The sequence below is a fragment of the Paramacrobiotus metropolitanus genome, unplaced genomic scaffold (genome assembly GCF_019649055.1).
Source record: "Paramacrobiotus metropolitanus isolate TYO unplaced genomic scaffold, Prichtersi_v1.0 Parri_scaffold0000149, whole genome shotgun sequence".
Taxonomy (NCBI): Eukaryota; Metazoa; Tardigrada; class Eutardigrada; order Parachela; family Macrobiotidae; genus Paramacrobiotus; species Paramacrobiotus metropolitanus.
The window spans coordinates 102,634-174,722 of record NW_026570369.1 but is presented as its reverse complement, the minus strand read 5'-3'; the positions used below and the strand labels follow the sequence as shown (position 1 = coordinate 174,722).

The 72,089-nt window shown below is 43.1% G+C and overlaps 1 protein-coding gene and 3 long non-coding RNA genes across 6 annotated transcripts; 2 read left to right on the top strand and 2 right to left on the bottom strand.

Annotated features, from left to right (window-relative positions):
- Window positions 1-13,937: 13,937 nt before the first annotated feature.
- LOC129599585 (uncharacterized) lies at window positions 13,938-15,802 on the bottom strand. Its single transcript, XR_008691927.1, has 3 exons — window positions 14,883-15,802; window positions 14,422-14,815; window positions 13,938-14,342 (listed from the first exon to the last, which is right to left on the bottom strand). It is a non-coding gene; the product is annotated as an uncharacterized LOC129599585 (long non-coding RNA).
- A 12,075-nt stretch (window positions 15,803-27,877) lies between these two features.
- On the bottom strand, window positions 27,878-31,913 carry LOC129599589 (uncharacterized). 3 transcript variants are annotated; one of them, XR_008691933.1, is made up of 4 exons: window positions 31,863-31,913; window positions 30,958-31,307; window positions 30,207-30,341; window positions 27,878-28,272 (listed from the first exon to the last, which is right to left on the bottom strand). It is a non-coding gene; the product is annotated as an uncharacterized LOC129599589 (long non-coding RNA). The 3 variants fall into 3 exon arrangements; XR_008691931.1 differs by lacking the exon at window positions 31,863-31,913 and having other exon boundaries at window positions 30,958-31,406; XR_008691932.1 differs by lacking the exon at window positions 31,863-31,913 and having other exon boundaries at window positions 30,983-31,406.
- A 1,592-nt stretch (window positions 31,914-33,505) lies between these two features.
- On the top strand, window positions 33,506-43,546 carry LOC129599583 (uncharacterized). Its single transcript, XR_008691926.1, has 3 exons — window positions 33,506-33,697; window positions 43,017-43,130; window positions 43,222-43,546. It is a non-coding gene; the product is annotated as an uncharacterized LOC129599583 (long non-coding RNA).
- A 10,082-nt stretch (window positions 43,547-53,628) lies between these two features.
- On the top strand, window positions 53,629-54,558 carry LOC129599590 (uncharacterized protein K02A2.6-like). Its single transcript, XM_055497873.1, has 2 exons — window positions 53,629-53,803; window positions 54,218-54,558. Exons 1-2 carry the CDS (start codon window positions 53,629-53,631, stop codon window positions 54,556-54,558), a joined length of 516 nt encoding a protein of 171 aa, XP_055353848.1.
- The last annotated feature ends 17,531 nt before the right edge of the window (window positions 54,559-72,089 follow it).

The following is a 72,089-nucleotide window of genomic DNA, read 5'->3' as shown; positions in this document are numbered from 1 at the left end:
ATTAGCTCCGCCACGAGGATGTCCGGTGGGCGTTAGATGGGAAGAGCTAATGATTGCCATGACTCAGACAAGGGTATAAAGGCGCGTGCAGCACCGCAGACCAGCTGCTAGCTGCACGCTTGTGCATCGTTGCAGGATTATTATGCTAGTCGTACTTTTGCCGGCAATTGCCAGAGTAAACTGCATTAGGAGCAAAAGGAAGTACCAAAATTGCGGTTTGATTAGCGCTGCCAACACATTCCTATTCACTTTCTTTGTCTGTCATGACGCCCCCACCACGGCCACTACAAGCAAAGAAAATCAGCAACCGTGTCTCAGAAAAAACGATCACGACGGCGACCAAAAAACCGCAGCAGATTGCCGAAGCAAAATTAGCCAGGTTGTACGAGAAGCAAAAAACAATTCAAGATGTTTCACATTTATATCGTGAAACGCGCCACATTTCTTTTTCTTACAAATTGTTTATGCGGCGAACAAAAGAACTGACCGCGACAACGAAGACAACAACGACAACGGCGACGACAACGAATAACGCTGGAAGGACAACAACAACAACAACCACACAACCTTCATCATCCTCGCCAGTGAATAAAATTATACAGAATCCATCTGAACTTTATAATCTCAAAGCCATTACATCACGCCATAGTAAGAAGTACGGTGTCTGGGCGGGAAATTTTCAAATAAAAATAGCAGAACTGCCCTTGCATGGTGTAGACACTGTGCTACCGGTATTTCTGTCTGTTTTTGAAGATATTTTCAAAAAACTCCGTGATTTTGTGCCTAACAAAGAAGATTTAATTAGTATATCGTTGGAGTCATCTCAGCTCTCTCATCCCATCCAGCTTAAATTATCCACACAGGATCAAGTGAACGCAGAGATGTTCCTGTACTTGATTGCAAATACTCTAACTTCGAAAACGGAATTCTCTTTAGGTTTACCGGTTTACATTAACCTACTACGCGTGCCACGGCAACCGACAGGGAAAGGCGCAGGTGCAACCGGCGCCAACATCACCACCACCACTACCACATAGAGTAGAAAACAAGACCGCCATTTCCGTAACCTTTTGAAAGCGCCTCGAGGCGGAGGAATTGTTAACGTAAAAAATAACGATAGTCTCTGCTTTGGCCGAGCGCTAGCCATTGCCATTGCCCATGCGTCACAACTTCATAAGGTTGACAAGAGGAAGTGGAAAGAACTCTGTGACAGCAGGAAACAGCTACAGAAAGTGGAAGCAATAAAGCTGTACCAAGCAGCGAAAGTACCGCTCGGAGCTGTGTCATACAGTGACTATTCGGCTTTTCAAGCCGTCCTTCTTCCAAATTACGCACTGTCCATCCATAAATGCCCTGATGCGGAAACGGGATTGTTATATAACGGCACAAGCATCAAGTGTCCAAAAAGCTTGCATTTTCTTTCATCTAACAATCACTATGCGGCAATCACCAAACCGGCACGATTTTTTGGAAAGAGAAAACAGTGCAAGTTTTGCGACGGCTATTTTACCAAGCTTGATTGGCACCGATGCCGAAAAGCTTGCTTTAACTGCCAAAGAAAGGATTGCGAATTCGAGCGAGAACTAACTTGTGGGGATTGTCGAAGAAGTTTCAAAAACTCAGAATGCTTCCGCGTACACAAAACACAAACGTCAACAGCAGCACCAACCACGGACTTGAACTCCGTCGAAAGTGCGCTGACTGCAGCCTGATCATCTACATGGATAAGGGGCGACATCCGGCCAACCCTGTTCACCAATGCGGCGAATATTATTGCCGCAGCTGCAAGCTTGTTGTTGATCCCTACCATCGTTGTTACGTGCAAGTGCACGAGAGCAAGCCGAAGCCCGAACGCCAGTTTCTTTACTGCGACTTTGAAAGTGATATAAGCAAAGAATATCATATCCCAATCGCTGCCGTAGCCGTTGATGACGCCGGAAAAGCGACGCGATTTTTTGGAAAGAATGCCGGGGAAAAATTCTGCAATTGGCTTTTCCATCCACGGCACCGCAATCACATGGTTGTTTTCCATAACCTTATGGGATATGACGGGAACTTCATTATGCAGCACCTTCACCGTAAACACTTATGGCCACATGTCATCATGCGAGGTCTAAAGTTTCTTCAGCTTAAAGAAACCACGAATAATATCATTCTACGAGATTCCCTTGCATTTTTGCCTATGAGTTTGGCCGATATGCCGGCTGCATTCGGTTTCAACGCAGCCAAAGGCTGTTTTCCCTTTCTGTTGGCGCGTGAAAAACATTTCAACTATGTAGGACAGGTTCCATCAGAGCACTACTACCTGACAAGCCAGATGAAGACCAAGCACTACAAAAAATTTAAGGAATGGTACGACGCGGAGGTTGCCGCAGGAAAATGTGGAATTTTCTCAGGAGATCCTAAAATATTGTACCAACGATTGTCATGTACTGCGGGAGGCTTGCCAGAGATTCTGCGAAAGTATGAAGGCATCTGTGTAGAGGGTATAACCCGCTCGTAGAGTCGGTTTCACTCCCTGGCTATGTAAACCTCGTGTACCGAGCTCGTTTCATGCCGAAAGACAGCATTCAATATTTTACTTATCGCGATCTCCAGACCTACCGCACATACTCCTACGAAAGCATGCAGTGGTTGCATTTTGTCATGCAAAACGAGCGCATTGAAATTCAACACGCTCGAAACCATCCGGACGGAGAAAAACAAATAGCCCGCTACAAAGTTGACGGATTTAACGAAGCAGCCAATACGGTTTTCGAGAACCATGGGTGCTATTTTCATGGGTACGTTGTTGTTGTTGTTGTTGTTGTTGTTGTTGTTGTTGTTGTTGTTGTTGTTGTTGTTGTTGTTGTTGTTGTTGTTGTTGTTGTTGTTGTTGTTGTTGTTGTTGTTGTTGTTGTTGTTGTTGTTGTTGTTGTTGTTGTTGTTGTTGTTGTTGTTGTTGTTGTTGCTGTTGCTTGTTGTTGTTGTTGTTGTTGCTGTTGTTGTTGTTGTTGTTGTTGTTGTTGTTGTTGTTGTTGTTTTGTTGTTGTTGTTGTTGTTGTTGTTGTTGTTGTTGTTGTTGTGTTGTGTGTTGTTGTTGTTGTTGTTGTTGGTTGTTCCAACGAAGCATACGCACCTGAAGCACGTGCTATCCTATCGCAGTATCTGGAGCTGCGAATGAACCTGAGGCAAAGGAGGAGATAAAAAAGCTTTAAAGTTTCTGCCACCGAACCCATGAATGCGTGACGTTCTGTTCGGTGTGGCGGACTTCCGCCTGCTCAACCTGCCGGACACAAGTAGTGGCCGGTACATCGCTTACCTAGATAAGAATTCCCTTTATCCTGCCGTATGCAAGCAGAAGGAATACCCTCTTGGGCTGCCTGACCGATCTTCCGCTCCCTCTTCTTCCACAACGCATCAATGGCAAATGTATGTTCGCCCTGTGCTGGCGGTGTGCAGAGGCAAACAACCAAGAAACGTCCTGCACGCAAACTGACGAAGAGCGAAGCTTCAACGGTGTTTATACGACACCGGAAGTTAATCTGGCAGTCTCCCTAGGCTACCATATACTGGCAATTCATGAAGTCTGGCATTACCCGAAGAGGGGAAATTTGTTTGCCGATTATATAAGCACATTTATGGCAGAAAAAGCAGCAGCAAGCGGATTTGCCTTACACTGACAGTCCGATAGAGAAAAACAGGCTTACCTTCAGTCGCTTAAAGACAGAGACAATGTTGTTGTCGACGACCCGGGGAAGGCGAAATTCAATCCCACACGACGCCTTCTCTCGAAACTCATGCTCAATACATTATGGGGCAGGCTGGCAATCAAGGAAAACAAGCCGAGTTTTGAATATGTCAAAAGCGTCAAGCGGTTCAATGAATTATTCTACTCTAGAAAATATACAGTTAATTACATTGATGTTGTTAACGAGGATGTTCTGCAGGTGCAGAGCACCAAGTCATGCGACTTGGACGGAACTGATTTGCGCGCAAATGTAAACATCGCCGGTTTTGTCACTAGTTACGCGCGTCTGGAGCTATATGCTGGCATGGCCTTTGTAGGCATCGAACGCCTGTTATATGTTGATACTGATTGTGTGATTGCGCTGGAAGGACCCGGTCTGCCGAGCCTCCCCGTGGGCGAATGCTTAGGAGAGTTTAAATCGGAGATCGAGGGTGACAGAATCACTTTGTTCGTCTGTGGCGGCCCGAAAATGTACGCATACCACACCGAGAAAGGAATGTCCGTCTTCAAGGCAAAGGAATAACAATTAATAAAGGAAACATCGATTTCTTTACACCAGGATTGCTGGAGGAGATGGTCAGAAATCCAGAAGAAATTCAGTATTTTCTCAACCCGTACAAAATTTTTCGTATACGAGGCACCTGGCAGCTGACCACGCGGGAGGAAACGAAAATGGTCCGATTCACATTCGATAAGTGAAGAATATTGAATTCCACTCCGAGTTATGAAACGCTCCCATTCGGATATAAGATATAAAAGAGCAATACCTTTGTTAACCCTCTCCTACAGCTGCAGTTCATCCAGATGGAATGTACGAAACCATACAGAACTTTAACCCGCTCCTTGTTCACCCGTTCAATCTGGTCTGCAGCTGCCAGAGCCAGGGAGGTAAAACCTTTTGGATATGCCGGTTGCTTGAGCTGCGCAAAATTACCCCATTCCCAAAGAAAGTGTATTTTATCTACTCTTATGAATCTCTGTTTTTAAAACCATTACAAAACATAAAAAAAATGTTGTTTTTATTAAAAATATTCCTGAAGATATTGCGGAAGAAGGCTTCACTAATAACAACGACCCTTCCTTGATTATTCTGGACGATCAGATGCAGGAAATAAACAAAAATGTGGTCTCTCTTTTCACAAGAGGAACTCATCACTTGAACCGCTCTGTCATTTTGACAATGCAAAATGTATTCTTTCAAAATCCCCTTATGCGTACAATTTCTTTGAATGCTCATTATCTCGTGCTGTGGAAACAGCCTCGAGACATGATGCAGATGGAAATACTTGCACGGCAAATGTATCCGCGGTGTTCGACGCAGTTCATGGAAGCGTATAAAACTGCCACGCTTCGTGATTATGGTTATTTATTTTTGGATTTCAAGTGTTGCACGCCCGACATTTTGCGGGTGCGGGGAAATTTGTTGGGGGAGAGTGTTGATAATTACCAGCGAGTTTATGCAATCACAAATTCTACTATGGACGAATATGCTCTCGTTCCCGTAAAGCATATTGGGAAACAGGGTCATTTAAACGGCAATGCCCGGGCTGTCCGCAGTAATTGTTTGAAGAAAAAGAGGACGAAAAAACTCGAGAAGAAGAAGAAGAAGAACAAGAAGAAGCAGAAGAAGAGCGAAAGAAAGAATAAAGTCAGGAATAGCAGTTGCAGCTCAAACGCAGGAAAAAGACAACGCAAAATAAAAAAAGGAGAAAATAGTAGCAATGAACGGATGACTGTAGAGAATGAAGAAATTTTAATTTAAGTTTTACACGTTTCTTGTTGTTTGGTAGGTTTTTATTCTGTGTGTAATAACAAATAAAAAATCGCTTTATTTCGTAAGTGTCAGAAGTCGTTTTTAAAGCATCATTTAATTATTCTTTCATTCATTCATCGTGGCGGTCGCCATCTTCAGTATAGTCATCATCATCAGCATCGTCATCATCGTCATCAATTAACAGAGCTCTCTCGTTAACGTTACCATCGTAGTCAACATCATCTTTTTCGACATCCACCACCACCAACACGAGCACTACCACCACGTTCACCAAGTACATCACCACCTTTACAAGTGCGCAAAAATTTTTTCGCGGCCGCCTTGGCAGAGCTACTAACGCTTCTCTTTTTACTGCTTCCCTTGCCACTTCCGCGGTTTTTCTTCACGGAGACTTTATTCTTGCTACTACTACGTGAGGCAGACGAGGCAGGCTGCAAGGCCACTGGCCGCATAAACGCGTTTGACCTCTCCCACTCACTGACACGACTTGCTAGGGTTTTTACGGCGGCCAAAAATTCAGGAAGATAGCTGGTGGGAAAATAGAATCCACAGCGAGTGGCTGCATATGAATCATCCTGTGGAATGTGCTTGATCAGGCGGAGATCGATACGCGGCTCGTGTGGTTGGTAGAGGCTTAAGCTGAGCATGATGGACGTAGGTTTGTGCTAAAACACGAAAAACACGACCGGTAAATTCCTGTTTCCATTACAAGCAACATGTGAGGTTTCTCAATATATATATAAAAACATATATTAATATGCACAGCTTAAGACTTGAGGCTCATCCAAGGTAAAGGTACTGCTCCGGTTGTATTCAACGGGAAACAGAATAATATCGAGTCTGGTTGCTCCTGCCTGAAATGTCGACGGCAAAGCCGTGATATTCAACCGATAAGCAGGCAGTATCAGAATATTTCTATTGCGCCTAACATAGGCTAGTACTTCTCCGAAAAACCGATTAAAGTCAAAGGCGCCGCGAATAAGTAATCCCCGTGAACTTCTCAGCAAAGGTAGCGTATCGTTAATAAACTGACTTATAAGAAAACCTTTTTCATTCAACACTGTCCCTGTACGGTTAGCTAACGCGCCAATTGCAACCTGACTGCGCGTCAGCATACAGATTGTTGTAACCTGGGCAATTAAAATTAGAAACAGTAAAGCTTTGCCATGATACTGGCGCCAGTAGGTCAAGATGTATTCGTGAAAGGTCATTTCTGAATTCAGTTATAAAAATTCGGCTTGAAAGCACAACTAAATTAATGTGCTTACAGTACGCTTATATATACCTAGCTGATACTTACAATCAGAATAAAAGGGCTGTTCTTAACAAGTCGAGCATATTCCGTGTCGACGGCATTTTTCTTCGTGTAAATTTCCACGTTATTGTATAAAGGCCGAGCTATAGTGGTGGTGAAGATGATAAACTGCCAACTGATTCTGCCAACAAACAGATTTAAACTCTGGCTGGCTTTGGCTTTTATGTGCCAATGCCATGACTCATAGAACGGCAGCAGATGGCAATGATATCATCATCAGTGGATGATCACGCGAGGATAAGAGGAGGCGGTCAGTCAGCAGACTTTGGCCGCTGCCTACTGAACCTCCCTTTCCCGCCCAGTATATTGTAGGTCAGAATAACAACAAGCAGCAGTGGGCATATGCGCTGTATAAAAGGGCGTAGCAGTAGTCATCGGGCAAGCCAGAGTATCGTTTATTTCCTGAAAGCAAAATGTCTGCTGCTACACAGTTATATGAGAGCTTTGAAGCTGGTGTTTATACTGAAAGTGATGATTGTGGACTATATCGTTTAATCTGCTCAGACAATTTTCCGCCCCATTCGATAAAGTCACTTGGAAATCTGGGATTTCGGCCCGTGAATATTAGCGATGTATATTTTTGTTTGTTCTGCAAGCGGATAGACGTAACACTGGCCGGCAAAGAAGATCCTCTGGATTATCATCTTCGCTGTACACCCTGGTGCGCTGAGATACGAAAACGCTTCAAGGAAGAGGGAAAGCCCGATCCCTCCGACAAAGCGGGTCAAATATTGACAGTGGCCTGCCCTTTTGATTTTACAAATGCGCAACTTTATGAGAGGCTGAGATCTTTCAAAAATTGGCCATCCCAGCTACTGCAAACACCTCTGGATTTAGCCCGGGCGGGATTTATCTATACTGGTACAGGGGACGGGGTGGAATGTTTTCATAGCGGTCTGCATGTCAGTCAGTGGACACCGGACGATGTGCCATGGCACGTTCATACACGGGATGCCCCCAGCTGTTTGTATATCACTACCTGCCTTGGCGAAATTGTGCGTGACCGTTATAAGGAGCTCTCCTGTCTCACTCTCCGTCCCCGACATCAGCAACCTGGTAGTGATGAGAACGAGAAGTGCAATAATAGCAGTGGCGGAGCAGAAACAACTTCGTTCGTGTCAGTTTATGATGAGAACTTTTTCGACGATGGTGTTCGGGCTTTTGTGGTGTCACGGGCTTTAAAATATGGATTTAGTGTGGAGGAGATACGGAAAGCCATCGCCAGTGTCAAACGGATAAATCCTCCCGAAGCTGAAATCACCGTGAAAACACTGCTCAGCCATTTGGAGGCAAGGCGGATTAAATGTGGGCAGAAAAAACGCCGCTTCTGCCACCTGCATTGTTCTCGATGCGGCAAATACACGCAACATTGATCTGGAGCGCGTAAACGAGTGCTGAAAGATGGAAGAGATTCAGTGCAAAATAGTGCATCCGCTTCTGGATATGGAGTAGATTATTTCGAATGTACAGATTGCGGCCCCCGCCTCGAATGACTGACTAGAAATTTGCGAAGCGTATTTTAGCAACCTAGTTGATTCGTTACTGTGTGGATAGTTCAAGCAAAATGAATCTGGGGCGCGCAAAAGAATAAATTACATGGGAAGTAGTATACGTGTTTCGGGATTTCAAAATGAATTCCTTGCAAGTATGGAATGCGGGCTGCAAGCCTGATAAATTATCGGTATTTTGAGCAAATGTTTTTTATCAGCATCACATAAGAGTTTTAGTAAGAACTCTGAAGAAGTGAGTGACAGCTGATATAAACATTCTCTGCATTTCGCAATGATTTTGCATGAATTCCCATATATTTAGGTAGTAAACTGTGCCCATAAAGAAACAAAGGTTACCGGGTGCTCATTATGCCGATGTCTTGTGGTCTTGTTTCAAACCGTAAGACCCGTCGAAGTCGAGATATAGTTTAAAACATATTCTGACGAAATAATTGTAGCATTGTCAGATAACGTTACCCAGCTGTTTCAAAAAATCACACCTTGCATCAAACCTCCAACCCCTCCTTTTAGTTCATCCAATCACCTAAACCACACGGTCAGTCAAGATATCTCAATGACAGCATAGAGCCATACATCTCAGACTGGCGGCACAGAACGGGTGGTAGGAGACGAATGATAGTTTGATTTGACTCACATAAAACTAACTCGCGCCTTCAGAGTATTGTGAGTCATCTTTTCGTTCAACACATCGATATACAAGAAATCAACATAGCCGATACCTCGCTTTTACTTGTATGAGAATGACTGGGAGCTTAGTCAAAACTAATCTTTACATTTCTTGTACATTTGCACTGTCTCTGTCGGAAGGCGGCAATTTCATTAAAAACAATGCCCAGTGGCAAAAATAAAAGCCCATTAGTAGCCCAGGTCACTTTTCACCCGTTAACATCTGCATTTTTTACATATTAGAACCTTTATTTTCTTCTGTAACCCTGTCGCCAAGTGCTGGGCTGGGTGGGCGGAAGCTGGTTTTGGTGCAGAACTGCATTTTAGTGGCAACAGAACCATTTTTTAAGCTACGCCACCGTGCATTACAGCTCCAGTTTAGGAATCACAACACAATTATCTTTACCACAACCAGCCTAGGACGAATTTAGCGTTGGTAGGCGTACAAATGCGCATTTGAACATTTGCAATATGACCGTAACAAATGTGGCATGTTTCAACGTTATCCCTGGTGAGCGTGAGCAACTTAATCTGCGCAAATGCGGCAATAACAAAGCAATTATCTTTATCCGCGGCCAAAGGGCGTAAAGTTGCCGTGAATTGACGCAGCTACATAGTTATAACATAATTGCGTTTCTCCAGCTTCATTTCTAGTCATGGTAGTAAATATTCGCACCGGTTTTCTTCAGTATTGGCTCTGATATGGGGCGGCAAACATCCGCACTTTGGCAACACCGAAACAGTCGTTTCCGCTTCTGTTTACAATTATGAGCGCTAATTTTGAGTGAGCACGCCTTGACTACAATCTTAGCTAGTGCAGCGCACGTGAATGCTGGCAGTAACCATCAACTACTTGACATTTCTGCCCGAACAGAGGTGCATAGCGACACGTGCCAAGCCATGCTGCTGTGTATTCCTATCCGCGTAAGCCGGGTATAGGCTCTATGCAGTCATGTGTTTCGTATATATTAACCATAAAGAGGGTGGGGCGCGCTACTTCACAACAAATAATAGCCATTTAAAATGCGAAATACACCCCAATTTATTACTTTTTCGTGCATATTGATGGAAATACTGCGCACACGTGTTAAGCTCAACGGGGTATTCTGTCATATAGTGCAGCAACGTAGTCTGTTAGAATTTTCTTAATTGTTGCGTTGGCGCATTGTGTATCTGGTACGCACTATCTGTATATACAAGCGCGAGCAGGCCAGCCCTTCGACAGATTAACAACGGTTATGTCAACTGCCTGAAATTATTTGGGCGCTTTTAAGAAGAAGTAAACAAAGGTATGCTATAATTTATTATGTATTAGAATTTAACAAGAGGAAGCTTACTCTTCGAACAAACGCAGTAGATAGGTAGTTAACCATAATCAGAGCACCGTGTGATTAGATGCATTTATAATTTTCTCCTTCTCCTCATAACATGAAACGTGACGCCACCGTAATAATTGCTGATGCTGACAATACTCAAAATCATTGCAATAATACATGTAAAGAACAGGTGGAAAAGGGATTTCTTTCAGAAAATCTGAAAATGATACTTTACTGCACAGGTATTCCATGCTGTCATGTATACAAAAATGCTTACAATCAAGGACTGTCTGCAGCATATATTAAAACACAAAAACAGGCGAAGGCCGATGATGTTGAACAGAAGACGGTTAGGGTGGCAAGGGTTCCCAAACGCCTTTGCAAATGAAACAATAATTGCGGAGCGGGCGTGAGATGCGCTTCCGCGAGAATGCGGAAGTGCATTCGTGAACGTTTATGCGAATAGAGAAAGAAAGAGAGACAGACTCGTTGAAATGAAATGAAGTCTGCGTGCTGGCCAGCTGCTGCGCTGTAGACAAACAGAAACAGAGACAGACAGCTATCTGCTGCCGTGCTGTCACAGAGGGCCGGGAGGGCATACACGTATATAGCGCCGTTCCAGTGGAACGAAAGCCGGGCGTAGCAATAACCCACATAGAGTGTAGCAGCAAGGCACTACGATATACAGACGCACACACATAGACACACGCACATACACGCAGCCTTGCCTCATGCTCTCCCTTTCTCTCTCTCTCTCGCTCTGCTCATATGCTTACAGGGCAGCAGGTGGCCAGCATGCAGGTTTAATTTCAGCAATTTTGTCTTTCTGCACACTCCTCTCTGTATTCAATCTCACGTGCGCCGAATTTACTTTTACATGCATTACTGCAGATACGCTTCACACTCCCGACACGGTGTTCACTGTCAGTTGTAATATAAAATTGATGTAGTGCTCATCCCCACGCTCTCCAAGCTGCAAATGTTTACAATTGTGTTTCATTTTTGTTCGTAATGGAAACGCTTTGAATGTTTTCTTGTGCGCGCTCCTATCAGAATTTCATTCGCTAACACACATGAACTAATACTGTAAGGTCAGAGGAAAGGTGTGTGTGCGCGCGTGGCCCATTACGCAAACAATTATTTCCATAACTGGAATAACAGAGTGTGCTGGCGTTGCAATGGAACGGCCTATGTTATCAAATGCCCACGGTCCTGCAGATTACATCGCCTGCCCCCGCTTTCGCGTTTGCCGTGAAATTTTTGGAATGTGCTGACAGCAAGGCAAACTAGTGGCCGTTGGATAACCCGTTAACCGCAGTTAATATTGCTACTTGTTATGTTATGTTTTTGTCTGTTATGACAGCCGGAATAACAGTTTTGCTGTTATTGCACTGCAGCAGCCTTTGTTTTAAAAAGCCGCCGGTTCCGCCCTATATCACTGGGATGCGCTGCCCCATCGGGTATAACCTGCGCCCGGTCTCCGTTCCACTGAAACGGCGCCGTATACGTATTAATAAAATGCATGGCCCATTACACAACGTATTTTGAACTTGATCTGGCCAGGAGCTTCGCTCAACGGCACCGATGTGTACGGTGTGTACCGCATATACACAACATTATCAGCAGCGGCGCTTTGTCGCTCGCACGCAGCTGCACCTAGGCCAAGTTTCCGTAAAACTATGACCGAATCTCTTTGATCAACGCCTCTGGTCGAGATACAATAATGCGCTGACTAACTGCAGAAAGCAAGGGAATGAGGTTGAGACAGACACGCAACCCATACTCTTACACAGTCAGCAGTGAGCTTGAGCGCCTAGCGGATCCAACTTACGCCCGGTCCTCGTTTCACCAGAACGGTGCCGAATACTAAAATATACATTCGGCTACTGCATACTGCATTATACATTCATGCCGGTTTGGCTCGTTTGCCTTTGCAGTTCTGACTGGAAGCATAACGACACCTGTGGCGGCTGCAATTATGGAAAATGACACCCCAGCAGCAGCTTGCTTGAACATTTTGCACAGCAAACTAAATGACCGCATGGTCTGTACATGATTTCCCAATCATTTTCATAGCAGACTTTACAGCGTAATTTCTCTTTGGGGTCTTCGGAAGTTGTAGGTGCCGGAGCTTTTCGCGTTAGTCCACAACATGTTGTTTCGGTTTCTTGACGTCTTTTACGAACATCGTTGATGAACGCTGAACCCTTTGTTTGTACAAGATACGGACATTTTGGGTAAGTCCAAGCGTGCTCTTCCCACGGAACATCGTCTTTGTCCCAAGCATAAAGTGCACCGCCACAATGAAAGCAGCGTACACAGTCATCCCGGCCTTCATAATAAAAGCCGGCTGCAGCCATATCCCTGGGATGCTGGTGTTTGTTAACAGGCCGTTTAGCATAAGTAGTAAAGCGTGTCTTGTAGTCTTTCATTGCCGGTGAGTGCTGAATGTGTTTTCTCGATTCAGAGGACATACCGGCTATCTCATCCTACACTGGACGCAGAACATTTTTTTACGCACAAACGTATTCATTTAAACGTCTCTGTCCCGCGCTCCGCATCGCTGTTTACGAGCAGTTTATTACGCCTCATACCAACCTATAATTACTTGTATAGATAGCTGTTATCGCCAGAGTTATTAGTTACTGTTTTAACACAACTTCATTATTTATTATAATTTTAATTAGAGATTCGGGCCGTCACCTGCCAGACTTAAAGTCTTATTATTCAGATTCAGAGTTTAATATTCAGATTCACAGTTTCAGGATCAGAATCAGACTGTTAGTATTCAGACTCAGACTTTCAGCATTCAGAATCAGATTCAGAATCAGACTTTCAGCGCAGGCCTTTCAATCAAACCATGATGGCTGAAAACCGAATGGAGTTATTGGTCCATTGATTGTCTCATTTTGGTTGGGCGTGGCCTAAGTTCAATGGAATTCAAATAGGTGTTACCAAACCCACACACGCACAAAACGCGCGCAACCAGGAGCTTACCTGTATCAAACAACCAAATTCCGTGTTGGCCATCGGCCTGCTGATATTATCACTTGCAACGTCCACATTTCCCTACAAAAATATCCACCGATATCTCAAACGATAGAGAAGAAAATGACAAGAATTGTGATACCAGACAAGTTGCGTTTTATGGGATCTAAGCGAAAATTGAAGCACCTAAAGTTTCTCGTAGACAAAGCGTACTATTTCTGCGTGAAAACAGAAACCAGCCGTGGATTCAAATTCTGTACTTGGACTACGAGAAACATTAGGTGGCTCGACTTTCTTTTATATTCCGTAAAAAACAACTTGCTTGGTATCAATTTTTTTTGTCTTTTTTTCAGATATTGGTTGATGGTTTCCGTTCGGAAGTGTGCGCGGCGCAAGTGTTTGAATTCAGCATGAGTCTGTGCTCAGCTGCATGTTTCCAGTTTATTGGTCAAGTTATTGGTTATTTTGTCCTGACTAATAAATTGTCGGTCGCGGACCGAATGTAACACCTTTTGAAGTCCACTGCAAGCGTCTTACACTTGATGTTGTCATACCGCTTATTAACCCGTTCCACACGAAGCGTGTTAGGCCGACATGGTGGAGGACTTAAATTCTGTAGCTTTTTTGAACGCGATTAAGTCACTTTCATTGGTTTTATTACATAAAGCAGATGTTACATGACAGTTAAAAAAATACCACAATCCCAGACAACAGCGCAGTGACACACAGAGAGAGCCTAAAGTTGGTCAAATCAGAGCTGACGGAGTCCGTGGAGGTCTTCATGGTCTACACACTTTCAGAGTCTTCAGATTATTCCGTAAAAAATGTCACGCGTAATTCCTATAGAGTTAAACTTAAAAAAATGGAAGTAAAGGAAAAAGCAATAGCCAGTGGCCTTCGGTGGTCATCGAAACTTTTCGTGTCGAGTTTGACATGGATGGGCATTGAGCTCTCAGACAAACAGGGAAAAAATGAGAAGCGCTAAGTTAATTAGCTATCGAACTTTGGCGATATCCTCCAACGAGATATTGGCTTCCCCGTACTGCAATGGTCTTAATTTTAGGAAAAAACGTTTGATAATTCAAGAAACCTACACGGGAAGCTTAAAACTGCGAACTCACGTCTTTGTGCTCGTTGTTGTCGGGGAATACCTTCCCAATGGCGACCACCAATTCAATCGGATATACAACAGTCTGAATGTATCCCAATTTGTTGGCATTCTGCATTCGTAGAAAAATTATAAAATTGGACTACGGATTTGTAAGATATCCAAATCGTAATAAAATATTGATAAAAAAACAGCAGCTTCTCCACACCTTGAGCTTCCAGTAAATCGCACGATATATCTCGCTGCGGGCCTTCTTCCCACCGTGACCAAGGTCCAGCTGTTTCTGAACAGCTGACTCAAGCCATTTTGGCAAAACCAATCCATTTTTAACAAATAATTCACTGACAGGCTCCATTACGACAGAAATTGATATTTGCGAGTGAGATGGCAATAATATCATAAAGCTTCTGGAATATGTGGCATCACGATGAGCACATGAATAATTATGAAAATGAGATTGGGCATAGTGCATACTTAGAGCACCAGATCAGTGGTGGACGGCTGGGAGCGCAAACCTTTCCACTGGTAATTTCATTGTCTCATAGTCCCTTATGCGATACCACCGCTAAAAATTTTTGCTGGCGCGCATCGTTTCTTTGTTTTTTGGCTAAATCGCCTACTTATTTGCGCGGTATTCATTTTTCATTCCGCACGAACATTTTTGTAAAACGTTTGGAAGAAATATTTCAAAATGCCTCAAACACGAGCAAGAACGTTGCGTGAAGCCCAAGACATCTTGGAAGATTTGGCAACTATACCACATGGCGAAGTTGACATTGTTTGCCTGCCACCGGATGTTGCTAGTTGCTCCGACGAAGAGGACATCGATGACAACGACCTGAGTCCGCAGCTTCCAACCGATGTTTCGGGAGAGCTTGAAGTCTGCTACGACAGCGATACCGACGACCAGCCATGTGCCACCGAACAGCCGTCTAAGAAGCGAAAAGGTACGTCACCAGTAAATTTTCACGACAGTTTGGCGAAATTTCAGATGGGATTTAACAGGTGCGGGCCGTGGCCGGCCCGAAGTACCATGGGCGAACGGGGAGACGGACTTTCTGCCAATGTACAATGATCCCAACAACGTTCCCGTCAAACTAGCGAATGCACATCCCGAGCTTATTTCAGCTACACCTCTGGAGCTGTTCAACATGTATTTTGATGGAGAAGTTTCGGAATGGATCATTAGAGAGTCTGAACGCTACGCTGCCCAGAAGAACGCCAACTTTACCTTGTCGCCGGAAGAGCTACGCATTTTTGTGGGAACCCTGATTTACAGCGGCATTGTGAAGTTGCCATCACAGCGACATTATTGGATGCGGTCAGCATTGTTTGAATTCCCCTGCGTTTCGACAAAGATATCCCGAACCCGCTTTGAGGTATGTCCAGTTGAAAAAATTGACTTTTCCCCCAGGGGTTTTCCTAAATATCTCTGTAACGAGCCAGAATTCGTACTTCCTGTCCAGCAAACAATTTGTTGCTAAAAATAGGAGAAATTTAAATTACAAGAAACTTTTGCGAAACACTTAGTATTTTGGCAGTTGTGGCGTTTTCCCCCAGGGGTGAAACTTTCGAAAAATTAAAAAACTGAGTATATGATTCAATATTAATCACTACACTCTCATTGTAGGAAATCAAGAAATTCTTGCATCTGGCTGACAACAATAACTTGTTGCAAGGGGATAAGCTGGCAAAGGTCAACCCGTTCTTGGCGATTTTGAAGAAGAAGTTACTGCAGTTTGGATGGTTTGAATCGAAACTCAGCGTGGACGAACAAATGATCCCATACTTCGGACACCACTCTTGCAAGATGTTCATGCGGGGAAAGCCGTGCCGGTTCGGATATAAGCTGTGGGTGATTTGCGGAGCAAGTGGCTATCCATTCTTCTTTATGGCATACACCGGAAAGGAAGGTACACCTAACCTGAAGCCTCTTGGCTCAAGAGTGGTTCTGTCTTTGATCGAGAAAGTTGACCATCCTGAATTCCATACACTGTACTTCGATAACTTCTTCACTTCGTACAACTTGCTTGTTGAATTACGACAACTGAATTTCAAGGCCACCGGCACCGTACGCGAAAATCGTCTGCTGCGATGCACATTTCCGGATAACAAAGGCTTTAAAAAGACCGTGCGTGGCCATCACGCAACGTTTTCTACACTGGATGTGGTCACCGTCAAGTGGCACGACAATACCCCAGTTTGTTTGGCTTCAAACTGCGAGACTGTCGCGCCACTAGGAAAAGCAAGACGATGGAACGCATCACTGAAAAAGCACGTCAATATTGACCAGCCAAAAATGATCGGCAGCTATAACAAGTACATGGGCGGTGTGGATTTATGCGACAGGTTCATCAGTGATTACCGGCCGATGATTCGAACGAAGAAATGGTGGTGGCCATTCTTTGCCAACTCAATTTCTCTGATGACTGTAGCAGCGTGGCGTATCCACAGAGAGGTAGGAGGAAACCTGACACAGATCCAATTTTTATCGGAAGTTGTCGAAGGGTTGCTTCTGTCGGGACTGCAAAAGCCGGCTCGTCTTGGACCTTCAACACCAGTGACCAGCACTGTTCGGTTTGACGGGATCAATCACATTGTGGAAAGATGCAAGCGAGGCCACTGCAAATACTGCCGGCGTAGTTCAGCGTGGCAGAAGTGCGGAAGTGCAATGTCCGCTTGCACAAGGCCTGCTTCCCGTTATACCACAAACGTTAACTACGAAACTTGTTTGTCTTCCCTGGAAAAGGCTTTCCAAATTTTTTGCCATTTTTCTCATTTTCTACTGACTGTGTGTGTGATGAAACGACTGTGCCGGCTGCGATCTGTATTTCTGCAATTTTTATTTTTTCTTGACCACTGGTCATCTCGATGACCATCAGAATGCTCTTGTTTTTAAGTACTCGTTGAGATCTGTTGTTTGAGCTATTGTCGTATCCCGTGCGATTTTTGTAACTATTGTTATAAACGTAATTAGATAACATGTCGGCCCAACATGGTTCCCATGCGTGTTATTTCGACATGGTCATCTCCCGCTTGACCTATGGTCGGTAAAATTTTGAAAAAAATATTTTTCTCTTAATTGAATTTTTTTATCCCAGAATGCAAATTTTCAAAACCGTAGTCCTATCCCTTCTAGTACCCGGTTTTCCTGGGTTAAGTAAACGAGAAACGAGTCAAACAAACCTGGTATTGTAAAATCTGAGGTGTTGTAGTATACTAGGAGATGTCGTATGGCAAACATTTCACGAAACTTTTACACTGAATATCTGGTATGCCAATATTAAATCATAAAGAAATTTATTCGCCGTACGTTTAGATGTGTTTTCAAAATGGAGAAACCTAATATCTTGACAACGCGCAACGTTCTAAAGTGATACTTATTAGCACCAGTTACGCTCGCAGTGCGCAGTTTTTTTGCAATAGGATAGAGAGCGACTCTATTAATCCACTGAAAGTTTATGGTCGTGTGAAATTTAGACTAGCGATCAATTAGAGCGTGAAACAAATAACGATTTGCTTACTTGCTTACTAACCATTTCGAAAAAACTCAATAAATTATAGTTGTTCGAAAGAATGACGTATGTGCAACCGGCCTTTATATTTCAAGCAAAAAATGTAATTTGGAATCTTTTGCAGTAGTAAAAATAAGATAGGGGTTAAAGCTTACTAAAGAACCGCTTTCCTGTATGGTGAATCAGATTTTACCCAACGGCTACAATGTTTCGGATAAGTGCTAAAATAGTCTTTTCAAATTCTTCTAAGTTTTGGACTAAAATGTAATCAAGCAGTTGCCGTTACCGACCTCAAAAAATTCCATAATCCGCCTCCCAACATTGTGCACGAACAATAAAAAAATTCCGTCCTAAAGTATGTGTGAAGCTTTACAATTTGACCGCCTAAGATACACCTCAGAACAATGGCGCACCTTGTGTACTGAAGCACCCAAGGCGAGCCGCTCGATTTCAAACTGCCGAGAAGTATTAAAACTGCTATTTGACACCGTTTTTTTCCCACCGTTTTCATAAACACGGACAGAATCATAAACACGGATAGAAAAAAACAATTCAGTGAAACCTCGTATTTATTCCCGAAAAACATATAGACTTCCATTGTGTAAGATAAATACGAGGGTAGGCTATCTTCCCCCGATCGCTTTGCCTGCGCGAGTGCAAAACGATTGAACAGTCAGGTTGGCAACTTGCACACATCGGTTCGCAGTGTTTTGTTTGTGCAGATCAATACGGTCTGGTCTGGCAGGGTAGCAGCGCAGTAAGGTGGCAGGATATCAAACTAGTAGGGCAGCAGCATAACAGGTTGGTAAGGCAGGAGATTAGCAAACTGGCAAGGTAGCAGCGCAGCAAGGTAGCAGGATAGCAAACTAGCAGGGTTGCAGCGAAGCGGGCAGGCAGGGTAGCAGCGCAGCAGGTTTGTAGGGTAGCAGAGAAGTGATGAGTGAAATGCCATTTCACTGAACGGGAAAATGACCCGCCCCTGACTTGAATATTGATTCCCCCTAGGGGTCCAAGTGAAATCTGATAAAAGGGATTTCCTATACGTTAGGAAGCTACGCTTACGTCATTCTAATGAACCGGTATACGTATACCTGTGTACGTAAAAGTGAAAACTGATTAAAAGTAATTGATTAAAGTTAAAAATGAAGTTTAACTCAACTTCAGGGAGGTACGTAAACGGTATCTATGTACTACGTACGCGTATTAATACAGTATACGGAATATTAATACAATTACTGTACTACAATACGTATTAATACGTTTACGTTAACTCTAAATGTCAAAACTAAGAACTGGGCAAAGTTATGAAGTCGTTATCACTTTATACGGTATCCATGTGTATACGCAAGCGTATTATTACAGTATACGCAAGTGCAACACGTAGAAATCGGTTTGCGTTATGGTTAAATGCCAAAACTTAAAACTAATTAAAATGTTACAAAACAGAAATCGCAGGCATTACAACACATGTTTAATATTATTGATGTTACTCAAGCAATTATTCTTACCAATAATTATTTTTAACGCATTTTGGCTTCAGTTAATCATCTCGTTAAGATCATGTACTGCGTTTACCACGCTATGTTCTTCCCATTACAGCACGAGTGCTTCTGCACTGTACTTTGTTATTTTCCCAACTACTTGATTAATAGCAAAGTTTTCCAAAAATTCCTAAAATAACAGGTTATTTTTTATTTTCGATTTTCTTATTTGCCTGCCTGATTATTAGTAAATGTTCAGATCAGTGTGCAATTAATTTTACAGCATAATCAACCTGAATTAGTTATGTTGTAATTTTCGCCTGCATGGAAATACAGTCGAACTAAAAATATTTACGATTAGGTAAATGCATGTACAGTGGCGTTACAAACCAGTGCGTATGCTTATGCCATTTACTTACAACCGTTGCTACCGCACTTTGTCTCTTGGCCCTGTTCTCACAGGCATGTTCAGAAATGGACTCTGTCCAGCATTCAGCTGTTATCACTGACAGAAATGCATATAGAGTATAGACAGATGCATGCATGCAGATGTTAGGTCGTACAGCCTGCAACTACGCACACTACGCAACAAAGTTTAATAATCGATAACATAAAACTCTGAGCGCACATACTATAATTAAAACTACCAGCGTTATTGTACGGACCTTAATTTAATAAAATATCATTTAGAACGGTATTGTGGTTTTCTCATCCTGCACGTAATTATTATATTACAATTGTTAAAGCTGGTTATACTAACGTGCAAAAGAAGGATTACATTATTATGCAGCGATGATAGCAGTATTAGTTGTTTCTTGGTTTTACTGAATTAGAATTCATTGATAAATTTCTATGGAAATCCTGCAAATCGTTGTGTCAAGCCGAACATTAGCGCTTCTGAGTGCCAATTAATTGTTTGCACTTTGTTTTCGACAGTCATTACTATCTGAACATCACCACGGGCAATCTAGCTGTTCCGGGAAAGAAAATGGAAATCAGCAATAGAATCATTATTCTAGAAGTATTTAGCCAAGTGAGATGTAGTTCTACGTGCTCTACACACTTCATGATTAATTAAAGCGCAGCCTTCATACAAAAAAGAGTAAAATTAATATCCGTGCATGAAATTAATACCCGTGCTGCTCAAATGCTATGGGGTTTTACAGCGCCGTTATTTTGCATAATCAACTTATATATGTAGAGTATGAGATGCTACCGTTTGTGAACTTTCGCGGCTGTCGGAATGGAGTGTGATTATTGCGCATGGCAAAAAATGACGAGAATGAGAAACCTAAGAAACCTAATAATAAACTTGAAAATCCTCAGAAAACCTAAGAAAACTTAAGAAAGCCTAAAAACTAAGAAAACCCAAAAAACGTAGGAAACCGAAGAAACCTATGATAGCCGAAACGTACAGTTGACGAAATGAACGTTGGTCGAATTAGTGTTGGCCAAAATAAAAGTTGATCGAAGTGAACTGTGCGGCAGAAATGTAACGCTGCAAGTAAGTATGTTAAGCGCGTCATTTACGCACTTTACTGACCAGCGTCGTTTACGCACTTTGTTCCTTGTCCGCTTTCCGTTGCTGCGCTTGGCCCCATTCTCGCAGTCATTTAGATTTGGACTTTCTTTAGCGCTCAGTTTTATTACGCAGAGTAATTTCACATGCATGTAGGTTGGCAGGTCGATAAAGTATACATACAACTGCGCATACAGCTCTCAATCATTGAGCAAAAGCTGAAATTGCAGACTTTGATAATGCAAAACTCTTAGCACGCATTTAAATAAAAGGTTGCAGCGTTTATTGTACGTACCGTCATTCTAATAAGAGCATGTAAAATTTTCAATGTAAAACAAAGAGTAAGCAATGTGCAATGACAAAAGAAGAATAAAATGGAATTGCAAATAAGAAATAAAAATCAGAGATGGTAGGATGTTTTGCAATAAGTATACGGTGCAGGCCCAGTAAGCTATTGCATTTATGATATTACGCAACAATTATTCACAGATTGCCTTACATTCAAAAGCAACTTGCAAGTAAAATGAGAAGCTGAAAATCTGCAAATAAATTGCAAAAATTAAGCAACCTCAGTGCGTGACGTGAGCTCGAAAGTCGTTTTAGCCTACCGGGTAAACGTCAGTGCGCTTACGCATTTTATATCGCATAGTAGTCAAGTTTAGCAAGTTAGTACACATTAATGTAGAACCGAATTAACCAGTCTAAAATCGACAAATAAGTTTCAATTAAATTTTATGTAATGCATTAGCAGAACTTTGGTTACCTATAGCATGTGTGCAATGCTTGAAAGCCAATATGTGATGGCCTGTCAGTTATAGCCCTAGATAACAGTGACTAACATGTTGAAATGAAATAAGAAGAAAGTCAATTAATAAGAAGCTTCACAACAGCGGACATTAAGTAGGCGTACTGTGCTACAATAGTAAAAATTAAAAGTCAACTGCATATACGAAAAAGGTGCACCTAACTTACACTCATTCTTTTATAAACCCACTTATATGTTTCCCGTTAAGAAAACATAAAGTAGTTTGGTATATTGCCAATAAAAATGAAAGTTTTGCACATATTTTGCACATATGTTTGGTATATTGCAAATAAAAATGAAAGATTAAAAAAGACATAGAACTCAAAGTGTGAGTTTAAATAATTAAGTAAATTAAAACTCTTAATTCCGGCATCAAATTATTTTAGACATTAATGTGAAAAGAGATACAAAAAGGTAAACTTTCTCTATTGAGTTCTCTACATAAGTTGATTCCATGGAATAAATACAGGGGTATGGGCTCTATGTGTATTTTTTCAAATGGTTAGGTTGATGTACTACAGGTACATAGTACATACATGTTATGAACGTTGATTTTAAGCGTTTAATCATGTTAAGGAGAATTTGTACTACGGTCGCAAGATGGAAAACGAGATTTTCGAAATTCTACAGTTGAAATAAGAAGGGTTATATCTATTACTGGGCGGAAGTTGAGTAAAATTAGCTTGCAACGAAAAAAATTTATTCAAGTTTTTGGTTGACTATCAGGAGCAATTTGGCGGGCTGGGGTATTTTTCTACACTGCTGCCACCTGTGGTCAAAATCAGTGAAAGAAAGATTGCTTCGAGAAGATGCCTTGTGGTTGTTATGCAACATGCCAGATTGCAAGTGTGACAGGAACAGACAAGACTCATGTTTACACAATGAGGACACAGAAAGCATGACAAAGGCGTTAGACAATGGAAAGACATAGCGCTGTCCTGTGAGTGCACATGAAAGAGTGGCCAAAGTCCACTTTTCGGTGTGCACACAACCAGTGCGGCGGCACTGCAAGCGCAGAATCGGTAAGACCAAAGGAAAGCGCAGTACAAAAGAAGGTTCTTCGTCCCATCCCGAACAATTTTTGAAAAACAACTTCTAAAATCAATAACAATTCGCAACGATTTCAGAAAATTTCACACTTTGATCAGACTAAAGAAAAATCATTTTCAAAAAGAATTGTGAAGCGTTTTTGTGGAAAATGTTTATGTACTCTTTAGAAAATAAAATAAAGTAACTTTGGGTGTAAAAAAGTTTGTTTTTTTCAGTACCGCGTGGGTTTTTTTGAAAAATCGCTCCCCAATACTTTAGTCATTCTAACGGAACACACTGCTGTTCTCAAATGAAAAATTTAAAAAATCTGCTTGAATTGTTATTGCGTCCGCAAAATAACGACCTTAAATCAGTAACTTTTACACTTTAAAAAAACCAAACCGAGTTCAGACTTCTAATATACGTAGTGAAAATATCACAGTGTTGGGTGCAGTGCACAGTTATCATGGAGCACGAAGACACGCATTGCGCCAGCGAGAACAGTCAAAAGAGGTCGAAATCAGTAGAATCTCTACTTAAGAGTAGGAAGGTTTTAAACGCAATTTGCACTGCATGCTGCATTAAATTAAATTACGTACCATGTAAAAGACGAGGAATGAAAAACGTAATTACTTTTGAGAGATTACTAGTGATGTGGTACTAAATAAAACTAAATAAATGCTATTTAATTAGTAAAAGCTTCCCTAAAATTAAATGTGTAGTAAACAGTAAAGTTTACAGGCAAAATTAGTAAAAGTAAGTAGATATTCAGCTACAATAGTAAATAGTAAGTAAATAGTAAGATTTAGCTTTCGTTAAATAAAAGTTATTTACTAATTCATTTACTAATAGAAATTTAGCGAATAACCAGATGAAAAACTCATTGCTGTACTTGGGTTGGTTCATCATTAACGGCTTTGCATACTAAAGTTGGTGCTCTAGCAGACGGTGGTAGTGCTGTTCACGTAAACGCAATGTACCACCAACCCGAAACTGCGGTTACGTTACGTATAATTATAGGCATTTGAAACAGTGAAATGCAGCAGCAGCCTGGCAAGCCGATTGTGCAGCACAGTTGTACTGTTAGATTTTGCCTTTACAGACCATATATTCGCATAAAGTACAGTAAATTTTAATTCCTTCATGAAATGCACAAGCGTCTCAGTATGATAATAACATTGAGTTACAAATTAAATTAAATTTATTTAGTATAATTAGTAAGTAAGTGGTTGGGAAAAATGGGAATAGTAAGTAATAGTAAGTATTTGAAAAATTTTGAGGTTAATAGTAAGTAATAGTAAGTAAAAGTTTTGGAAGATTAGTAAATAGTAAGTAAGGTAGCAGGAAGCTGTAGTAGCACATCACTAGAGATTACACCCCGTTCACGCCAAGTTGGCGGTGTCCATTTAAAAGTTCCCATGAACCACTAGACAATATATTTAACGTTTTCTAACTTTTATGGGATCACTGAATCTATCCAACACCATTTGCAATTTGGGTTTCCAGGATTTGAGCTTGTTACGAATTACAGGAATTTTTAAACTAGAGAAGACCACTTTCAAAACGTGCTGCAGTCCAGCTATCTCGGTTTCTTTCCTCTCACATAAAATTCGTTTTAAATTCCCGTTTATGACGTAGTCCTAGGACGCCATGTCTGTTAACTTGGCCACTTGAAGCCCCTCCTGGGTCAGGGCACCGGCATAACGGTGGGCGTGGCCAAAGTGTGGGACGATCTCCTTTGCGAGGTCACCATGCAGCCGAGGGAAGTCCTCCTTGAACATGCACCACAAAATACGATTCACGAGGTGTTAGGCGTTAACTTTTTCACCACCATCATCAGCATAAGCGCGCCGCCCTCCATTGTAACTGTTTTCAATGGACACCATCCCTTTTTTCAACTAGCGCTTTGTTCTGGCGAAAAAGCGATTTTGCTCCCCTAGGCGTTTTGCAGGTTCGGTCTAGTTGTTGACGTCTGGTTTTTTTTCACGAATCACTCTGTTGGGGGTCCTCAAATTGACCTCAATTTCAGGTGCCTAAAGTCGTTTCGGAATTTCTGGTTGAAATAAATTGTGTTTCAGCACTGCCATGACTTGTTCCTTTGGTGCCTTCGCTTCGGGAAGTGTTTCTGGCAACACTCCAACCCAAAATCCATTACGTTTTTGTTTAATGAATGCGCAAAAGAAAACTGCACTATAAACTTTAAAAACATTGGCAAAACATGCGCCATAGGGTTCGCAAGAAAATTAAAATGACACACCGCCAACTTGGCGTAAACGGGGTGTAGTTAAAACAATCTGCTCAGCTTGTTAATAATTAGATCGCGCTGAATTAGACGTACAACCTTTTGTATAGAACATTTTTTAGGAAAGCATTGCACGTGACGCTTGGTTATAAAATGGTTATGCATTACATTTACGCAGTCTAAAACGCAATGAGATTTGACGGTTTAATTTGAGGCCTATGGATTAACTATCTTATATTAAGGAGAGTCAGCAGTCTGTTTACACTGTTTAAAGTTTCAATCATTTTAAATTTGTTTTCAATTTTGCAAACTTTAATTCGGAATTTATTACATTCCAGTGCTGTGACTGCTCAAACTGTCAGCACGCATCATTTTAATTAGTTTCTGCCAGCGCAAGGTCATTGTTATGTGAACTGGCCATTGCCGAACTAAAAATATACTATCTTATGCCACAACAATTGCAATAAAATTTCAAATAATTATAATGTTGCGTATGAACTATCAAAGCAACTACGCACTGAAAATAATTACGTTATGGCTGCGTGCACGGGTAACTCATTCAAATTTTTATATTAAGTGTAAATAATATATAATTTAATTATAATTTTTTTATATAATTATTACTTATGGAAACTTACTCACTTAACCCATAATTTTCCAACGAAAAAACAGTTAAGTACCTACAGCAAGTAGAAAAATGTACTGCGAAACTTGCTGTGCATAGCAAGTACAGTATATGTTACCACCTAATGGGCCAGGTCAATTGCATCTGGGTAACCACTGCGCGTCGGGTAACGGAGAAACGCGTAAAAAATCTGTCCATAACTTAGCGAAAATTTATCGTCCAATCGTAAGTCGAGTACGCTTCCGTGGCAAAAAGAAATTGAACAACTGAAAACTGAGGTGGAACCGAAAATTTCATTTTTGATGCTTTAATGTGGTACTACATCAAAAAAGTTAATTCTAAGTTCAGGAGTGTCAATCTGGGTCGCTGGATGCACTTTTGGTTCAAACAAACAAAAATTTTGTTGATCTGTGCAGGAGAGTTACGAGTTACTCGTAGTTTGGATAACGGTTGCGCTTCGATTTCGAAGCGCAACGGTTACACGCACGGATAAGCTGAAAACACATCCCAGAATTCTGGTTTACCGATCAAATCGTTTACCAGCTTACGCGCCGTGACGTCACGATTTTTTACCCGACTGCCGCTTGCGCGTCGCGTAAGACTTACACAGAGCCATTGACCTGGACCAGTGCTTGTTAGTGCAGAACCATGAAGTTCTTGAAAGTCACAGAAACAACAGCCAAAGACGTGAGAATTTCTGTAATGCAGCCATGGCTACCGCGTTTGTTTTCCGGATGGATCATGGAACGGTCTTTTTTGAGCAGGGTCTGATGCGAACACACTTGGTGGCCGCCTATGAACCATGCAGTTGACACCATTTCTACTTGCATCAAGCCGCATAGAAAAAATCTGAGCCGTAAAACGAAGTATCTGTAACTATTTTTAAATTATGTATGGCACATGAAAAAATACGTGAGAAACCGGTCGAAAAACTGTTGTGGTTGAATAAGACCAGAAAAACTATAAATGTTACGACCGAAATTTAAAAATCATAAAAACAGTAAAAAGCCGTGCCCCAGCCAACACCCGTACGGATCCCCACAAAGGTCGCCCGTGCAAACAGCGAATACCCGTGTCCCAACTCCGTGCACGCAGCCAACAACCGTGTTTCCCCGTGCACGCAGCATCGACCAAATAATTATGATCGAAGACATTGTGATTATTAACTGGAAAGTACTGTAACCAGATCGAAAGTGAATAATTGACTATAGCGGTTCAGCGGTTGCGAATCAGTTGACTGCTATTAGCGGGCGGAATGAAATTTAAAATGCGCAGAATGAGCGCAAATAATCTTTGGGGATATATCTGAGCAAAGTTTGATTGGTGGCTGTTCAGGTAAAACTAATAGAATTTCTCAGAAAACTGTTCAAAAAACAAAACTTTCGAAGTAAAATGTCACATTTTTTAATGTCCAAGGTTTTTTCGGTCTACGCATCGGTCTACGCATCGGAAGTACTTAAAAGTTAAATGTACACATAAGAATTGCGAAATCATGGATAGCTGAGAGCCTGAGAGTATTATTATTTTATTTACTAGCGTTATTACGTCAACGTCATATGCAACCTGCGTCTTAATAGAACCCGAATGGACAATTTGCAGTCCTTTCAGCTGCCCGTACTTTTAAACCGTCTTTAGTCAGCAGGAAAGTTGCTCATTTTAACTCAATGAAAAGTCACAGATACTGTGCTAATAAATATTGTTAACTTACCTGTAACGCAACTTTTGTCAATAAAAAATACTCTCTGAGTTGTACAGCGCAGGGTGACCTTCTCTTTCAGAAGCACAGCACATCCGCAGAGAGATTCCAAAGGCAACGATGTATTTATGGAAATAGCTACTATACGATTAATGGAGAAAACGATTTTCAAACTGCAATGCGCTTGTTTATATTGCCTCGCTGGCCCCATTCATTTTTATGGTTGCTCATTACATGGACTTTATACATCCACTAGATCCGCTACACAGGCAATAACTGAGTGATAGTCATTATAATCCTGGTACAGATGTAGCCTTATCATTTTTGTACTGATTTCATTATCTTTTTATACTGATTCTAAAGTCACAAGTACAGTACAAAAAAGTTGATTATGAGCTGCATGCAAATTGTTTAGTATCTGTAATAATAAAATTTTCTGATATGTAATCTACGTAACAAAATCTTTAGTACGGTAAATACTTGCAAGTTTAAATGTTCATTTTTGCATAAAAATGCACATAAGCACTTACATTTAAACTCTGTAACTAACTTCCGTTTAGTCCGCACTGATAACGTAAATGATTTACGATACGATAATCTGCTTCTTAACAGGGCCACAGCTGTGTAGTACATAATCGGCACATCGTTATTTGATGCTATGTTTGCGCGTGAGAAAAATGATACGAATCACACGCTTGTGCAGTTGCAATCATCCACAATTGAAAAGCGGTCCACAATCTTTGGCTCAGAATTATTAACAGGATACATTCTTTTCCACGGTTGTATTCACATCACTACTGAAGCATTGCTCATAAAATATCGCCAGTCTCTAAATTTTTTTCATGATAATGCTAAACAGAGCCGATCGTTTCACATAAATTTGATGCAACAGAAGGAGAAACAGTTGTGAATTTTATGTCGCTGTTTCGGTCCTCTGGATTATGTGGATTTCCTGAAAATGTGCAATATTTCTATTAATCTGACACGACGAATGACTACACTTCCTGCTTTATTTCTGTACGGTACTAAACCGTCTCTCGTCGCAGTTAAGGTTATTATTATTGGTGAGCAATTAATGGGGTCATCATACGACATTAACGCTTTATTTAAAACAATAATGCAAAAGAGGTCATATAAGACTTGTATTCTAATAGAAACCTGTACAGAATACTAGGGCCACTTCTATTATATCAACTTTTAACCAGTGTTGTATTTACTAACGCCCCAAAACCTTACTTACTTTTTACTTTACTATTTATTTTACTATTTACTTTTCATAATCTTTGTTCTTTACTTTTACTTACTTTTTACGTTGTTTCTCGTAACCTTACTAACTTTTACTAACTTAGTAATAACTAGTAAAATAGTATTTACTATTCGTGTGTTGCGATAAATCGCAGTACGCAACCAAAGTTTTCAATATTGAATTTTACCATATTCGTTTCATAAGTATATTACGTATTTAAAACAAAAAAATGCTTCTACTCTGGGGCAGTTTGCACACCGATTAATCTTAATTTGTGCTCAGAAATGTTTTTCAACGAAGCGATTTGATTCTGTATAAAAATACAGCACTTATTTTTTAACAAAAATTAGCAAAAGTCATTACGCCGTGTCCGGTGCCAAGGTAAGTATTACAGTGAAGCGACACTAGCTTATATGCCTGACATTCACGTATCTCGCCCACCTAAGAGGTTGAAACGTCTGCAGCGCTGCGAAATTTTGGCAATTCAGAAGGAAATCTGTACTGCCAAACGTAACTGCTATGGAAAAAAGCATGTTCACAGAATTCTGTTCATTCCCTTCACTTTTATCTGTTGCGGACGCTTATTAAAAAGACTGATTTACTAATTGAACTATTCCCGTTTCGTGCTTCTTACTTTTACTTACTATTTACTTCTCAAGCCACGGCTGCTCTTACTTTTGCTGCTTTTACTTTTGCTGCTTACTTACTTTTAATTAATTAGTAAGAGGCAAAAAGGCTTACTAAGTAAGGTTTACTATTTACTTTTACTAACCAGGGCAGATTTTCCGATTCAAACTCAGAAAAATCTAATCTTTTGCATAAACATAGTATGCCATCGCAGTATATTTAAAAAATAATTTCAGCTGCTGACATCAAAGGTGCATGTGTGCGTTAAGACGACAGAGTCAGAAAATTTTGCCATTTTTGTAGCGTTAAGACGACAGAGTAGAAAAACCATTTTGTAGCTGCGATTCTTTGCAGTAGTGCAAGAGTACGTACCACATATCGCCACTGTATTTGCATCTGAATTTTGCTTTTCCTCACTGTGTGCAGTGTGCTCCCGAAACTTGTGATAAATATTAAAGTTCAATATTTTTTAAGGGTGCTATAGTCGTACACTGTCATTCGGTAAAAGAGGAGAATTTCCTGATTTATTATTATTACACTGATGCAAACAGCTGTTAGAGTACTGCACTAGTGCAGTGCAACAGTATGTGCTATTACTTAATTATTAATTTTGTTTGGCCACGCCATTTGAGTGTGAGTAGCTAAAATTATTATTTTAAATATACTGCGATGGTATACTATGTTTCTGCCAAAGATCAGATTTTTCTGAATTTGGACCCGGAAAATGTGCCCTGGTAAGTAAAGCAACACTGCTTTTAACGCGTATTTACGGAAGAAACATAAGCAGAAACCAAATACGATGAATAGTGCAGCAACATGATAATTGAGGGCTTTGTTTTATGTATTATGAAAAGGTTGATTGCGTGTTAGTTTTATTTAACACTTAGTTTAAACTTGTAAATTAACCGAATTTCCAGTGTGAACCCTATCTAAAAAACGCACGCGCGTGAAAACCGACCAAATGGTTTCCTTAATTTTTGAACGTGAGTTGATTATCCTATTCAACTAATTACCTTCGGTGCATATGCAATTAAATACATTCTTCATTTTTATTTATCCAGATGTTTAATATTCCAGTTTTAAAACAGGTTTATGAGGCCTCATAATGCGGAATAGTGATTTTGGAGTTTCTGCTTTGTCCAGACAACCTAAAAACAATATAGTAAATTCGGCAGAGCAATAGTTGAGTTGAAGTGATTTTACTTGGAGTTGCACTACTGATGAAGTTCGCGGTATTTGTTAAACTTTACTAGGGCGCTACACTTTAATTAATTAAATATCAAAGACCAATAAAGTTTGAAATACAAATTAGTAACTGCATTTGCTTTAACAAATCATTGTGATCACAACTTTTGCCGTTATATTGCGGTAGTGATAATTTTTAATTTTATCAGTTTACATTGATAGCTTGGTATTATCATATCTAGTTACACAAAAAGATTTTTAAATACATTGCTTACAAAAGTTAAACATTTTTTGAGATGCAATTTAGGTAAACTGGTAAAAGTTGTGGAAAGAGCAAAAATCTGAATATTACGCCATAATTATGCGCACATTTCGTATTCAATGAAAGGTCATGAAAACACTGTAATTATTATTTCCTTACCTGCATTGTCGATAACGGCAGTCTGCTTATAACGAAAGGGCACCCGAGCTTTACAGTACAGGATGACCTTTCCCTTTTAGCAGCATAGCATAACATCCGCATCCGAATTAACCTACAGATGTTATGCTATGCTACTGGAAGGGAAAGGTCATCTCTACCTTTATGACCTGTCTCCAGGATTACCATTCTTTCCAGTAGCATAGCATGGCATTTGTAGATAGTTTTCATATCCAAGATGGTCTTTTCCTTCCAGTAACATAGGATCACATCCGCAAATAGATTCCAAAGCCAATGCTAAGTCTATTCAAGTGGCTACAGCTAACTCACGAGAAAAATGATTGTTTTTAGACGAAAATTGCCCTTAAACAGTCTTGGCCTAGTCAGCTTGGAATTGGTCAGGTGCAGGGACTCCATACAGCGGAACCATTCATTATAATTCGTTACGCCAGGATCGACTCCGTGGTATCGATTAAATTCCGGGTACACGCCAAAGACAGCAGCTCCAGACCTTAAAGTCGTAACATGCATAAACTTTCTGTATTTATAACTGCACCTACTATAGTAAATTCGGCAATTACTAAAATTATGTAATAAACTTTGATCGTAGATAAACTACTGAAACGCGATACTATTTAATATGTTGGCTATGTCAACGGCATCTGTTCAATAATTTCTGGTCGTCCTGTAGTACTCGTTTTTTTGGACGCGTTTACGGTGAAGATTATGATTATTCGGGACAGCTAATAATAATAATTTTAGATTTAGTTTTTATTCGATATTATCAAATTTGAGGGTTAAAACTGTTTTGTTCAGCTTGACGTATAATCTAAATCATCTTATGAACAAGTACGGTTTTTCCAATACACAACCCAGTTTTTTAGTGCACAATTAGCTGGCAGTCGTATTCTATTAAAGCGGTTATGTAACCCTAAGATTTCTTTTGCAGCATAACTAAATTTGGTGACGATCGCGAAGAACTTTCTACAATCAAAAGCGTAAGGGAAGAAATTTAACTTTTCCGTAAATAATTTGAATTTTACAACAGTTATTTTATTTCAAATACCTTTGTAAGAAGCCGCAGCAGTTGGTGGAATGTCTTCGCATAAACCTGGACATCAGAAGGAATTACCACTTTCTTGAAAACCTGTTAGGTGACACTAGTACTAACGCGTATATTCAACTATACACCTAGATCAGCTAGTACTGTAGAAATAAAATTCCTTGCTGTAACGACCTTTGTAGGTAGCCGCAGCATTTGGTGGAATGTCTGCACAAAACGTGGAGATCTGAAGAAATTACCAAATTTTGAAAACCTGTCAGATGACACCGGTATCATCGCGTATGTTCAACTATACGCCGCAAGCAGCTAGTACTGTAGAAATAAAATTCCATGCTGTGACGACTGCCAGGGGCGCAACTGCCCCAGAGTAGAAGCATTTTTTTTGTTTTACATACGTAATATACTTATGAAACGAATATGGTAAAATTCAATATTGAAAACTTTGGTTGCGTACTGCGATTTATCGCAACACACGAATAGTAAATACTATTTTACTAGTTATTACTAAGTTAGTAAAAGTTAGTAAGGTTACGAGAAACAACGTAAAAAGTAAGTAAAAGTAAAGAACAAAGATTATGAAAAGTAAATAGTAAAATAAATAGTAAAGTAAAAAGTAAGTAAGGTTTTGGGGCGTTAGTAAATACAACACTGGTTAAAAGTTGATATAATAGAAGTGGCCCTAGTATTCTGTACAGGTTTCTATTAGAATACAAGTCTTATATGACCTCTTTTGCATTATTGTTTTAAATAAAGCGTTAATGTCGTATGATGACCCCATTAATTGCTCACCAATAATAATAACCTTAACTGCGACGAGAGACGGTTTAGTACCGTACAGAAATAAAGCAGGAAGTGTAGTCATTCGTCGTGTCAGATTAATAGAAATATTGCACATTTTCAGGAAATCCACATAATCCAGAGGACCGAAACAGCGACATAAAATTCACAACTGTTTCTCCTTCTGTTGCATCAAATTTATGTGAAACGATCGGCTCTGTTTAGCATTATCATGAAAAAATTTAGAGACTGGCGATATTTTATGAGCAATGCTTCAGTAGTGATGTGAATACAACCGTGGAAAAGAATGTATCCTGTTAATAATTCTGAGCCAAAGATTGTGGACCGCTTTTCAATTGTGGATGATTGCAACTGCACAAGCGTGTGATTCGTATCATTTTCTCACGCGCAAACATAGCATCAAATAACGATGTGCCGATTATGTACTACACAGCTGTGGCCCTGTTAAGAAGCAGATTATCGTATCGTAAATCATTTACGTTATCAGTGCGGACTAAACGGAAGTTAGTTACAGAGTTTAAATGTAAGTGCTTATGTGCATTTTTATGCAAAAATGAACATTTAAACTTGCAAGTATTTACCGTACTAAAGATTTTGTTACGTAGATTACATATCAGAAAATTTTATTATTACAGATACTAAACAATTTGCATGCAGCTCATAATCAACTTTTTGTACTGTACTTGTGACTTTAGAATCAGTATAAAAGATAATGAAATCAGTACAAAATGATAAGGCTACATCTGTACCAGGATTATAATGACTATCACTCAGTTATTGCCTGTGTAGCGGATCTAGTGGATGTATAAAGTCCATGTAATGAGCAACCATAAAAATGAATGGGGCCAGCGAGGCAATATAAACAAGCGCATTGCAGTTTGAAAATCGTTTTCTCCATTAATCGTATAGTAGCTATTTCCATAAATACATCGTTGCCTTTGGAATCTCTCTGCGGATGTGCTGTGCTTCTGAAAGAGAAGGTCACCCTGCGCTGTACAACTCAGAGAGTATTTTTTTATTGACAAAAAGTTGCGTTACAGGTAAGTTAACAATATTTATTAGCACAGTATCTGTGACTTTTCATTGAGTTAAAATGAGCAACTTTCCTGCTGACTAAAGACGGTTTAAAAGTACGGGCAGCTGAAAGGACTGCAAATTGTCCATTCGGGTTCTATTAAGACGCAGGTTGCATATGACGTTGACGTAATAACGCTAGTAAATAAAATAATAATACTCTCAGGCTCTCAGCTATCCATGATTTCGCAATTCTTATGTGTACATTTAACTTTTAAGTACTTCCGATGCGTAGACCGATGCGTAGACCGAAAAAAACCTTGGACATTAAAAATGTGACATTTTTACTTCGAAAGTTTTGTTTTTTGAACAGTTTTCTGAGAAATTCTATTAGTTTTTACCTGAACAGCCACCAATCAAACTTTGCTCAGATATATCCCCAAAGATTATTTGCGCTCATTCTGCGCATTTTAAATTTCATTCCGCCCGCTAATAGCAGTCAACTGATTCGCAACCGCTGAACCGCTATAGTCAATTATTCACTTTCGATCTGGTTACAGTACTTTCCAGTTAATAATCACAATGTCTTCGATCATAATTATTTGGTCGATGCTGCGTGCACGGGGAAACACGGTTGTTGGCTGCGTGCACGGAGTTGGGACACGGGTATTCGCTGTTTGCACGGGCGACCTTTGTGGGGATCCGTACGGGTGTTGGCTGGGGCACGGCTTTTTACTGTTTTTATGATTTTTAAATTTCGGTCGTAACATTTATAGTTTTTCTGGTCTTATTCAACCACAACAGTTTTTCGACCGGTTTCTCACGTATTTTTTCATGTGCCATACATAATTTAAAAATAGTTACAGATACTTCGTTTTACGGCTCAGATTTTTTCTATGCGGCTTGATGCAAGTAGAAATGGTGTCAACTGCATGGTTCATAGGCGGCCACCAAGTGTGTTCGCATCAGACCCTGCTCAAAAAAGACCGTTCCATGATCCATCCGGAAAACAAACGCGGTAGCCATGGCTGCATTACAGAAATTCTCACGTCTTTGGCTGTTGTTTCTGTGACTTTCAAGAACTTCATGGTTCTGCACTAACAAGCACTGGTCCAGGTCAATGGCTCTGTGTAAGTCTTACGCGACGCGCAAGCGGCAGTCGGGTAAAAATCGTGACGTCACGGCGCGTAAGCTGGTAAACGATTTGATCGGTAAACCAGAATTCTGGGATGTGTTTTCAGCTTATCCGTGCGTGTAACCGTTGCGCTTCGAAATCGAAGCGCAACCGTTATCCAAACTACGAGTAACTCGTAACTCTCCTGCACAGATCAACAAAATTTTTGTTTGTTTGAACCAAAAGTGCATCCAGCGACCCAGATTGACACTCCTGAACTTAGAATTAACTTTTTTGATGTAGTACCACATTAAAGCATCAAAAATGAAATTTTCGGTTCCACCTCAGTTTTCTTGTTCAATTTCTTTTTTGCCACGGAAGCGTACTCGACTTACGATTGGACGATAAATTTTTCGCTAAGTTATGGACAGATTTTTACGCGTTTCTCCGTTACCCGACGCGCAGTGGTTACCCAGATGCAATTGACCTGGCCCATTAGGTGGTAACATATACTGTACTTGCTATGCACAGCAAGTTTCGCAGTACATTTTTCTACTTGCTGTAGGTACTTAACTGTTTTTTCGTTGGAAAATTATGGGTTAAGTGAGTAAGTTTCCATAAGTAATAATTATATAAAAAAATTATAATTAAATTATATATTATTTACACTTAATATAAAAATTTGAATGAGTTACCCGTGCACGCAGCCATAACGTAATTATTTTCAGTGCGTAGTTGCTTTGATAGTTCATACGCAACATTATAATTATTTGAAATTTTATTGCAATTGTTGTGGCATAAGATAGTATATTTTTAGTTCGGCAATGGCCAGTTCACATAACAATGACCTTGCGCTGGCAGAAACTAATTAAAATGATGCGTGCTGACAGTTTGAGCAGTCACAGCACTGGAATGTAATAAATTCCGAATTAAAGTTTGCAAAATTGAAAACAAATTTAAAATGATTGAAACTTTAAACAGTGTAAACAGACTGCTGACTCTCCTTAATATAAGATAGTTAATCCATAGGCCTCAAATTAAACCGTCAAATCTCATTGCGTTTTAGACTGCGTAAATGTAATGCATAACCATTTTATAACCAAGCGTCACGTGCAATGCTTTCCTAAAAAATGTTCTATACAAAAGGTTGTACGTCTAATTCAGCGCGATCTAATTATTAACAAGCTGAGCAGATTGTTTTAACTACACCCCGTTTACGCCAAGTTGGCGGTGTGTCATTTAATTTTCTTGCGAACCCTATGGCGCATGTTTTGCCAATGTTTTAAAGTTTATAGTGCAGTTTTCTTTTGCGCATTCATTAAACAAAAACGTAATGGATTTTGGGTTGGAGTGTTGCCAGAAACACTTCCCGAAGCGAAGGCACCAAAGGAACAAGTCATGGCAGTGCTGAAACACAATTTATTTCAACCAGAAATTCCGAAACGACTTTAGGCACCTGAAATTGAGGTCAATTTGAGGACCCCCAACAGAGTGATTCGTGAAAAAAAACCAGACGTCAACAACTAGACCGAACCTGCAAAACGCCTAGGGGAGCAAAATCGCTTTTTCGCCAGAACAAAGCGCTAGTTGAAAAAAGGGATGGTGTCCATTGAAAACAGTTACAATGGAGGGCGGCGCGCTTATGCTGATGATGGTGGTGAAAAAGTTAACGCCTAACACCTCGTGAATCGTATTTTGTGGTGCATGTTCAAGGAGGACTTCCCTCGGCTGCATGGTGACCTCGCAAAGGAGATCGTCCCACACTTTGGCCACGCCCACCGTTATGCCGGTGCCCTGACCCAGGAGGGGCTTCAAGTGGCCAAGTTAACAGACATGGCGTCCTAGGACTACGTCATAAACGGGAATTTAAAACGAATTTTATGTGAGAGGAAAGAAACCGAGATAGCTGGACTGCAGCACGTTTTGAAAGTGGTCTTCTCTAGTTTAAAAATTCCTGTAATTCGTAACAAGCTCAAATCCTGGAAACCCAAATTGCAAATGGTGTTGGATAGATTCAGTGATCCCATAAAAGTTAGAAAACGTTAAATATATTGTCTAGTGGTTCATGGGAACTTTTTAAATGGACACCGCCAACTTGGCGTGAACGGGGTGTAATCTCTAGTGATGTGCTACTACAGCTTCCTGCTACCTTACTTACTATTTACTAATCTTCCAAAACTTTTACTTACTATTACTTACTATTAACCTCAAAATTTTTCAAATACTTACTATTACTTACTATTCCCATTTTTCCCAACCACTTACTTACTAATTATACTAAATAAATTTAATTTAATTTGTAACTCAATGTTATTATCATACTGAGACGCTTGTGCATTTCATGAAGGAATTAAAATTTACTGTACTTTATGCGAATATATGGTCTGTAAAGGCAAAATCTAACAGTACAACTGTGCTGCACAATCGGCTTGCCAGGCTGCTGCTGCATTTCACTGTTTCAAATGCCTATAATTATACGTAACGTAACCGCAGTTTCGGGTTGGTGGTACATTGCGTTTACGTGAACAGCACTACCACCGTCTGCTAGAGCACCAACTTTAGTATGCAAAGCCGTTAATGATGAACCAACCCAAGTACAGCAATGAGTTTTTCATCTGGTTATTCGCTAAATTTCTATTAGTAAATGAATTAGTAAATAACTTTTATTTAACGAAAGCTAAATCTTACTATTTACTTACTATTTACTATTGTAGCTGAATATCTACTTACTTTTACTAATTTTGCCTGTAAACTTTACTGTTTACTACACATTTAATTTTAGGGAAGCTTTTACTAATTAAATAGCATTTATTTAGTTTTATTTAGTACCACATCACTAGTAATCTCTCAAAAGTAATTACGTTTTTCATTCCTCGTCTTTTACATGGTACGTAATTTAATTTAATGCAGCATGCAGTGCAAATTGCGTTTAAAACCTTCCTACTCTTAAGTAGAGATTCTACTGATTTCGACCTCTTTTGACTGTTCTCGCTGGCGCAATGCGTGTCTTCGTGCTCCATGATAACTGTGCACTGCACCCAACACTGTGATATTTTCACTACGTATATTAGAAGTCTGAACTCGGTTTGGTTTTTTTAAAGTGTAAAAGTTACTGATTTAAGGTCGTTATTTTGCGGACGCAATAACAATTCAAGCAGATTTTTTTAAATTTTTCATTTGAGAACAGCAGTGTGTTCCGTTAGAATGACTAAAGTATTGGGGAGCGATTTTTCAAAAAAACCCACCCGGTACTGAAAAAAACAAACTTTTTTACACCCAAAGTTACTTTATTTTATTTTCTAAAGAGTACATAAACATTTTCCACAAAAACGCTTCACAATTCTTTTTGAAAATGATTTTTCTTTAGTCTGATCAAAGTGTGAAATTTTCTGAAATCGTTGCGAATTGTTATTGATTTTAGAAGTTGTTTTTCAAAAATTGTTCAGGATGGGACGAAGAACCTTCTTTTGTACTGCGCTTTCCTTTGGTCTTACCGATTCTGCGCTTGCAGTGCCGCCGCACTGGTTGTGTGCACACCGAAAAGTGGACTTTGGCCACTCTTTCATGTGCACTCACAGGACAGCGCTATGTCTTTCCATTGTCTAACGCCTTTGTCATGCTTTCTGTGTCCTCATTGTGTAAACATGAGTCTTGTCTGTTCCTGTCACACTTGCAATCTGGCATGTTGCATAACAACCACAAGGCATCTTCTCGAAGCAATCTTTCTTTCACTGATTTTGACCACAGGTGGCAGCAGTGTAGAAAAATACCCCAGCCCGCCAAATTGCTCCTGATAGTCAACCAAAAAACTTGAATAAATTTTTTCGTTGCAAGCTAATTTTACTCAACTTCCGCCCAGTAATAGATATAACCCTTCTTATTTCAACTGTAGAATTTCGAAAATCTCGTTTTCCATCTTGCGACCGTAGTACAAATTCTCCTTAACATGATTAAACGCTTAAAATCAACGTTCATAACATGTATGTACTATGTACCTGTAGTACATCAACCTAACCATTTGAAAAAATACACATAGAGCCCATACCCCTGTATTTATTCCATGGAATCAACTTATGTAGAGAACTCAATAGAGAAAGTTTACCTTTTTGTATCTCTTTTCACATTAATGTCTAAAATAATTTGATGCCGGAATTAAGAGTTTTAATTTACTTAATTATTTAAACTCACACTTTGAGTTCTATGTCTTTTTAATCAGGTTCAGGTTATAGCTGTTGACCATTACCCGATATCAAATGCACAAACACGTATTTATGGTTACGCATTCTGCACGTGCAAAACTTTCATTTTTATTGGCAATATACCAAACTACTTTATGTTTTCTTAACGGGAAACATATAAGTGGGTTTATAAAAGAATGAGTGTAAGTTAGGTGCACCTTTTTCGTATATGCAGTTGACTTTTAATTTTTACTATTGTAGCACAGTACGCCTACTTAATGTCCGCTGTTGTGAAGCTTCTTATTAATTGACTTTCTTCTTATTTCATTTCAACATGTTAGTCACTGTTATCTAGGGCTATAACTGACAGGCCATCACATATTGGCTTTCAAGCATTGCACACATGCTATAGGTAACCAAAGTTCTGCTAATGCATTACATAAAATTTAATTGAAACTTATTTGTCGATTTTAGACTGGTTAATTCGGTTCTACATTAATGTGTACTAACTTGCTAAACTTGACTACTATGCGATATAAAATGCGTAAGCGCACTGACGTTTACCCGGTAGGCTAAAACGACTTTCGAGCTCACGTCACGCACTGAGGTTGCTTAATTTTTGCAATTTATTTGCAGATTTTCAGCTTCTCATTTTACTTGCAAGTTGCTTTTGAATGTAAGGCAATCTGTGAATAATTGTTGCGTAATATCATAAATGCAATAGCTTACTGGGCCTGCACCGTATACTTATTGCAAAACATCCTACCATCTCTGATTTTTATTTCTTATTTGCAATTCCATTTTATTCTTCTTTCGTCATTGCACATTGCTTACTCTTTGTTTTACATTGAAAATTTTACATGCTCTTATTAGAATGACGGTACGTACAATAAACGCTGCAACCTTTTATTTAAATGCGTGCTAAGAGTTTTGCATTATCAAAGTCTGCAATTTCAGCTTTTGCTCAATGATTGAGAGCTGTATGCGCAGTTGTATGTATACTTTATCGACCTGCCAACCTACATGCATGTGAAATTACTCTGCGTAATAAAACTGAGCGCTAAAGAAAGTCCAAATCTAAATGACTGCGAGAATGGGGCCAAGCGCAGCAACGGAAAGCGGACAAGGAACAAAGTGCGTAAACGACGCTGGTCAGTAAAGTGCGTAAATGACGCGCTTAACATACTTACTTGCAGCGTTACATTTCTGCCGCACAGTTCACTTCGATCAACTTTTATTTTGGCCAACACTAATTCGACCAACGTTCATTTCGTCAACTGTACGTTTCGGCTATCATAGGTTTCTTCGGTTTCCTACGTTTTTTGGGTTTTCTTAGTTTTTAGGCTTTCTTAAGTTTTCTTAGGTTTTCTGAGGATTTTCAAGTTTATTATTAGGTTTCTTAGGTTTCTCATTCTCGTCATTTTTTGCCATGCGCAATAATCACACTCCATTCCGACAGCCGCGAAAGTTCACAAACGGTAGCATCTCATACTCTACATATATAAGTTGATTATGCAAAATAACGGCGCTGTAAAACCCCCATAGCATTTGAGCAGCACGGGTATTAATTTCATGCACGGATATTAATTTTACTCTTTTTTGTATGAAGGCTGCGCTTTAATTAATCATGAAGTGTGTAGAGCACGTAGAACTACATCTCACTTGGCTAAATACTTCTAGAATAATGATTCTATTGCTGATTTCCATTTTCTTTCCCGGAACAGCTAGATTGCCCGTGGTGATGTTCAGATAGTAATGACTGTCGAAAACAAAGTGCAAACAATTAATTGGCACTCAGAAGCGCTAATGTTCGGCTTGACACAACGATTTGCAGGATTTCCATAGAAATTTATCAATGAATTCTAATTCAGTAAAAACCAAGAAACAACTAATACTGCTATCATCGCTGCATAATAATGTAATCCTTCTTTTGCACGTTAGTATAACCAGCTTTAACAATTGTAATATAATAATTACGTGCAGGATGAGAAAACCACAATACCGTTCTAAATGATATTTTATTAAATTAAGGTCCGTACAATAACGCTGGTAGTTTTTAATTATAGTATGTGCGCTCAGAGTTTTATGTTATCGATTATTAAACTTTGTTGCGTAGTGTGCGTAGTTGCAGGCTGTACGACCTAACATCTGCATGCATGCATCTGTCTATACTCTATATGCATTTCTGTCAGTGATAACAGCTGAATGCTGGACAGAGTCCATTTCTGAACATGCCTGTGAGAACAGGGCCAAGAGACAAAGTGCGGTAGCAACGGTTGTAAGTAAATGGCATAAGCATACGCACTGGTTTGTAACGCCACTGTACATGCATTTACCTAATCGTAAATATTTTTAGTTCGACTGTATTTCCATGCAGGCGAAAATTACAACATAACTAATTCAGGTTGATTATGCTGTAAAATTAATTGCACACTGATCTGAACATTTACTAATAATCAGGCAGGCAAATAAGAAAATCGAAAATAAAAAATAACCTGTTATTTTAGGAATTTTTGGAAAACTTTGCTATTAATCAAGTAGTTGGGAAAATAACAAAGTACAGTGCAGAAGCACTCGTGCTGTAATGGGAAGAACAATTTCTACGTGTTGCACTTGCGTATACTGTAATAATACGCTTGCGTATACACATGGATACCGGAAACCGATTTCTACGTGTTGCACTTGCGTATACTGTAATAATACGCTTGCGTATACACATGGATACCGTATAAAGTGATAACGACTTCATAACTTTGCCCAGTTCTTAGTTTTGACATTTAGAGTTAACGTAAACGTATTAATACGTATTGTAGTACAGTAATTGCACTTCCGTATACTGTATTAATACGCGTACGTAGTACATAGATACCGTTTACGTACCTCCCTGAAGTTGAGTTAAACTTCATTTTTAACTTTAATCAATTACTTTTAATCAGTTTTCACTTTTACGTACACAGGTATACGTATACCGGTTCATTAGAATGACGTAAGCGTAGCTCCCTAACGTATAGGAAATCCCTTTTATCAGATTTCACTTGGACCCCTAGGGGGGAATCAATATTCAAGTCAGGGGTGGGTCATTTTCCCGTTCAGTGAAATGGCATTTCACTCATCAGAGGAGCAGTGCGTGCTGGGTGAGGTATGGCATTGTCCGCACTGATAGTGCGCATTTGCTCTAGCCGGTGCAATACCTCTTGTGATCAGTAGCGAATTTTAGATTTCACAAAACAGATTTCCGTCCAGTTCGACTTGCGGGTACAAGTTGGCGTTACGGGTCGATTACCGTCCGTTCGCGACGTAAGGCGCCGTAACCTAACGTCGTTGGCTGACGCGTAAAAACTATCTGCCTTGCGTGGATCTATGCAACGGCTCAGACGTATGGCTGAGCAACAAGTCAGCGCATGCTGCCTGTGGATCTTTTTTATGTGCTCTAACCGCCTCCCCGAGAGCAGGTTGGTCACGCTCTCGGTACTCTTGACTCGATTTATTTTTCAGCTGTACGTCACGGCAAGTGTGCATCCGTACAAGCATTTTAAACGCTGTTCAATCTGGTACCGTACTGTTTATGTGACGCAGTAGTTTCTGGTGGACGGAGCCTGAACTATGTGAAATCTAAAATTCCCTAGTATGTGCTCGCGCTTACGGTACGCTGGCGTGTGGAGTACAACAGGCATAACGCCCGCAAGCAATAATTGCACGCTGGCGCGTGTGATACGGTGGTCTCGCGTTCAAAAATTTTGCACGCTGATGAGTGAATTACCTAGCCGGCCGGACACGCTATCAAGGCAGGTAGCGCTGGCGCAAGGCATGGGCGAGAAAACTGCAAAAACCGTTTACGCTGTTGGGCACCGCACACCGGCGCTTAGTTCTCTACGCACGCGGAATGATGCACAGAGTTTTTATCAAGCATCTAATGACAGAGGCACTTGACGTGTATTATAAGCAAGCTGGATTAATTCAGAACAAGAGTTTTCATCAAAATTTCTTGCAGAAGAACTTATAAGCAAGCTGCGATCAATTCAGGTCAAGAGTTTTTATCAATACCTCTTGCAGAATGACTCATGAAGGGCTCTGCGTTCCTCATCGATGTTCGAAAAAACGACAAGAAGCCCTCGCGAAAAGCTCCCGCATCTTTAACTTCCGAAGACCCTAAAGAGAAATTAAACTGTAAAGTCTGCTATGAAAATGATTCTTAGAAGAACTTATAAGCAAGCTGCGATCAATTCAGGTCAAGAGTTTTTATCAATACCTCTTGCAGAATGACTCATGAAGGGCTCTGCGTTCCTCATCGATGTTCGAAAAAACGACAAGAAGCCCTCGCGAAAAGCTCCCGCATCTTTAACTTCCGAAGACCCTAAAGAGAAATTAAACTGTAAAGTCTGCTATGAAAATGATTCGGAAATCATGTTCAGGCCATGCGGTCATTTAGTGTGCTGTGCAAAATGTTCAAGCAAGCTGCTGCTGTGCCTAATTTGTCGGGGTGTCATTTTCCATAAGTGCTGGGCTTTCTTCTGTTAGTTTTTACTGTCTGTATAATACATGTTCATTCATGTTCATAGAAGAAAGAAGGTGGGGAAAATAAAAAAAAAAGAGGGCGAAGAAGAGGGTGGAGAAAAATAACTAAAGAAAGGGGACATTCGGCTCCAGTCCGGTTCAAAACGACTGAAAACCGAACCGATTACAAACCGAACCGCGGACCGGTCGAAAACCGGGCAGATTCGTAGCTGACGGTAAACTAGCGCTATATCTTCTTGCACTTGTACCAATCGGATGTTTTGACTTTCAGTTTAGTGATACAGTGCACTTCGCCATCAAATGCACTTGCTTGCAGTTTTGCAGCCTTTTTGACGAGCGGGAAGCCCAGATATGTGACTGTAATGTGTTGGGAGCCCATATATAAGATTTATCAAAGTACTGTAATAACGGTTTTGAGTTACCCAAAAATAAATATAGCAGTCTCTGAAAATACGTCACATCCTGAAGCCAAATAATGCCAATTGGAAAATAAATTACAACTTCTTTCAAAAGTGTTGCGATTCTGTAACAACTATTCAACAATAGCAAAAATGTTTTGACAAAACAAGCTACCCAAGTATTCTGTGGATAAAATTAAAATTAAAATTCCGATTGTTAGGAAAACTGCTAAAAAAAATTGCAAAAATTTGTCCGGGGGTCCTATTCCGACTAGGATGACGTCCACTGGGTCTCCTGTCCAATGTCGTCCGGTAAGCTGGGTCCGGGGCGTCGGTTCCCGAGTTACCCGTCGTAACCGGCTAAATTCACCAAGGTCGGATAAGCATAGTTGAACACCTACTTCCGACTCGTATCCGTCCGATAGGGATAGAGAGGCACTGTTGTGGTTGCAAACGCCGAAGCATCCTCTCTGGATGGGAGAATTAGACCGTGTTCGGTTGGCCAAGGTCGGCTTACCGGTAAGTCGACCGGCAGCATGGAAATCCGGCTAAGTTCCCGATTCCGAAATTCAGGTCCGAAAAAGCTGTGCCTAGGTCATGCGGCCTGTGTGGTCGTCAAGTACATCAATTCCGTTCGAAAGTGATTGGTTAAAACCGTTCACTCTGCTACCACGAACCCGGTTATGAAGTTATCCGATGCGAACTCTCTCGAAGGTCCGGTCGGAAATCTTGAGTTTATTTGATGGAAATGTTCAGTTGACTCCCATCCAATGGATTCCGTTGTTATTCGACCTGTAGTCGGGGACAATGTTATCCGACTCGAAGTCGGTCATAATGGTATCCGACTCGAGGTCGGTTATTCCATCCGTCGATGGTCGACCAGGGTTAACTTGCGGTGTCATGCCCATGTGGGGCTAAGCAAGTTCCTTCCGGTCGAGTTCGTCCATCGCAAGATAGTTATCCGTCTTCTTCCATCATGTTGACTGAGTTAACCGACCATGTGTCGGCCAACATGTTCGACCTGGAGTCGGTTATCCATGTCGATGTCCCATGGTCGGCTGAAGTATGTTTCGCACCGTCCAAAGGGTCTTCCGTTAGGAAGTCGATGTCCCACCTCTGGGTGCTTCGCCGACTTGTTGTCACACATTTCCGACCTCCATTCGGTCATACTTTCCTCTTCATAGTCGACCAAGGCGACTTATACCGTTGCACCCATGCGGGGCTAGTCGGCAATCGTCAGGTCGACTCAATCCAGGGTGGTCCGTGCACACAACTACAGTTGACTAGGTCTCTTGTGTCTGAATATTCTTCGGTCAGTTCGGACTGGCAGAAAAATATTCGGCAGCACAACTCCGTTCTTCTGTGGCTGCATTCTGATATGAACTCTGGGTCGGATCCGAACTCCCTTTGATCGGTCTACCCGAGTGAAATGCCTCTGGGCGGCCGAGTCTCGCGCCGTTAGAGTCCCGGTTAAAGGATGGCATGTTGCCATGGCATCTGTTGGCCAAGTGATTAGTACTCCGTTATGCTTCCCTGTGGTGACTAAGGGCCTTTGTGGTCCCCTTCCACTGAAATCTTTGGTTTAAATTCTACCTTCATGCAAATGCAAAGTTCCTGAGGTAGTATCAGATCTGATTCTTCGCCTTCTTTACTTTGTTGCGAACCAGGGACGCCTAGCCACTTCTGTTGGGGGTAGACGACTGTGTCCGAGGGGGAATTTTTTTTGCCGATGACGCAGAACGTCTGGCCGTTTCTGTTGCGGGTAGACGGTTTTCGCCATCGGTGTTCGTTAAGGGGTGCAGGTCGTGTATACTAACGCGGTCTGCCTAGGATGTTCCATTGAAGACATGGCGAAGCAGGTTGGCGGCGGAGTCGTTGATACACCGGTAGGCAACTAAACCGTCGTTGTTCCTCTTCAGGGAAAGGCAGCACGTTCGAAGCGTGCGTAGTCGTGGTCACTGGTGAATCGGCTGCTAATCCGATATACCCCGGGGGAGACTTCGGTTGGACTCCGGGTACAGGTTCCTAGTTGAGAGCCTGTATGTCTGGGTTCAAACGGAGAATCCGGTTAGACTGCCTTCAGTGTGCTTCCGTCGAATCGTCTTCCGAGTCGGCAACCGTTAACATAGTCGAAGTATGTGGTCGGCTATGGTAGCGATTTGCAACTCCGCATTCTGCTTCGTTATGGCCCGTCTCCGCAATTTCTTTGCGGAGCGGCCTACCAGGTACACAACCGACCTCTGTGGTCGGTTGAAGTACAAGGAACAAGGTCGACCTCTGTTGTCGACCTACATTCCTATGGTCTACTTAATCCTCCTGCACCGTTGGCAGCTCGGCGGAAGGATAGCCGCTGTTTCTGATAGTGAAGGTTGCTGGTCGGCTTACCCGGTTCCTAAGTTGGCCACGGGTGCTTGGCAAACACGACGATAAACACGCAGCGACGTATTCCACGCCATGTTAGCGTAATGCTCTCAGTCTATGCTCCGGAGTCGGTTGGCCGGAGTAATCTTCATAGGTTGGCCGGCGTTTCTGTAAAAGCACTTGTGTACATGGTTGATCGGTTTCTGTAAGAACAACCAAATAAAAAGTGTCCATTCCGAGGTCGGTTCTCGAGGGTTCTGTTTCTCAGCTAGACTGTTTCTCAGTCAAGTCGGTTCTCGACCATGCCGTTTGTTGGCTCGAAATCACCTCAGGTGTTCCGAGTGGGGGATCAGGTTCCAATGTGGGAACCTGATCTTATCCCAGTTCGACTGGAATCGGCGGGTCGCCGCCGAAATAGTCTACCTCGCCGTCGTCCGGCCGAGTTCGGTGGTGTGGTCGTAATGACAGCTCCTTCGATCGACATGTCGCCGGGCCACTCCTTTGAGATGTATCGTCTGTCTCATCCGTTTCCTGGACTGAACGTTCGGTTCTAGTCTTCTTTTCTTTGGATGCATGTTTCCGAAGCTTCAGCGCAAACGGTCGTGCGCCGGGTGCCAGGTCGTTCGACATCCATGCTTCGTAAGGTTCCGAAGTGAATCCGCTAGGTAGTGTCTTTTTCGCTCGGTACCAGCTGATGAATTTTGTTGCGTCGTCATAAGAATCTATGTAATCCTCACTGAAACCATACTTTCCCGCGTAATGTTCGTGGGTGTAAAGCAGGTCGCGCGTCCATACGGCTTGGATAATAGTCCGCATCGGAGTGCCAAGTTGGGCTACGATAGTTTCCAACGCCGCTGGTATCTGCTGGATCTGGTAAAGTTCATACAAGGTGTAATGGCAGAAATAAATACCGAGTCTCGCTGGAAAGATGTATCATATGAACGCCGCGGTACCGTCAGGAGCGAGGTCGATCTGAATGAATGTTTTTTGCGTCTAGGGCAAGGTCGTCGTCGATCTTCACTGACGGTTGTCGAGTCGGCTGGGGGACTTCCAGCTTGACGACAAGCTGTGATATCGTCTCAGCGGTCGACTTAGGAGTCGGAGCGGTAATTTTTTGTCAAACCTGAGCAGCCTATTGTAGTGCTTTCGGCCGATCCTGTTCCGCCCGATAGTTGTCTCCCATCCGTTTCATAACTTTAGCCATCCTTTCAGTAAGTCGGTCGTATTCTCGACGGACAGCTGTAGTGTCTCCGACTAAGTTGGCTCGTCGGATCCTCAGCATATGCCATTGCTCCCTGTCTTCTGAGAATGCCATATCGACGCAAACATCCTGTTCCGACCGTGTTAGGTCTCTGACATGCTGTAAAGCTGGATCGTTATGGAATTCTTTTGACGAATCCTGAGGTGGTATTTCCTTCGCTTTACCTCGTTTGGTCGGCTCGGTTGCCGACTCATTTGCCCGAGACTGATCTATTGTTAGATGTGGACCAGAGTGTACCGAAGTCGGTTCGTCTTTTTGTGGTGACTTTTCGACTGGTAACCCGACTCTCGCTTCGGAGGGAGACGTTGTGTCCATATCCTCTTGGGTTTTTTTAGGTTTAGTCGGGGTGTTCCGAGGTGTGAACCTGCGTGGTTGTTCCGCAGCTGGTTGACTTGGCATCCTGGTCGGGTAGGATGCTGCTCGGTTCGGCGAAAATTGTTTAGCCGGGGATCTGCTGCGTCTCGTCGTAGGTACCTCGTCACCGTCCTCGCTGCTGTCAGACATTACTGTTGAAATCCTGTCGGTTACCTCTTGTCCAGGCCGAGGTTCTACTTCCAGCACGTAAGCCGCTGGGTTGTTGCAAGGGTGGCGAAGGAGTTGGACTGCCTTTATAATAGCCGAATACAGCTGGAGTTGTCGTAACTCCTGCTTTCCGCATCTCAGGACCATGAGTCGTCTTAAAGTTTTATCCCTGTCCTGGATAGTAGCGTGGATGCATTGAGCTAGTTGGGTTTACTCGTCATCGGACATGTTCCGCTCCCGAATCCTTCCTTGAAGTTGTGCTTCGTAGAGTATCCGTTGGAGGTCCAATGATTTAGCCTGTCTGACCAATTTCTTGTGGACACTTGGCGTAAACAAGGCCTTCGCTCCGATCACAGCCGGTTCCTGTGACTGGCTTGCTTTTTCTTCAGCGGGAGGTAAGGTGCGAGCCGCCTTGACGAGTTCCATGAGTTGTTCCTTGGTCCTGACCGGTGGTGGTGACTTCGACGAGAAGAGACGCCTTCGTGGACCATGCTCTTCGATGTTGTCGGTTGTCTTCAGCTTCCTCACAAATTTCGATGATCCAGATCCACCTGGTTGGAGGATCAGTCGACCATCTGGTATCCGTTCACCTGACTGAGGTTCTCTTTGTGAGAGCCCGGGTAAAGTCGTTGGTCGGATAAGGGGCTTCGATCGGCCGTTATCCGGTTCAGAAGTATCCATTGCATCGACTTCGTCTTCGATCAGTGTTGTCAGGATATCATCCATAGGTACGTCTTGATCGGCTGGTAGAATCGTTTCCTCCAAGTTGGTCGACTTAAGTGGTGACTGTTGCGCCTTTGCTTTCTTACCCAAAGGCGGCGGTTTCGCCTTACGTCGTTGTTATTTGGCTTCTTTCCTTCTATAGTAGTAGTCGACGAAGGACTCGATTTTCGCCATTAGGAACATCAGCCTTTCTCGGTTCTTTACCGACTTCACTGTCGTCGGCCGTAGGATGAAGCGAATCTCCTTGGCGTTGTTTTCCAAGTGACCGAGGTTGATATCAATTTGGCAATAGCGAGGACTCCGTTGGTCAGTTGCGTCCATCATCTGTCGAAGTTCAGCCGTTACTTTGTCGGCCCTTTTTGAGGTCACATGAATTCGTTCGACCATTTCCGGGTCGAGGTCGGCTTGTTGTTGTGCCGGAGGAGGTGGACGTCGGACAGAGTCGAAGTTTGGTCTACGTGTCGACTGAGTCTGTCTTGTCTGTGATGGCCGACCAGTAGCCATGGCCTCTGTTGTAAGACTAGTGGTCGCCTTCTGGTTATCCTTATCTTTTTCCTCCTCATAGTCGCGAACCCGCGTTTCCAACCATGAAGTGGTTCGGATCAAACGTTGTCGGGTGGTGGTCGTTTGTGGGTCGTCCGGGTAACATAGTCGTCGTCTAAACCGCGCGCTATTCCCCCATGCCAAGATGTCGCGATCAAGGTCGTGTGCCAACTGACTGTTATCTTGTCAGAAGTGTCGACGGGCTCTCATCACTGTGATGAGTTCCGCGACTCTGGCTAACAGTTTAACGACATGTGGAGCGACCGTGTCCGGCAATACGTCCGTATCCGGTATGGCTTCCATGATCCGTTCTTCTGTGGCCGGGGACATAGGTCGGTCAACTATATCCACTGATTTCTGTTGAGGTCGGCTGTGATTGAGTCAGAGCCGATGTCGAAGTCGGCTGAGTCGAGCTGGTCGGCTGTTGTGTCGCCGTTGTCCGAGACTGAATCCATTGACGTCGCAACATGTCGATTTCCGCCTCCCAAGCCCTGAACATGCGTCTGAGAGATCCTAAGTCGATCGTCTATTGCTGCCCGGATGTTACAGATAGTCGGATCTGTTCCGCCCATGTCGGCAATTTGACGCTTCCGGCCGGCTGCGATCTGTTGTTCGCGGGCCAACTTCCGGTCCAAGACTTTCCTTTGTTCTGCCGGTGTAAGTTGACCAGATTGTTCCTTGGAGTTCGGCTGTTGCTGAGTCGGCTTTGGCTTAACCCTTTGTGGGGTTGCTCCAAGATCTTCCATGGATCTTCGACTCGCCCGGAGCAGATGTTGTACAGCTGCTCCAGTGCTTCCCGCATTCGCTTCTCGAAGTCCTGTGTGGGGTCGAAGTCTCGGAGTTGTTTGGAAAGTTTTTCCATGACGTCGACAGACTCCCGGTATTGGTATTCAACTTTGTCGAAGTCAACTTCCTGTTGGTCAACCACGGTGTCGACGAACGGGAGTTCGACGTCGAGCCCTGGTGACGGGATCGCCGTAGTGTGGTTTTGTATACGAATAATGCTATTAATTTGGAATAATGCTGAGCATTATACAATTGGATGCAATTTGTATATTCTTAGCATTATTCCAGATCTGACAATTTGTATAACTGCTAAGCATTATACAAATTGCTAGAATTGAATACTGCTAAGCATTATACGAATAATCAATTTTGGAATAATGCTAAAAGCCATACTAATTTTTTTATTCTGACAAATTTTTTACGTAATTGAATTAAGTTTAAATTGTTGAAAAATAAACTGTACTTAGAGATCAATGTCAAAGCGCCGATGGATTTCCGTGTCCTTCAAAACTTTTTGCGTTTTCGAAACGCTGGAAAATGATCTGTCGATGTAGTAATGTTTACAGTAAGAAAGCTGAGGAAATTTCGACGTAGGCCGTAAGTAGTACCGTCCATTTTCACGTTCTTTAGACTAAATTTAAGTACACAAAAAATTCTGGAATTCGCGATTCTGTATGCTTTTTAGCATTATTCCAAAATCACTAAATCGTATAATGCTTAGCATTATTCTTCACACACTGCATTTGTATAATGCTTAGCAATATTCATAATAATTATTCATGAATTTGTATAATGCTCAGCATTATACTAATTCAGTGGGTTACGAATAATGCTAAGCATTATATAAATATAAATACGAATCAATTCTGCTTAGCAAAAGCCACACCAGGGATCGGGGACGGCTCCGCTTCTCGTGGCTGGACTCGTCCAGTTGGTTTCGTCAGATACCGTTTGACTTGGTGCAGCATGGATTGAAGGGCTTCTACGAGTCGATCTTGGTTCGGCCCCGGCTCTGGAATTCCCCCGAGCCTAATGTATCTGCCCAATCCAGCTCAGTTCGTAGAGCTCGGTCGGCTTTCGCGAGGTCGGTTGCCTCTGGTTCCTGCAGGGTTCCGCTAAGTTGGTGGTCGAAGATTTCGGCCAAATCCTGTCCTGCTTGGCAGATTACTTCCGTGTTGCAGAGTAGATTATCCATCGACGTGGTGCTTACCAGTGTCATCACCTCTGCTGTGGTCGGTGCTGGTCGGCGAGATGGTGACGGCGTTTTAATCGGAGTATACTCGGGTTCCGCATCTAGGATCTCTGTGATCCGTTCGATGGCCGACCTGAGTTGTCGTTCGTCGACGTCGGTCGGTTCATCTTTACGGATAAGGTCGTCCGCCTTCCTCAAGTAGGCCGTCAGGTTATCCATCTTCTGCCGTGCTGCCTTGATGGCTTCCTCGTCCGTCGGTATAACGTTTATGAATGACCTCTGGAGATCTTCCAGTAGATCCCATCCGTCGGAAATTACCTCTAACATCCGTTCTTGGCGGGTTTTCCGCATCGTCGCGTGCATTTCCGCGGCGGATGATGTGGATGGCAAAGTCAGCGGGGACGTCCCATCCGGTAACATGAGACTTCTTTGGTTTCGATTGAAGTCGCGCAACTCATTTATGCCGTTTGGAACTCGCTGGGAATGGACTCCCGGTTCCACTACGCCAGGTTGTATCAGGTTTTTCACCAGTTGTATGTGGGGATGAATTCGGAGATTCTCTCTTCGGCGTCCGGTTCGAGTCCCATGTCGGCGCTTTCATTTATCCAGCTCACGGTTTCCTGTGCCTCTTGTATTGCAGTTCTACCGTCGGCGATTACCGTGTCACTTGCCAACGTCGCCAACGTTACGGCATGTATAGTCTTGGTCGGCGCTGAGGTGGTAATCAGGTGGACTTTCCGTTCATCCAACTGGATAAGCGTATCCAGGTCGGTATGACGGCTGTACAGTCGTTTGTAGCGGTCCAGTAAACCTTGGAAGTCCTGGGAGTAGTTTTTATTCGTACGTGGGAGGAGTCTCATCCGTTCCCTCATGTCGTTCGACCGGGTGATTACGTCCTCCCTCTCACGCTTCCAGACTGCTAGTCTTCGGATACGAGTTAGGCATCTGGGAATCCAGCGAGAATGCCCAGATGGCGACCTGTGTGGTCGAAAACAGTGGCGTTGATATTGGTGAAGTTCTGACAGCTCCCGGCAATGACGTCATTTGTTGACCGTTAGCCGTAGATCGGAAACTTCTCTGCCAGGTTAACCTTCTTCATACGATCCATGGCGACCCGAAGTCGGTATTTGTCCACCTCTGTTCTGGGCTTACCGAACCTCGTTAGATCTTCCGCTAGCCCTATGTCGGCTATTGCTATAAGATCGTTGAACTTTTTCACCTTGAATTCATAAATTCCAGGCATGGTATGTTCGTAAATGTCCTGAATAGTTTGTTTGGCGGCGAGGATTGATTTCCAGGCTTCTGTCGGCTGGCCGTCCTCTCCGATTCGAAGTGCCATGACATGGTAAGTTGACTGAGGAACTTGCTGTTCCGTTCCTCATGGGTCGCTTTGGATGAGCTGTTGGACCCGTTGGACGTGTTGGTTCAACCGAATGGACTCGTCATCCGTGGCTGAGTGTCCGGGTGCCGTCAGTCGTTCGGCTATACGGATACTCCGACCAAGGTCGCTGACTCTGTTTGCCGTCCCGTCGACGGTCGTCCGAGTTTGTGGCGACATCCTCCATCTATCGAGGAGTCGTTCTCCCCTGACGAGGATAGGTTGTACTTGTGCCGATGTGAGTATCTGTACGTCTCCCGTCAGTCGTTTGGCTGCTTCCAGGTTCTGGGTAGGCTGAGGGTATCGGATTATCCTCTGACAAGCATTTTCGATTCTCGTCCGGTTTCTCGTTAGCAGCGTAGGTTGCGTCGGGACATCGGTCTGCAGGAATGGCCGTAACCAATCTGTGTAAGTTCGAATGGCCTCACGGTCGTTTTCGAGGACTCCGGATTCAAAAGTTCCTCTTGGTGTGTCGTCCAGTGTCGCCTCGATCCGACCGGTCACTATGTAAGCCATCCGGATGAATTGGTTCAGCTCCTGTACTGTTGGGAGCGGTTCCCCTGGTGGTCCTTGTGGGACTTGTTGAATCGGATTCGGCTGAGAGACTGGGAGCGATGCTGGTAAGTTCTCAACTGGTGGGGGCTGGATTGCTGGGACAGCTGCTAGTTGGGCTGTCGGCGGTTGTAACGCCAGGATCTCGTTATTCCTTTGCACCAGTTTGTTGTTTCAGGCTTGTAGCTTATCGGCAATACATGGCACGAATTTCGGGTAGCTCTTGTCAGGTGGTAGGAATTTTGCCAGTCGTTGTTGCAGCTCTTTTATGGCATTAAGCGCCTCGTTGCGCCTTGCAGTTAAGCCATCCAGCGGGCAAGTCGGATTTCCTCGTCAATCACCGCCTGTGTGGTCGGTATCGACGTTCCTGGTGCGCCGAAGTTGTTACAGACGATACACTGTTGCACAGTTTTACGGGTCACAAGATACCGTTAATGGGAACGGTAGAGATTCAGGTACAGCATATGGGCGTGGCCAAAGTATTGAGAGCGCTAGTGACAACGCGTGGTTGTAGCATTATCGGTCGAGATTGGATCTCGGAACTGGATTTGAGTGCGCTCAGTTTGAAGCAACTGCAGCTAGGCGAGGTGTCCTCAGCTGCGCAGTCCAGTAAGCTAGCCGCGATACTTAAACGGCATAAGGCTGTTTTCCGAGATGAGGCTGTTTTCCGACGGCTCGGATGTTGTAAGAATTTCAAAGCGCATTTGTACCTGAAGGAAAATGCGAGGCCAGTGTTTTGTAAGGCGGGACCCGTTTTGTAAGGCGAGACCCGTGCCGTTCGCGCTGAAACAGGAAATAGAAGAGGATATAGACCGGTTGGTGCAGTTGGGCGTTCTGACGTCAGTTGATTACGCTGAATGGGCAGCACCAATAGTAGGCATAAAGAAGCCGAAGAGGAAGGTCGGGATTTGTTCTGATTTAAGTACTGGTCTGAATGATGCACTGGATGTGCATAAGTATCCTCTCCCGCACCCAGACGAGTTGTTTGCCAAGTTGTAGGGGCTGTAAAGTTTTGCAAGATAGATTTGCGGGAAGCGTATAATCAGATCCCCGTAGATGAGGATAGTAGCAAGCTGCTAGTGATAAACACCCACAAGGGGTTGTTCAAATATAACCGATTACCGTTCGGTGTGGCGAGTGCGCCAAGTATATTTCAGCAGGTGATGGAGAATATCTTGCAGGATTGCGAAGGTGTAGCGATATATCTGGATGATATCATCATCATTGGGCGCGACGAGGCCGAATGTTTGAGAAATCTTGAAGCACTACTGGCTAGATTAGAGCAGTACGATCTGACTGTGAAGAAGGACAAGTGTGAGTTCATGGTCGATTCTGTCGAATACTTGGGTTTTATTATTGACTGATCTGGCAGGCGTATCTCTAAAGAAAAGACTAAGGCTGTTGTTGAGATGCCAGCTTCCACAGACGTGGGTCAGCTACGGTCGTTCTTAGGCTTGATTAACCATTATGCCAAGTTTCTGCGGAATTTGTCGAGCAGGTGCTAATGCTTCTATGAGTTGCAGAAGCAATCAGTAGAGTGGAAGTGGGACGTAGAATGCCAGAAAGAATTTGAGTCAGTGAAGAATGATCTGACAAAAGCAACCCAGTTAGTGCATTTTGATCCTGGCCTACCGTTGATATTAGCAGCGGATGCGTCAAAGTACGGTGTTGGTGCTGTGCTCAGTCACAGAATGTCAGACGGTACTGAAAAGCCAATAGCTCATGTGTCGAAAACGTTGACGAGTGCAGAGCAGAATTATGGTCAGATTGAGAAGGAAGCGCTCGCGCTAGTCTTTGGTGTGAAAAAGTTTCACCAATATCTGCATGGCAGAGAGTTTGTGCTGCTGACCGACCACAAGCCATTAGTAACGATATTTGGTAGCAAGAAGGGCATACCGGTTGTTACAGCGAATAAGCTTCAGCGATGGGCTATTGTGTTGATGGGATACACGTTTCAAATCGAGTATCGCCGTACGACAGAGTTTGGTCAGGCAGATGGGTTGAGCCGATTACCGCTGCGATCTTCAGATTTATTTGACAAAGAAGATTTGGGTGCAGCCGAGACAATACATATGGTTGAGAAAGAGATTGTCCAGCATGCCAGTGTCAGCGGAATTGATTCGTAACGAAAGCGCTAGGGACAGAGAGGTGTCTAAGTTAATGCATTACCATGTGACTGGGTGGCCAGGTGTGTTGCCACCAGAGTTGGTTCCCTACAGTCGCAGGAAGAGCGCGTATGCGGTGTGCGATGGTTGTCTGTTATGGAACAACAGAGTAGTGGTTCCGAAAGTGTTGAGGAAACGCATAAATTACTATCTGCACAGTACCCATTCGGGTATTGTAAAGATGAAGGCAGTATGTTGGCCTGGTATTGACGAAGAACTAGAGAATGTAGTTGCCGATTTTGAGATTTGTTCGCTGTTGTCTAAAGATCCCGCGAAGTTACCGCTAAAGCAGTGGCCGGTGCCGCCGGGCCCGTGGCATCGACTTACATTGATTTCGCAGGACCGTTCAAGAAGCGCATGATTCTGGTCATAGTAGATGCGTACTCTAAATGGCTGGAGGTATTCGAAGTGAAAAAGGCAGATACTGCTAACGTTGTCTTTGTGCTTGATGGTTTATTTGCCAGATACGGACTTTGCAGTGAGATAGTCAGCGATAACGGTACACAGTTTACGTCTGAAGAGTTTCAGCGTTTCTGTATTGAGCGTGGTATAAACCACATGACAACCGCCCCAGGACACCCGCAGTCGAATGGGCAGGCGGAACGATACATAGATGTCGGGAAAAAAGGTATTACGAAGGGCATGGAGTCAGGAAAGGCATTTGTAGATGCACTGAGAGATTTCCTGTGTCGGTTTCGAAGCATACCAAAGGCTACAACTGGTAAAGCACCCTGTGAGTTGTTCCTCAATAGAAAGATAAAAGCAGTGCTGGATCTGTTGCATCCAGTTGCACAGGTGCACGAGAAGGCGCGAGGTACACAAAAGCGCAACTTTGATAAGCGAGCAAAACACAGAAAGTTCAAAGCGGGACAGTTGGTCCAGGTTAAAGATTTCCGTTTGAATTGGAAACGTAACTGGGTAGCGGGTAAGCTTATCGAAGCAGTCGGTTCTACCATGTGGAAAGTCATAGTAAATGGTCAAGTATGGCGACGACACAGTGATCAGATGCTGCCGCGCAAGTGGTTGACCGCGGAAGAGCATGCTGAGTCCCAGATAGCGGCCCGAAAACAGGTGCCGCAGGAGTCGGAAAATGAGCGACGTTTTGAAGCTGCTCAGAACGAGCGACGCTTTGAAGCTGCTGAGAATTCGCGACGCCTTGAAGCTGCGAAAGAGACGCAGCATGAGCGTAAGGCGTCAGAGGCGCGACGTATCCTGGCGGCGCCGGAGGACAATGCGCGACGTGAACCTGCGGCACAGGAGGCGCAACGTGAGACTGCGGCGCCACAACCGGCTCAAACGGAGGCTGCGGTGCAGCCTACCTTACCTTTTGTTGCAGGTAAAGCGCCGATCACATCGCAGAATGCGAAGCCGGCAGTGAAACTGGAAATCATTTCCTCAACGGAGAAGGCTGAATTAAAGCCAGCCGTCACAACTGGAAAGGCGACGAAACCGGAAGCCAAAGCGAAGGCTGTTCCTAAACCGTCAGCAAAGCCTCCAGTTGCCAGTCGCGGAGTGGAACACCGCCGGAGTGAGAGAGATAAGAAGCAAACGGATTTTTACATGATGAAAAGGATTTTTGTGGATTTGTCATCGATTTGATTTTAATTGATTATTTCTGTTTTCTTGTACATCCGTGGTTTCTATCTTATTGTGGGGGAGATTGTAGTGTATGTAATACTTTGCGTTAACCAAGCAACTGTTGTTGTCGTATTCCTTATTTCCTTATTTATTTACATTCAGTCTGCTGTCAATAAAAGTACGTGCGGATAATATTTTGTCGTATTATCGTGGTACTTCACAGTAAGTGTCTCCGATTTATTCTCCGATTCCTTCGGTTTCTCCGTGGTCGGCTGGACTGTGTTTTCTGCCAATTCTTCCGCAGTCGATGCTGGTTAAGCAGCTATCACATCTTGCTTCTGCAGTTCCTGCAGTGCTGGTGTCTCAAAGTCGGCCCGTGGTTTCTTCCGAGGTCGACCTACTTTCTTATTAATTTTACCGTCGGTTCGGTGTTATCCGACTCGTTGGTCGGATCCGAAAGTTTTTCGACGGTTACTTCGGGTTTCTTCTTCGGTTTCCGAGTAACTTTCCCTTCTGTAAGGTCGGCTACCGGGCCAGATGACCGAGTTGCTGGTCGACTCGTTTCGACTGGGCAATGTTTAACTCGGTCGACGGCTTCCGTATCTTTGCGTCCGTCCTCGCATCGAAGGAGTAAGTTATTTGGGCCTACATAGTAGATGATCGTCCAAACTCCGCCGTAGCGTTCCATTCTAGATGGATCCTTAGACGAAAATTCCACCGTTGCCTTGTCCCTTGGTTCGAAGGTCGGCGACGATTTCTTCTTGTTATAGTGTTCGGCGTTCCGCTCGAATGCCTCATCAATGTTGAGGTCCTTAAAGTCCTCGAAGTTGGGGACCTGATCCAGCTCTTCGTGTGGATCTTTGTCGTCACTGCGTTCCAGTGGCTATCTCGACAGGGCATCTGCATCGTCGCAGAATACTCCTGGCTTATACTGGATGGTTATGTCCCTTCCTTGTGAAGCCAGTGCCCAGCGTGTTAGTCGAGTGTTGATGCCAGGTTGGTTCGACTCGCATCAGAGCAAATTCTGCAGTGCCCGGTGATCCGTCCTTACGGTGAACGGTCCATGGTCGATGAAGTGTTTAAACTTCTGCATGGCCCATACCACGGCCAAACATTCCCATTCGGTGACTCCATAGTCTAGTTCCGGTCCTCGTAGGACTATGCTGCCGTAGGCGATTGGGTGGTCGTCCTGAGAGATCACCGCGCCAAGTCCGGCTCCGCTTGCGTCACATTCGATGACGGTTCCTTAGTTGGGTCGAACTTTGCCAGTACAGGGGCTTCTGTTAGCGCTTTCTTGATCTCGTTGAACTTTTGGCCGTGTGGGCGTCCGTCCAATCGAGCTTGATGTTCTTGCCCTTCCGTAGGAGCTTGTACATTTTCGATGTCTTCTGGGCATATCCTCGGATGAACTCACGATAACAGTTGGCCAGTCCAAGGAACGATCTTAGTTGGCGTTCCGTCCTCGGACAGCTTTGTTCTGCAATACAGACCACTTTCTCGTCGTCGGTCTGGGCTCCGTTCTTGACGTGTCCGAGAAACAGCAGTCTGTCCGTTCCGACCTCGCATTTGGAGGGTTTGACCGTAAATCAAGCATCTCTAAGGCATTCGAGGGTCGCTCGGAAGGCCTCGACGAAGTCGTTGAATGTTTTGTTAAAGAAGATGACGTCATTAATGTAGACGAACACATCTTCCTTCCTGGCTGATGCCGTTATCTTATCCATATGCATTTGGAAGGTAGCTGGTCCATTGCAGACTCCAAACGGCATACGGTTAAATCGTCACATCCCATCCCGTGTTACGAAGGTGTTGTAGTCCTTGGAGCTTTCATCCACTGGAAATTAAAAACCGGACTGACAATCAACTTTGCCGTAGTACTCCATTCTCTCGCACTGGTCCAATAGTTCGTCCGGGTTGGGTAGTGGGTAATTGTTTCTCTTCGTCCCTGAGTTCAACTTAATGTAGTTGATACAGAAACGGGTTCCTACCGTGCCGTCTCCGTTCTGTTTCGCGGCTAGGACGACAGGGAAGCTCAATGCAGCCGATGACGGTTCGATGTCTCCTTGGTCGAGCATTTCCTGCACGTGTTTCTGTATGAATTCCCGTCTTTTCCAGCTCGTTCTTGTGGGATTCATTTTAATCGGTTGTGCTCTTTGGACGTCGATGGTATGTGTTACCCCTTTGACGTCTCTATAAGGTTTCTTTGAGGTCGGAAAAACGGTCCGGTAATCCCAAACCACTGCTTTCAGTATGGCAAGTTGCTCATCGGTTAGGTTCTTGCCGAAGTTCATGGAGTCGATGATTCTTCGTCGCTCCTCCCGCGATTCCGCATCTCCTCCTTCCATTTAAGTTATGTTGACGCGTGCTTTTTCTATTTTCTGGTCGGCAGTCACCATGTTGAATGGTTCGACTCGACCCATCGGTACACCCTTGCGTATGGTGACCGGATGGTTGGTGTGGTTTGCCACCAAGACTGTAAATGATTTTCCGTCGTGCTTCGTTGCACTGTCCATCGTATCGATTCCGTCCTTTTTGGGGTCGGAACCGCCCAAGTACTTGAGGTTCTGTAGGGGCGGATACTGCCACGTCTAGGACGACTTAGAGATGGCAGCGGCCGGCTAAACGGCTGACCTTTCGGCTGACGGCCGGCTGAAGACCTTAGCCGGCTAAACTATCGCGGCTGGAAGTCTTAGCCGGCTAAAGCGACCAACGAAATTTTCCAGCCGGCTTAGCCGGCTGGCCGCCGGCTAAGCCGGTTAAAAGAAATTCGGCAAAAAAACTGAATTCTTTCAAAAAAGTTTGAACTGCTAACAGGCGTTGTCGTTGGTAGGCAAAAGAATAAAAAGATGTTTTGTTGCCACTTCCAGATACGATTTTGTAACGGATTTCAATGCACCAATAATTGAATAATCAATCGCTATCCAGGAATTCTTGTCTAAATGTGTAGCAGCGGTGCAGTGGGCCACAGTATCAAGTGAAGAGAACGGAGATTTTATCGTGATCGCCGTGTTTAAAAACAGTTCTGCACACGTAGTCGACTGAAATAGGCGCAAACCTGAAACACCAAGTAACTCGGTGGCGCCATAACTGCCGCCGAAGTGGTACGACAATGCCGCCGCTCAAGCCGCTTTGCCGAGTCGGCCGCCGGCTTAGCCGCAGCTGGCTGAAGCTCTCAGCCGGCTTAAGCAGCCGGCCTGGGATCTCCTACGGCTTGTAAAAATCCTCCACCGGCTGGCCAATCGCCGGCTTAGCCGGCTCTCGGCCAGCCGCTGCCATCTCTAGGACGACTTGTACTTGCGTTACCGTTCGAGGTGCGAGTTTGACTTTCCGTTGAGCTCAAACTCCTGTCGCCTCGAAGATATTGAATTTGGGAGGTGGCTTCGTTTCCGGTCCGGTCGGCCATATTTTTGGTACTCCTAGTGGGAGCTCCCAGATGACATGTTCGTTATTGGTGTCCGGTTCGCGCACATCACTCTAGTGCATGTGGCCGAGTTTCACGCCTTTCTTTAGTATCTTCGGTTAATGTGTTGTATTGTAGATGTTTATCCAGGCCGTGTCTATCTGGGGTCGGATGTCGATCTGACCTTCAGTTGGCTGGACAGGACGGGCTTTCCATTGTGAGTTCACGAAATGCATTCGTCTCCTTAGATCCATTGGTTTGTCTGTCCGTACTTTAATAGAACACGATGACCAAGGTGGGAGTGATACCCGTTCGCAGTTAAAGACCACTTGTCGGTCTCGCAGCCTAAAATCAAGGGATCTATCCAACCGAAGATGGTAAACTTCCGGATTTTTGTTATCTAGGTTCAGTTCCTTAGCCGTCTTGATTTTTTCAATCCGAACCCATTGTGGGTTCGGTCGCTCCGCCCTCTGTTGTTCGGTCAAGTTGTCTGGGGTCGGTTGTTCGGTTGACAACTGCTGAACCACAACTGGTGGAGGTCGGGGGTCGGTACCCTCCGCCTGTCCTCCTGCCCATTCGAATAAGGCAGCTAACTGATCCTGTTCGGCTTGTTTTTCCGGGTCAGCTGGTTTAGTTTTGAGTCGGCTGAGTGTCGACTATGAGTTCCGAATGGACGATCGACCGCAGTGCCGTTGTTAGCCTTACGTCGAAGTTGGTTCTTCGTCTTCCGACGACGACTCATCCGAGTCATCGTTTCCTGGTTTGTCCGTCCTGCAATGTCGAACTGACGGGTCAAATTTCTCGTCGTCACCATCTTCCTCGGATTCTTCCGTAGGTAGGTTATCGGAGTCCGTGTCCGCCGAATCGCTCGTGCTTTAAACATCCGAGCCGTCCGTCTCATAGTCCTCGTACACTTTAGCCGATCCGCCTTCAAGGTCGACTTCTGGAATTTTGCAAGGACCAACCTCTGTGGTTGGTTCAGACTGGTCGGCCATATCCGTCGGTTGCGTGGTCGACTCGCTCCGTCCTGCTTCTTAAGGTCGGTTGGCTGTGAGCCTATGTTGCTCAGCCATCGGATGACTGTTGGTTGAGTCTTCCGAAGCGGTCTCCCTTCCGATCCAGTTGCAGAGGTGCCGGTGACGACGGTCTGCCGTCCGACCAAGTTAGGTCGTGATGAGTCTTTATCGCCCATACCACTCCGTCAATATTGTCTTGACAGATGATACACCGATAAGTTTTATCGGTTTCCTCAAGTATCACGTTTTCGTCTGGTTTGGGTGGGCTGCCCATGAATTTCACGCCCTTCGGGAAGTGCTCCATAATTGGTGGTAACGGGTCGGGAATTTGCCGTATTATGGTGGTGCCCTCGCCGTACCGTTTCCACAATGCAGTCGTTCCGGTCACTCCGTACTGCTGTATGCGTTGCATGTAAGAGAAGAGCGCTCTGGCCAGTTCCTGGCAACATATCTCCAGAGCCCTTCGTACTGGAAGGTTATATTCCATGTGCTGCCGGTGAATGGGAAACCTGACTTCTTCCCACTCGTCTGCTTCCTCTTCGATGTGTTGTTCCAAATGCGATGACCGGTTCCCATTCCTGTTGTGCTATTCGGATCTGGTTGGTGTCCCGGCAGTCACGGCAAATGTTACGCGAAGAGCCCGACGGGTGATCAAGCCGACTTATCCTCGCTTCACTTGGTAACGTACCCGATGCCTCTGGTATCGGGATAGACTGCACCACCGTCGTTCCTTTTGGTTGTTCCGGAGTAGGAATTGGTGTTAAGATGAAGGTGAACTTCGAATGTAGGTAGTCGCATCCGAGTAACACTGGGATGTCCGCTTCGGTCGGCTGGACGTGAAAAGTGTGGTGACTCGTAAATCCCTGCATTGTTACAGGTGCAGTACAGCAATGAGTAACCATAAAGGCGACTTGTCCGCCTACGCCGAGTATTTTGGTGTAAAGCCCAAGGGGTTGCATCGTTAGGTTGTTCCTCTCGCAAAACCGTTTCTCGATGAGCGACGTTTCCGCTCCGGTATCCAACACTGCCATTGTGGGCGTGGATCCGACCTGGATTTCGAGTGTCCAGGCTTTGACCGTTTTCGGTTTCTTGTGTGTGCCTTTTTCGAAGGCTACTTCCCGTATGTTGTTTAACGGGGATTAGTGACGCTGGTCCGTGGTCGACTTCTGTCTGTTTCACTCTGGCTGTAACCAATTCTTGGACTTCAGGTCGGATAGCAACTCCGTCCTTCGGTACGTCAGCACTTGCAAGCCGTCGTGCTTGTTGCAGTATCCGTTCCTCTATAGAGACGTCGGTCTCACAGTCGACAACATGTCGACATTTTGGAACGTTCGAGAGCCAGTTACTGTTCGTGGCTGGGGTTGGAAGAAGCTTGTTTCCTCAGGCCGAGAGTACACAGGAACATGTACTTCCAGTGGGACGGTTTCCCAATGCTCGAATCCTTCCGGTTCTTCGGTTAGGTCGATAGCTGCCATTGTTGCAGCGTATCTATCCGTTGCGCATACGGATGATACATTGGGGTAGTTTCTGTTGCCCGTTGCGCGCGAGTCGGCGTCCTGGCTCTCCGGGTCTTGGGCCTCGTCTGGGCTGCTCGGTTGAGTTTCTTCTCACCGACAATCCGGTCCAACTTCCGTGGCCTGTCCGTTCAGCGTCACCTTGTGTGGCTGACGGCGCGGATGCAATTTTAGCTCCGCGTAGGTCGGGCATTTCATGCGTTTCGACCTCCGACGTTCCAGTGCCAAGTTGAGGCGCTGGGTCGGCCGTTTCGGGCAAGTCCTGCGTTCCGAACCGGATCTCGATTCCGCCATTGTTGACGAATATACCGAGTTCTGCCGCCATAGTTCGAGCGGCTTAGGCCTCCTTTGTGGAGGCTACCGGCGCTGAAAGGAATTCGTCTTCCGTGCCGAGGTGATGCAGTCCCAGTACGTTCAGGACTGTTATTATCCGTTCTTGTGACGGATAATATTCGTTTCATTCTGATTGTTAGACGGTTGGTTAGTCGGGTTATCCTTGTCCGGTGGTCAGTTGGATGTTGGAGGTTGAATGAGTCACCAGGGCTCACCGACCTTAGACGTTTCCCGGGGAGTTCGCCCGAGCCGGCCCATTGTTGGGTGTCGAGTCCAAGGACTGGCGAGACGGTAGCGGTTCTCGATATCCCGGGGACTCTTTTTGGTTCCCTCCGCTATTTCTGCGATTTCCTCCGTTTTCTCTGCCGGGCGACCGGTTTCCGTTGCCCGAACCGCTCGAGCCCCCCGCTTGTTGCTGGCGGGACCGCGGTGGTGGTACGATACGTTGTAATTTGGGTTATCCGAGCCGAGGGGTCCATCCGTTGTGTAGCGGCGGTACCAATCATTGTACCAGCACGTTTTGGTTGTCTACTGGTCGGATGCCAGCGCATCCGCAGCGTTCTCCGTCGTGGTTATTAAACATGCAGTGTCTGCATGAGAAGGTCTTATCCTTCGTCCACTGGAAGAACGCTTGTTCCATTTTGTCGACGTACATTGTCGCTTGCCGGGCACTCTGTTGTGCCTGGGGAGGTCGGTTGCCTTTTTGGTTTTCCCCTCCGCCTTGGTGTTGGAGAAGTTGCCGCGGCCGCGATTCCCGAAGCCACGTCCTCTTCCGCGACCAAAGCCTCTGCCGCCAAATCCTTGTGTAGGATTCTGACCGTAGGCAGTTACTGTAACTTCTCTTGGAATGAAGCAAAACCAGTAGATCACCTTAACATGCAGATATTCAGTGTTGATGGTGTGGGATTTTTCAAGTTTGTTGCCCGAACTGTTGACCTGTCTTTACAGTGGCTTTTGTTTAGCTTTGTGCCGATCAGACGTTGAAATCCCGTTTAGAGGGTTGTCCATGATGTAATAAATAAATAAATAAAGTCTCAGGACGTACGGCAAAATACGCCAGCGCCTGTGCACAATAATACTTAGATTATTAGCATAGTCAATCCCAATAACTTGAGACGCAAGCTCAGATTATGGTTTTAATGCTGTTAGTCCCTTCTACTCCCTTGGTTTTTATTACGTTGTGGATAAACGTTACGTTACTATTAACTGCTGCCGATCGTTGGAAAAAATTACAAACACCTTGTTGCGCTCTAACACCAACGGGTTAATTTGTATTTGATCAAAATAACAGCAACGGTTTCAGTTAGGTTTCGATTTCTGGGATTCGCTGCACGCTGCTATGCGTAACATGCCGATTGCCGAGTGCCGACATACATGTACATTTTTATTTTTGCATTTCCGTTGAATATGATGCTGGGAATCCTGAGAATAATTGAGTTTCGCTACGCTTGTCGTTCCGGCTGATAATTTTCGCTTGCATGACAAACTGTCAGTAAAGGCTTGAATGGAAAATTATTTGTTCATAATATGTTTACAGCTGGATCTGTACGAGTTCTGTCGGAGTACACATAATTATAAAACCTAGTAAATGAAATAAAAATGCAAGTAAATTGTACTGCTATGGCCAGCGAAATGTGATACGCTAGTTGTCCTGTAGGCATCCGGTATCCTGTAGCATCCGGTTGGCGAAATGAGTGCGAGCGTCGAAAACTTTGAACTACGGCTTCCGAGTACTCATCAGTGCATTCTATTGCGCAATAAGAAAACATATTATTCGTTATGTTGATAATCAAGGAGACCATGCCAAATAATCTCTTGCAACGATCGCTTGAGCCAGTTGTCCGAAAGGAAGAGTTGCGAAGTTGGTGAAGTCGGGATTTTCCCAGAAATGGCTTGGTGTACCACTAAAGTCGTAACTAAAAGTAAATTTTATTAGTCGGTGCTGAATTACAGAAAAGATAAGGTAATTTGAGGTAATTTTCCTGGGGTAATTTTGAGGTAATTCTTCCTGCGGATTTTCTAACAAAAAACAGCTGTTAGCTCTCCTAAAAGCATACTTTAGTTTTCTCATAAAATTTTACTCACTTTACGTAAACGGTTTCATATTTTTTCTTATGGTCACCACTCACCAGCACCATACCCTTGTGCTATCATGCTGGTTTATGCAAGAAAAAATATATCACTTCAATGTTGTTTCAAGTGACAGAAAGGTAAGACAGGGAAAATTATTTTTGGAATGTCCTTTGTACATTAATATCCTTAGTTGAATAGCAGCAACTTAAGTTTTGAAATGGGTAATTTTAAAATTTCGCCTTCAAGACATGATCCAGACTCATTCAGTTTTCCAAAACACAAAGTAACTCATAAAAAGGTTTAACCTCAGCACCATCGGAGCTTGGTGTAACTCTTTTATGTTAAAAATACTGCTCTTTCAAATGAAGCTAAAATGACGCCCATCAAGCATTGAAGGGATTCAGCGCACCATAGCAAATCAGGCCGACATTTTGTTAATTCACCCGGTACTTGGTTAGCTCGCTGCTCTGTATTATTAGAACACATGGAATTTTTTGAAAACTAAAATTGTTGAAACTTGGAAGGTACCCGTACGGTCGCTCAAATGGCCACCTTTAGTAAGTGAATGGGTGATAGTCGTCCAAAGTGGACATTATTCATTACAAATTCCATGGACCGATTTCCTTACGGTTTTTTTCCTTTCCTCAATTCAGCATAGCGTACTCCGTACATACACTTGATATTTTCAGAAAAAAATCTTGAACCGTTTTCTTGCAGTTGCGTAGTTAAAAAAACAGTGACGACACATTTTAGCTACGCCACCGAGCCACTGCACTCAGTGCACTGCAACAGGATTACGTATTGTAGTTACCACCAAAAATGTGCGGCTGCGTAAAATAATACAAATTAATTTATGTTTAATTTGATTACTGTACTGTATGTATTAAAAATTGTTCGTTAGGCTGATTCACTTTCACATTGTGCACATCATCACATGTGCCACTTATCCAGCGATTGCGCAGTCGCACATGTTTGTCGATGACTGCATTGCACCGCAGTGACTAGGGTGGTGTGGCCAAAGTGTGTCATCACTGTTTACTAACGACGAAACAGCAAAACCAGATTCAAGATTTTTTTTAAATTTGAAATGCTATATTATAGAATAAGCTATGCTGAATTGCATAAAGAAAAAAACCAGGAGGAAATTGGTTCGTGGAATTTGTAATACACGCCAAGTTCGGTGCTTCACCAAATTTGCGCAGTTGCCTAAAATAAATTACGAAATATTCCCGTTCGCCATTTTGTTTCGGTTTTTAAAAAAAAAATATTGTGAATCCAACCGTATTGTCAGAGGAGAAGCCTCTGTACACAGGACAGCCGTCCCATCCACCGCCTACCTGGTTGGCTCAAGCTCAAGCACAAATATTTTGATCTCGGCCAACAGCGGCGATGGCACAATTGCTGTGATACGTGAATCACATTCGGTAGCCACCACTAACCAGCGGTTTGATTCCGCTCCATCGCCATTTTCGCGAATATCCAACGGAATCGCCCTTCCGACGCCAGTCTTTATGGCTGACTCTGTGACAGTATCAAAATTGCAATCGTTCGACATGGTAATAAGGGGCAAGGCAGAAAATGGGAGGCTGGGGTGGTGGTAATTTTTCGGGCTTACAACTAGACCTAGTTCAACTAAAATGCGCCAACAGATAGTCTTGCGCTATCCCTTTCGAAAACTGTTGCATTGCTTGAGTTGGCCTCAGATTCTCAGAAGAAGGAGCATCTTTCTTAGACTTATATGTCAAAAGTATCTACGGGGGAATGCGATTGCTTATTCAAGAGAACCGATCGCCTTAGGCAAGATTTTAGTGCTTACGAGCAGCGATTTTCGGAGAAGGGTATTCTTGGGAATATATGAAACATACCATTCTATAGAGAAAAATCGGCTCTATTAAGTACTGTTTTTTACAACGGGGTAAGTATTATCATTCTTGTGTAATAACGATGTAAAGTTAGTATTGTAAAACGTTCCGTTACGTGTACATCAAAGATGCCACCCATCGACGCAGCAGAGATACGGATCTTCGCTCAAACTTGAGCGCTGTCCTGCCTTCACCGCAGTTATTTTCGCGGCTAAAAAAATTTGTGATCCTTCTCGTTTTGCATCCACATGGAATGCTGACGGATTTATAATATTTTTTATGTGTATTTGAGATGAAAGTTCTTCAAAATGATAATTTTGTGAGTCCGTAGAACCAGAAAAGAATATTATGCTGGGAAAAGATGTTCAATGTTCAGAAGATACAGCAAGCCATACACCCGCTCACACTGAATCCGGATATTATGATCTTTCAAACTGATAACCCTGCGCTGTAGCATATCCGCGATTAGCGCTGGCGAAGATCGGTATCTTCACATGCGCGATGGGCGGCATTATTTATGTGCGCGCGTATACGTCGCCGAACGTTCTGCAATACTAAACTTACATAGTTATTACAAAAAAATGATTATCATTATCTAGTTACCCCGTTGTGAAAAATAGTATTTAATAGAGCAGATTTTTCTCTATAGAATAGTATGTTTTATGGGTTCCCAAGAACACCTTCTCCGAAAATCGCTGCTTGTTATACGGAATGTAGGGAAAAATCATTAGAAATCCACGCTGACACCTCATAGTTCTCAACGTCCTTCAGTTTTTAAATTTTTGTTGAAGGAACATGATTATTTCATACTAAGTAGTGTGATTTTTGCAGAAAAATTTAAATTACAAAACTGGCTTGCATTCCCTGTACATCACACGTTTTGCATAAAAAGATTCCTGAAGGTGGTACAGGACAAAAACTACCTTACTACAGTAAACAAAAATATTTGACTTAATTGGTAGAAGCCGAAGAATTTCTGAAACTGCCGGAACTTGGTGTAGCACGGCTGTAAATGGTGACCACTTTGAACGACCATCTCCCATTCGCTTACTATAGGTGACCATTATAACGACCGTACGAATAGGTAGAGTGCATAGAAGCTCCGCCCTTCTCCGTTGCACCCGATCCAGTTCCTGTTATTCCTTTTGTGAAAATTTATTGAACATTGGTACCGCGACATTTCGCCGAGCACGATTCCTAACAGAGCATTTGGTCGCTCGCCGCAAGGTCATCTCGCCTCGCGACATATCGTCGCGGGACAATTAGTCGACAGGACATTTCGTCGCGAGGTCGTTTCTATGATGAGATAATTCGTCGGGAGGTTGGTTACTTTTTTGAACAGACATTCCAAAATCCGACAGATATCATTAAACAAATAAAACGAACGAAAAACAATAGACAACATAAGAAACCACAGAAAGCATACTTCTACTTCGAGTAAGGAAACATAAGAAAACATAAGAAAAACATAAGAAAATACTGTATGTAGGAGGACATAAGGCAAAATGGGGAAACATAAGGAAAACATGAGTTAACATAAATAAAACCTTAAAAAAATTATGAAAACTTAGAAAAACGTTAGAAAAAACACAAGAAGACATAAGAAACCGAAGAAAAAAAATATGAAAAACTTATGAAAACCAATCGTATAAATTTCGTTTGCGGAGAATTGTCCGCGACCATAGGTTTCGCGTCAAAAATGTTGCAAAGGCTGTCTCAAAACAATATTATGTCCCAATCCGATATGTCCCAGTGTCCGCGCGCATATCCCGTGGCGAAATGTCTTCGCGGCGAGAAGTCGCACGTCTCATCTGTGACATTTCGCCGAAGACTCGAAGTCGTTTCATTTGAGTGCGGCGAAATGTCACACTCCTAACTGTCCGGGTGCGGTTTCGGCACCAAACACTACGGGGGTCCTTTTGAGCCTGCAGCTTACAACCGCCTCGAGTAAAGACCCACGTTGGCGGTCGCGCGCTCGCTACGTGCTTGCATGGACAGCTTTTTGCGCTGGAAGAATATCTCACGGTCAGATGCTCAACTGCAACTCTGTGGTGTTTTGACTAAAGTTAGTCCTGTTTTGCTCCCCGTCATTTTATGTGGTAGCAAAACCACTGGTACATAAAACGTATTTATTGTTTATCTTTTTATCCACGGGTTGGTAAATAGTAGTGACAACTGACAATTAAGGCTGAGGCAGTCAGAAATGTCCCCCATATGCCACCATCATGACCACCGGTCAAGTTTTGTTAGACTTAAGAAGATAGAAAAGATAAAGCTAAAAACTGTACATTCAAACATCAAAGTTTAACCTAACAAAATATTTTTACGATAATTTCATAGAATTTTGAAATCTTAAGTTCCAAAAAGACCCCAGTAGTGCTAGAACGATCGAGTAATCATATCTGTAAGGGTAATTTTTTCAGGAAATTTTATCACTTCATGAACAAAATAGAAAAACGTAAACTTAGAGTGAGCAAAATATGATAAAAACAAATTAAAATCACGTTGTTGATTGTATTGGGCAGGCGGCACCAATCGGGTGTTAGCTTGCTGCACTTAAAATTACTTAACGGTCATTGTACGAAATATGCAGTACGAGGAAAGACTGCAGGCAATATCCCCGGAACCCCAATTTACCATGTCTTACCATATAGTCACAAGCCAGAGGGTAACTGAATTTCATTCAAACTAAGTGGGTCGCTTGTCTCTTACAATAATCAGGCTTCAAATCTTACTATTTGAGGAAGGCCTTCATAAGTGTCCACTCAGCTCTAGGAAAGGGAATGTCTTGTATCCAGGTATCGTAAAGCATTTTCAGCTGGTGTTTCACTGCTTCGTTCACACGAGGGCAGTACCGTTCCAAAGATTTGTTAAAATGCCGTACAAGTTCGCTTGCGTCGGTTTTAGAAATATCCACGCTTAAAAGCGGTATTGTAGCAGTCAAGCACACGTTGTTCGAAGGTCGACAAAATCCGGGCATTCTTGGCATGCTGCAGTAAAATATTTCGCTTTCGACGGTGACCTTGAAATCGACGAGAATCAGTCGCTGGCAGTGTTTGGACACAAGCGATAGCGGGAACTGATTTGCTATGTATCCATTCGCTGGATGAGGCAGTCCGGGGTATAAGACACAAGGCAGGAAAGCTGTCCGATAATAAGTCTTGAATACAATCATGCGCAGCAATGCCCTTTTCAAACGCAAGATGGATGAAATCGCACAGTCGAGAGCCCAAAATTCACTGCGGTCTATTACATTCACAAGAATAAGAAACGTAGTAAAGGAACGGACGAAACCCTCCAACACAAACGCAATGCGGTAGCCTTCTGTGTCCATACGATAAAATTTCTGGCGTACTTTGCTAAAATCAATAATTGCAGCGATGGAACATTTGGCACTGCTTGTTAACAACGTGTTCCAATTCCCACAGATCCTGCAAAAGTTACTACTCAGTAGGATGACCCACGGCTATATATAGTAATTTCTTAATAATATTATGCTCTTGAACTTCTTTTTCAGTAAATCTGTTTAGAAGCGTTCAAATTTTATGCAGTGCCCTGCGTCTTTATGCATACTTCGATTTTTTCGCATTTCGGCCGTCCGGAGTAAACTTCACAGTTTACTGTTTAATGCTTAACTGCACTGTTTAATGTCCTGACAACAGACAACCCGATCGCATTCGGAGCCCCTGTAGCTCCCGGGTTCGTGGCCAGTGATTGCTGACTGCAACTTTTATTACTTTTCCTACTAGCAAGACCCCGCGAAAATTGCGCGGAATAAAAAATGCGATAAGAGTGTATACGTAAATCCACAGTTGATATTAAAGCGAATAAGTACCACCTCTCGTTGTTCGCAAAAAATCCTGACCCTGCTAACCTATAGCGCCTGGCACGGTGGCACGACATAGCTTCTGTTGCACGTTCATGTACAGAATTTTTCTCGCGAAAGCGGATAACGGTTTCGTGGGTTTCCGATCTCTGCTCTTTATTTCCATATCAGTCACCAATCAGTTACTAATAAGTTAAATTCCGGCAGTTGCTGCACAGGGACTTTGTAGTGATAATTATCAAGATTTGCAGTCCTTTCCAGTTATTGGCCATTCTGAGCTTTTATAAGCTGCAAATTTAAAACTGCAAGTCTGCAACTGTATGTGTGACTTCTGCATTCAGTTTTTAATCGTTGATTAATTTGACTTAGTAATTTTCAGGGGGTCTGCTTGGTGATCAATATTGGAAATAAAGTACCTCCATCGTTAATATTCACTAGCGGTCCGGAAAAGCCCAAGGCTCCAAGCTCAAGAAATCAGCTGCCAAACATTTATTACAAAAAACTTACCGTCGCATATTTTCCGACGAGTGAACGTCCAGGTATGTGAAAACCTCGGATACTAATTCCAACGGTAGAACGGAGATGGACAATCCATCTACGTATGAAAATCAATTGCTTACAACAAATATCTAAAGTGCTTTAGTTATGTTTACAGAACCCGGAAAAAAAACAATATTGTTCATCTCGTAGACCTTAAACATACTGGATACTGGCTTGCTGCGGGCGGCTATCATCTGGCATTTTCTATGAATTGTTTATAAAACATGGAATTTCTTTATCCTAGAAAATACTGAGCCGTTTTCGGTAGGCTTCGTGCAGAAAAAGTACTGTTCGGCCATAAGCTGTGACTGCGGTAATTCTCTGTGTTCTGGTGAGTTCCTTTTGTGAACCGGCACTCGGCTTGCAGCTTGTCACTTCATCATATTACATTAATTTTACGAGAGCCGTTCCAAGTTTGGGTAGTACTATTAAATGTTACTGTTATTGTAAATGGTACTGGTAGCGGTACCACATAATGGTACTGGTACCGTGAGTGGTAGTACGAATGGTAACTGCTACTGCTAATGGTCCCGGTTCAGGTAAGTACCACTATCATTGATAGGCAACAATTACCTATAGACTAAAAACTTG

Bases quoted from the DNA above. Each gene is read 5' to 3' on its own strand.
- LOC129599590 (XM_055497873.1), top strand. From the start codon at position 53,629: ATGGGAACGGTAGAGATTCAGGTACAGCATATGGGCGTGGCCAAAGTA. The intron at 53,804-54,217 runs GTAAGCTAGCCG...TTTGCAAGATAG, and splicing joins GTCCTCAGCTGCGCAGTCCA to ATTTGCGGGAAGCGTATAAT.